The sequence below is a fragment of the Bidens hawaiensis genome, unplaced genomic scaffold (genome assembly GCF_021521415.1).
Source record: "Bidens hawaiensis isolate Kalapana, Puna unplaced genomic scaffold, B.hawaiensis_p1.1 tig00019558_1, whole genome shotgun sequence".
Taxonomy (NCBI): domain Eukaryota; kingdom Viridiplantae; phylum Streptophyta; class Magnoliopsida; order Asterales; family Asteraceae; genus Bidens; species Bidens hawaiensis.
The window spans coordinates 351,743-423,831 of record NW_027492971.1 but is presented as its reverse complement, the minus strand read 5'-3'; the positions used below and the strand labels follow the sequence as shown (position 1 = coordinate 423,831).

Genomic DNA, 72,089 nt, shown 5'->3' with positions numbered 1-72,089 from the left:
ATTGAGTAATGCAAAACCCACTTCGATCAGTGGTATTTTCTCGGCGGCTTGATCCCCTTCGTTTTAACCCTATGTATGTTGTGGGAGGATAATCATTTTATTACTAAAAAATTCATACAATTTTAAGTTTTACCATTCTCGTAAAAACCCGTTTTCAACTCGTATCGGATTAGATTAACAAATAACCTAATTGTACATGATTAGGAACTTCGAATATGAAGCGGCAAAGTATTATTAGCAGTCTTTTAAATAAAAAATTTTAAAAAATAATAATGCTGGTCCAACATCAAGTTAAAAAAAAAAAATTTGTATGAAATATGATAAAAAGAAATTTGGTTATTATTGTATGAAATACGATAAAAAAAAAATTTTGAACGTTATCCTGAGATTTTGGTCTAGATCCGTCACTGGTGTAGTTGGCATTTATAAAGTCTAGAATCAATCGATAATGAAGGTTAACTGCTAGTATAGCTGTGTGCTAGTCTAAAATTAGCACCTTAGGTTTTTTAATAAACTGTTTTGGGTTAATTTATGTCATCAAATACTTTTCATGACAGATTGGGCAAATATAATAGTTTTAAGTCCTCTAAATCTTTTATACATCATACGAATAAGTGAAAAGGAAAACAAGTGATGATGGAGAATTGGAAGATATTAATCACAAAGACATCACACCACAAGAACGTTTGTAGTAGACTTTAAAATATTTATTTTTTCTTACCACGTCACTATAGGTACTGGGGCTTCCTACATTTTTTGACCGTGATTCCAATCCATTGTAATTAGTACTTAATTATTATTTGTAAACATTATCCTAATTATTGTATATAGAAATTTAATTAATAAATACCAATTAATTTGCATTCTTAAAATAAAATGCAAACTACAAAGAAAATTTAGAAAAAGACAAAATATATATCATACAAAATAAATTAATTAAATTATGACATACGGAATAAGAGTGTGGAGGCAAGAACATTTGGTAAGAAATTGAGCATAAACAATGCATATTTATTTTAAAACAATTTTTTCCTTAAGCACAACGGTCTCCTCCAATGGCAATTTCTTTTATTCCCCAAACATCGTCTTCTCAAAAATGTGTAGAGCGAAAAAACTTAAAAAACGCTCCACACGTAGTGGTTGGGGTTGTTTTAGGCACAAAATATTTAGGGGTGACACCACAGATGCCCTAATAAGTATTTGATTCATAATCATTAAGCTTGTATAGTGAGTGTACTCCACTTTGTGCTACAAATTAACGCCCATAGATGCCCTAATAAGTATTTGAGTCAGTCATTATGTTTGTATATTGAGTGTACTCCACACCGTGCTACAAATTTTGCAATATATCTTCATTGTTTGTTTGTTGGTGAAATTCATATCATCGTGTCTTGCGGTAAACATCAGTTATCATATCATTAAAAACTTCACTTAATTTGATATGGTTCATTGTTCACAACTTGATGTCACTTTTCATTTTAATAATTGTTGCAAAAATAACCGTATGAATTATGACACAACATAAAAACCTGACGCTTCGATATGAATTCGTGTATTGGATTTAGCCTAATCAATCAATAAGCATGATTGTATGAAAAATGATTATATGCTTAAATTCTCATTGACAAAACGGTACATCGCCTCTTGAACAATAATATGAAAACATCAAATGGTACATCACTTATATGCTCATAAAGGTAAATAGAAAACTTTCTACCTCTTAAAACTTGTTCTATCATCATACTAAACCGTTATTGTAATTGCCGAAACTAAACCAGCCAATATAACAAAACTTTCAACCAACACGGCTCCACATAAGCCCGTTAACCTCTTTTCTAATTCGGATCAGTTCCGAGTCATCAGTGTTTTGAACAATTCTAATCATTAGTAATCTCAATCTGTTTTCTTTTTTTCTAGTTTGCTTCATGATCAATTAAAACCTCCTTATAAATCCAGAGCTAGCTCTGTTGTTGCAAGGGAGACTTAGTTTTGTCAATTGATAAGGTGGTGAGTTTATCATCTTCTTTGAAATGGTCTCTGAGAAACTCGACAGCCATGAAAGTAAGAGCAGAAGCTGGAACATACCATATCACTCTTGGTATGCTTCCTCTAAACAATCCCTTTGGACCTTCAATCAACCATATTCTGTGAAACGCATCCATCCAACCGTTGTACCTGCAATCCGGATCAATCGTCTTAAAACGTGGTTTTTGTTTTGTTAAGAGAATGTTGGTTACGATTAAAAATTTAGAAGTGGCAAGATGAGTGGTTTGAGTAACGGTCAAACTTCAAAACAAGTGAGGTCGGGTTTGGATTGACCATCTTTTTACCCATTTTTCAGAAACTGCTTATAAATAATGAGAGTGCTAACTAGGGGTGCAAATGAACAAAAACGAGCCCGGCTTATTAGACTCAACTCGTTTATTATTTATGATTTTTTTATTGAACAGTGCATGCATTAGAAAACCAATAACAATAATAATTAAAATGTTTGTATATGACGACTGAGGTATGCACTAAAAACAGGATGACTTTTAGCCCGTATGACCCGTTCTTCTTTTAGCTATCTTTTATTATATGCCTCGTTCGAAATATAAATAAAAAAAACCCATATGAGTTATGATTCGTTCAAAAAGAGCGGCTTGAAAATGCCACCTGTAATTAAAAACAGTGGCACGCTTTTTTAATTAAGATTGTACCTTACGATTGTGCCTTGTACTTGCAATCTTGTCTTGATTACATCCAAAGGAGTAGTAAGATATGCACTAACACCTGCAAGTTTAACATATCACGTCAATCAATCCTTAAAATCCGTATAACAGACTCGACAATGTTAATAAGAATAAATCGATCAACATACCTCCAGCTATTCCCCCCAATACAAGCCCCTCAAAAGAACTATTCACATGAAAACTTGAATTAGGGAACCACTTTTGCTTCCCATATTCTGTTATATCTTTTAATGCCTCATAACACGTAACCTGTAAATATAAATAAATACTAGTTTAGAAATCAGAACCAAAGTATGACCAAATAAGTAAACAATATATCGAGCTGTATTTGACTGAATCTTTTAGTTTACTTACCATTAAACCAGCAAATGGAACATCCCTTGCAAGTGTAGACCAATAACTGCCAATAAAATAATAAAAAAATACGAAGAAATTAATAATACAAATCAGTTAAAGTATAATACAGCTTAATAACTGCAAGGATAAATGTTGTTAGAGCATAATACTAGTTGAAGGTTGTATTTGTATTAGGGTTTGTTAGTTTTCTAGCCTATAATATGAGGCTTGTATTGTTTCCAATTTTGAGCTAAGCAATATAACTTTGTATTTACCACAAATATACTTTATATGGTAAACAGACAACAATGCAAACAATGCAAGTCTTGTGTATATGTATGTGTGTGTGTGTGTGTGTGGGCGCGTGTAGAGGCTAGAAAACTAACAAACCCTGATTACAAAATGATTATACTACCCTCATTGCTAGAGGTGGCAAAAAGGGTGAGTTGGTTAATGGAGAAGAATGTGGTGAGTCTCAACAGTGCGGGCTGAATCGCACGCTTTTGAATCAAATTTATGCATTTTAAGAATAGTTAAATATGATCACAACAATTACAGGATTACAATGATAAGCACCAACCTTTATATAATAAATTAATTAGCCAGGCCTTATGAAGTACACTTAAGATTTAACTTTCGACACGTTTGAACCATTTGACCCGTTTTCTTTTCAAATGCATCGTTTATCAATTTTATCTTAATCCCATTTGATCAGTTAGATATAAATTTGCCACCTCTACTCATAGTACTACACTATGCTAAATTGAGCTAAAAGAAAAGAAGTCTGTGATTTAGCATTAGCACAGACAATAACAAAACTGTAATTTAAGTTAACATTGAGTGTAGGCTATAAAAGCATACCCTGCATATAATCCCTTTGGCCCTTGATCTTTCCATATTGAACAGCCTGCTTGGAACATTCCAGAATAATAACCATACATAGTAGCATCAGGCTTTAAATGTGCAGCGTCTTTCATGATAACGGAACTCCAGTATTTCTTTGTTCCTTGAACCTGCATGCGTTGCTTAATCACCTCGCATGGGACATATATAAACGAGCCAAGTGTATCTCCTGTTATGGAGATGAAAAACAAATAATTGTTTAATTTTTAACAAACGATACCTTGAAAGTGAAAGTTAATAGAAAGTTGCAGTATATTGCACACAATCACAGCATGTTCATGTAGTTTGTTTAACTTTAATCGAACAAATGAACATGGCTTTGTTGTTCGTGTTTGTTCATTAAGAAAATGAGGTGTTCGTGTTCATTTATGTCCGTTCGTTAACAATATAAACGAACGGTACTGAATATAGATGAACCAATATTATTGAGCTAAAAGCCTAAAACCAATTAGAGGTAAATGTGAAGTTGTGAACAACAATATGTTAGGCTTAAAAAAATTAAGATTAGACTAAATTGCAACGGGTCTAATGTAAACGAATATATTAACGAAAATAAACGGACTAACTTAAACAAACGAACATAAACGAATGAAGGTTCACGGACAAAAATGAACAAATAGGACATGGGTTCATATTCGTTTGTTGAACATAAATGAACTTCCAATAAACAATTCACTGAACATTAGATTCATTTTCAACTTATAAGCCCAAAGGAAACATATATAAATATACAATCCTAATTATCATATGCAAGTGGAACAAGAATCTAGATAGTAACTTGCCTAGAGCACCAGCAATGAAGTGGGCCCAATGACCTCCAAGATTAGGATGTTTTTCCGCAATCCAATTTTTGGTTGATTCTATGACACCAAAGTATGTTGCACCCGTTGCAAGAGATCCAGTGACCCCAGGTACAACCCCTCTATAGAAACCTAACAGTGAGGCAACAGAAATACATCAAGCATCACATTATGTCATTATAGGCCACCATTTGAGCCAGATAAACGCATATGTTTAACATTTACATAATAACATAAATGGCAGCTTAACAGTTAAGAATCCACCTCTCAAACCGTCAGCACCCCATACAGCTTTGACCATCTGTGCTATACTCTTTTGCTTCTGATCACAGGAAAGCAATGCACCAACATGAGTATAAAGTATAAGCAATGAAGTCACAAACAAATATTTTCTCATTCTGCAGTGTTTGAACTTTGAATGCAATTGTAACCAAATCATAACAGACCTGAGTGTGTGTCATAATAGCTTGACTCTGGATTCGAGTTTTCACAGTATCAATCGGGTGCATCATCCCTTCCCCAAAACCACCAGCAATGGCTCCCCATAAGAACTCTCTCCAAACTGAAAACGAACACCACACATGAGAACTTGCTTTTCTATAATCTCAAACACTTTGAAGCAATGCATTTCTAATAATCATAGACTCGTAAATTTGTAAGCTGGAAAAACTTTGTTTGATAGTAAGTTACTAAGTGTCCTTATACACTTAGTGGTACTAGGTGTCCACTAATAGTACCAATGCTTTCATAAACCTAACCTAAAATAACCATACACTTTCTTCACAGCTCTCATAGTTGTAATTACTATCATATCGAATCGAAACCCAACCTAACACGATCATCAAGCAACAGACACTGTAACATCAAATCAGAACATCAAACTACTAAAACGGCACTCAGAACATAGACATGAAAACTCTGCTTATATATAATCTCTAAAACACGTTGGAGCAATGCATTTCATTGTTCACTTGAAATGATAGGTATACAGTTATTCATAAAACTTATGAGCATAATTAAAAGTTAATATCTAATTACTTGATAGAATGACAGTACAGCTTCAAAATGTAGCTACCAGTACTCAATCCACAAATAGCACCAATGCCTTCATAAACCTAACCTAAAATAGCCTTACGGTAATTTTAATTGAGAAAAAAGAGAGGAGGCGGATTAAAGTTACCGAAGAATTGATTGTTAGTGGAGACGAGTGTTGCTTCAACTCCGCCGGAAGTTGAACCGGTGCTGCTGCCGGTAACCGCCATGAAGGTAAGTGTTAGGTGGATTATTAGGGTTTTAGAGTGGTTTCAGGTGGCGAGATCGACGTTTGCTTTAGAAAATTCGAAGGTGCGTTATTCAGGTGAAAATTTTCTATTTGGGGTTTATTTTCAAAAATAATTGGGCTTTAAATAATTCAATATCTACCGATTCTAATAAACTAAATAAATACCAATTCTAATAAACTAAATAAATAGGGACACTTGTTATGTTTTAATTAATTCTCACAAATTTTTTTCCTCCAAAACTAATATACCTAACATATATAATAAATCAATAATTATTCACTTTTTTTTTACATTATATTTATATAATATCTATATATTTTTATAAATATAAATATTAACATATTATTTTATTATATATTTCAAAATACTTGGTGAATTCTAAAAATCTACAACAAATCATGTTTCTCAAATGAAAATTGTTTCGGGTTTTTTTGTGGAAGTTAAATTTGATTTTATGGGTCAAAAATTGGTAAATAAATTGTTTGGTACAAGTTAACTACATTTAGGTCAAATTTGTTACGGGTCAACAATGAAAATTTTGAGTATTTTTAAAAGTTTGAGAATGCAAAATAGATTTATCGTTAAATTTGTTATGAGTTCAAAGTGTTGACTTTAAAATGTCAAAAATATGAAACTTAGAATTTTTAACATGATTCGGGTTTCAAGTTTATTTTTCCTTTATTTTTAATGGCATTTTTTGAAATAATCAAAAGGTTCAGGATTTGACAAATTGACTATTTTTCCCACAACTATTAAAATTTAAGAAAAGATTGCTTACACTTTCGACGTGCCACCCCCATACCTATCAATGCTTCTAACTTTTATCAAATTTTGAATATTTATGTCAACATTAATTTTTCCTTCAATTGTGATCAAAACGTTGTATGAGAAGCATTTCATACAAAACTATGCTCAAATGAAACAAAATATTCACAAAATTGAATTGGTTAACATGCTATTTTTTATTTTGTCAAGAAGCCCTCTGAAACTTATCAAAAATTTTTTTATGGTATAGCTCAGAAAAGCATAGTTCTTGAAGAACATCCATTGTTACAATTTAATATCCTACTTTCCTTTGATGGTGATAAATTGATAAATATATCAATAAAGGTAACGCCTCTTTTGTATTTAGGCTGAGTGGTTATAACTACAATCGTATGAGAAGTCTTATTTTTGAAATTGCTTCATAACCAAAATTATTTCATTTATACATATATGACACCGAGAATGAATTTTTCAATAGAAAGAAGCATTCTCGGGTACGCTTTTGCACGGACATTTTTTTTATTAAGTTCATTTAAAAAAATCATTTTGTGATATAAATAAAATCAATTTATGTACACATTGTATAGATATAAGCATAGATGTAATACATTTTTTTCCATATACGCTATGTAATTATTTGTTTTACTTATAATTTTATAATTTGAATTATCCCGTGTGTGACACGAACTCTAAAACTAGTTTATTAATAATAATCTATAACAGTACCATGAGTGGTGTGCGAGGTGTATTTCGGTGCGGTTTTGAACTAAAACCAAACCAAAATCAAAACTTCGGTTTTGGATTTTGGAAGCCTTTAGGGTTCGGTTTCGGTTTGATTTCGGTTTGATTTCGGTTTGGTTTCGGTTTTTGTCAAGAAAGTTGGCTGAATAATGAATTTAGGTATAAATAAGTTTGTTATTTATTAACTAATATACTATTATGCATTTGGCCTAGAGTAACTAAGTTACATAATTATAAATTACTAAAAATAAAATATAAAAAATATAGAAGTTCGATTCGGTTTTTTCGTTTTTATTACATGCAAAACCAAAATCGAACCGTTAGTTCGGTTTTTACAAAATCATAAAACCAAACCATCGTTTTTATTTTGGTTCGGTTTTTTCAGTTCAGATTTTTCGATTTTCTGATGTGGTTTTTTCAGTTTCGTACACACCCCTGAGTGTGACATAGAGTAAGGTGTTTGTTACAACCAAAAACTACGCCAATCTTTTTCCTAAGTTAATCTAAACTTTTTTGATGTTTTTATATCTTTATGTATTTCGTTTTGGCGGTTGGGAATGCACTAATTGCAGTGCATGTTCATTCTGTTTGTTTAGTAGATGTAATTGGTGGATTCTAGCGTCTTACTAGAGTATTAATAAAAAAATTTGTCGGACGTTCACAAAAAAGGGATAGATTGTTTATGCTTTAGTTTAAAATTGTGAAATCGTTTAAACCGGTTATCAGTTTGATTTTATGGCATGTTTAATTTTTATCGGTCGATTTTGACCGTATAAAACCAGGCTGAACTATGAGATTGGTGTGTATTTATTCTTTTAGATATTTCATATTATTAGTAAGTTATTTAAAGCATTTGGGTTTAACTCTTTTGACTTTAGTTTTTATGTTGCACATCTAGTTTTCGAGTGTATGTGTGTGCAGATATAACCTATATAGATTTGCCAAAACATATTAATGGGTTATTGGTTTATTATATTAAGTATAATATTGTTTTGGGCTTATTTATTTATTTAGTATTTGAGTGATGACAGGGTTAGGTTTACTTGGGTTTAAATTACGAGCGTAGCATGTTATATTTGTATTTTTTTGGTGTACACAATGCTATTATGTTTAGAGGACGATTTGCGACTTGCATACATATTCTTTTATATGCCATTATGTCGTGACTGATCTGGATGAAAGTTTCAAGCACCGCATGTATTCATTTACCAATGCGCCCTTGTAACAAGATACCGTGGTATGTTGGGCTCGAACCAAACCAAACCAAAACGAAGTGTTGTTTTTTTGGTTTTATAAAAGTGAACGTTTTTGTTTTTTAGTTTTCTAATGGGTTATGATTGGTTGAATATATGTTTTACATTTGGGTTTGTAATGCTTGGGCCGTAAATTTATCCAACCTAATGAATTTGAGCCTAAAACTTTTAGAGTAAATTTGTTGTAACCGCCTGTTAATAAACTTAGGCATGGAAAATGTGCCCAAAATAATCAATTTTGATCATAAATCCAGTAACGAACATTTAAACGGTTTTAGTGTGGTTGGGGTTTTATAGATTGATTAAGTTTTGGAGTTCAGTTTGGTTTTTAGCTAGATATAACTGAAAAACTGTAAATTTTGTCTGTAATGAAAAACAAAATTGAACCGTCGATTATTGGTTTTGGTTTGTTATTTCGTTCGTTCATTGCTCATCATCTCATATGACAAAATAAATAAACATGATGAATAGATTTTGAGATTATTAAATAAAAGGACCCATGTACTTTATCTTCGTGTCTTGATTTATATGGATGGGTGCTTTCAATCATTCATATATATGCTTATTGTCACTTCATAGTTCATATATGCTAATGAGATGGTGCTAGAAAGTTGTTAATTTTCATGAGACATGTATCTTTAAGCATATGTGTAAGTTTGCTTAAGCTATTGTTGAATACAGCTACGCTTGCTTAGAGTGTTTAGAACTTTGTATCACTTAATGAAGCAATAAAGATTTTATGTCCGGCAAAAATAGCTGGTAGCTGTAGTTGAAAGCTGGTAGCTTGAAGCTGGTAGATGTAACCTTTTAGATATATTTAGATATTTGACAGAGTAGCTGGAGCTTTTAATAAAATATATAAAATGACCAAAATGGGCATAACTAAAAAATAATAATATTAAATATACTTATTTTGGAAGGTTATTTAAGTAATTAAAATACTAAAAGCTTGTAACCTTTTCTAAACGCTACAAATAGGAGTTTCAAGCTTTAAGTTTTTTCTCATGACCTAAAAGCTTCAAGCTCCTTCAACCAAACAAATCTTTTAATTAAGGGTATGTTTGGCAAAACTAGCTGGTGGCTGAAAGCTGGTAGCTTTTAATAAAATGACCAAAATGGACATAACTAAAAAAACATGATGCTAAATGTAATCACTCACACACACACACACACGCATATATATATATATATATAAGTTTTTCTCAAATAAAAAAAGCATGGTTATTTTCAATTAAATAAAACATAGTCATTGACAAATATATTAAATCATTATTGTCGTGCATTCCATATCAAAGTAGCAATATTGTTGCGAACGTGTTTCATCTCATTTGTTGTTCGGTGCTTGTGTCATGGTTACTAACATCATGAAGTTCATCTCGTGGTATGTAGTTTGGATATTGCTCCATTGTAGTAACATGATATCTTCTTGAGAATTACGTATATAGTTATGCAATGCAAATGTAGCCATGATAACATCAATTTGTGTTTGCACACTATACTTGGGCATTGTACCAAGTATCTTAAATTGTTTCTTTAAAATTCCAAATGACTTCTCAATATAACTTCGTAAAGATGAATGTGAACGGTTGAAAGCTTCTTACATATTATTCGGGGGCTCTCTTTGAAATTGAGATTGATGGTATCTTGTCTTGAAATATGGAACAAGGTATCCTTTTCTGCTTGGATATCCTTTATCAACTAAATAAGATCTATCTACCTGATAAATGAGTTGAAAAATAAAAGGCATTGGAATTTATTAAAAAGAACAATAGACAGTTCCAAATATATGCGTAAACAATTCTAAATATCCTTTATTTTCAGTCTTGTCGACCATGGCCAATCCGTGATACAGAAAATTGCAGGTGGCACTTTCATTTTATTTTCCTAAATATTATTAAAACTGTAAGCAAAGTGTGATTTTCATTTTCTTTATTTATTATTAATAATTATTACGAGATGTGGTATGATCATATTTAGGGTGTCGTAATGATTCAAAGGTTATTTGTTTGTTCTAAATGCCAAAAGGTTTTTCATTTCTAGATATGGAAGTGGACTTTTTTTATAAACTTTTTCTTTATTCATCATAATAATAATATTATGATAATATCTTCTTTCTGTTTGTAACAGTGGAACATTCAAAATCTACTCATAGGAAGGGTATGTATCATGTATGTATGTGATACAACAACTTAAATGTCTTATGAATGATGTTTTACCTGCTTTCTTGCAGATAAGATGTGAATGATGCCTCTATACACGACCCTGAACCCGAGTATTCCGTAACTGATTCGGACCCAAGTTAGGACGATGAAGAACTGCAAGAACCGGAATCCAGAAGTAAAAAGATGCTTTTGTTTAGAGCGATCTTCGTGTTAACGATCTCAGTGTTGGCAGCGTTCTTTATCAACTTGAAACTAGACAGTTTTGATGATAATGTGGGTTGATTTTATAGGTTCTTTTACCACATGTAACATTTACTTCTGTTTTTTTTTTCTTGTTTTGTTTTTGATTTTTTTATTATTATTATTTTTTTGTTCTTTTTTTTGTATATATTGATCATTAGTTTTTTGAGTTTGCGCAGCTGAATGAACATTAATTTTGTACATGAGGTTTGCTTTGTTAGATGATGTAAACAGTTTATTTGTACTGATCTAAAAGGTTTTTATGAATCAAAATTATTAGTTTGCGGTGTCATACTGAATATAGACAACAGTGAGTTAACCGTGTACAGATTTATTTGTATAAACAGCGAGCCGGGTTGCATTTTTGGGTTGCGCCGTTCGGGCTGCTGCAAGTAACAATCCATAGCATAAACTATACAGAAATAATTAAACCATACTGCATAAACTATAGTCCAAGAACACCCCTATGTACCGGTACCGAAATCGGTATCGGGACCGGTACCAGTATTTCCAGAATTTTTTGGCTTCGGTACCGGTACCAAAAATTTGTAATTTTCGGGACCGGGACCGGTCGGTACTGGTATGGTACCGATATCATCCCTACAGTCTGATTCAAGTAGTGACGATGATTCTAAAAGGTCAAGATCAAGGTCTAAAAAGAGAAAGACAAAAGGCACTGGAGGACAAAAAGGCACAGGAGGTCAAAATCCAAGAACAGTGGATCAAGGTCTAATAACACACTTATAAAACATACTAATAACACTTGAACATACCTAAACAATAAACACCATAACATACTTATAAATCTTAAGTTGTTAGTACCTAAACCTAAACATATCAATAGTCTTTTAATAAATAAGCATTGTAACCGAGTACACCCCAACCTGTTTACATAAATCTAACTAGTTTGTTCTTATAAATAACAAATCACATAATCACAGTAATTTACCTTCGTTTTTCACCCCACCTCCAACTTAATAATCAAATAAACCACCAATTAACCAGAAACATGTAACATCAAAGAACACAGTTGAAGCATTTAGGGCACGGAAGATAAAAGCACAAGGGGGAGATAGAACAAGCATGATTAGAAATTACCTGTTATTGGTGGAAGTAGAAGGATGATCTGCTGTGATTGTTGTTATTGAGGCTGCAAGGTTGTCGATGGATGAAGGTTATTTGGGTAATTATAAACCTAAAAGCGTGTAAAAAAGAGATTTTTCTTTTAATATAAAGCTTCAAGCCCAAGACTTTATGTTAAGCAGGAGCTTTTTCTTGAAAGTTTGAAGTCCCAAAAACTTCTAAAAACTCCTTGTCAAACATACCCTTAAAGAGGGTTGTTAGAACAACAGAACCAGGCAACTAGCAGCTCTTTTAGAACCGTAAAAAGGTATTTGATGTTAGCGATTTTGGACGTTATCATCATTGTGTGTTAGACTCGCGTATGAGATAGCATATTACCTAGAACACGAATCTTAGTATATATCTCTTGTTTTTCTCAAGGCGTGTGCATAGTCACACAATGGATGGAGCCAAAAAGATCTAACCCGAGCATCCCTTTTGTGTTCGAACAACTCGGGTTGTTTATATGAACACTAAAAATCCATTTTATCATTTAGCCATTTATAAACCAAACATTTATGCATCCTTTTCAAAATGCCTGACAGATTGATACATATTTACGTAGAGCCGGGACCGGGGATTTAGATATCTAGCCCGATCCCGAAATAAAAAAAAAACCCGTATGCCCTCACGAGTTATTTGATTCTCTTTTTTTATTTTTAGGATTTAGATATCTAGCCCGATCCCGAAATAAAAAAAAAACCCGTATGCCCTCACGAGTTATTTGATTCTCTTTTTTTATTTTTATCCAGGTCTGGCTTGCTCGAGTAACATAGTTGAAAAAAATGATGAGGCCGCGACCCGGTTTAGCCCAAATAAAGGACCGCCCATGTGTACACTTACCTCATATTAATCACAATCAAACTATCAAAGTACGAACGAATTTAATATCTATCATGTCTTGCAGTTAAATATCCAAATGAGTAAAGTGTCATTTTCGTCTTTGCGGTTTGGCAAATAATATGAATTTACTCCAAAAAGTTTATTTTTTGCATATGGACCCTCTACATTTCTCAATTCTTGCCAATTACATCCAAATCACTAACTCCGTTAAACTGAATCGTTAACTCAGGGGTATACATGTCTTTTCACTCTTTTTTTATTACATGAGTACAGTGCTAAAATCGTCCCTGAAGTTTGGTCACATTTGCTAATTTCGTCCAGAAATATTTTTTTTCACAATTATACCCTCAATGTTTCCCAACTGTTGCCAATTTCGTCTAATTTGTTAACTCGATCTAAAGTTAACGTTAACTCAGGAGTGTTACCGTCCTTTTACATATTTGTTTACATTGTTATTATTATTACGCTAAGCTAAACCCCTTATATGACTACAAATAAAGAAAAATAAACAAACGGATAATATATTGGATTCAAACATAGGAATCGTGAAACGTTATATATGTCATCAAACAAACACATAATAACAACAATGTAAACAAACATGTAAAAAGACAGTAACACCCATAAGTTAACGTTGAATTTAGACCGAGTTAACAATTTGGATGGAATTGGCGACGGTTGGGAAAAATCGAGGGTCTACTTGCGAAAAAGTATATTTTTGGATGAAATTCGCAAATATGACCAAACCTCAGGGACGATTTTGGCACTTTACTCATATAATAAAGAAATAGTGAAAAGACATGTCTACCCCTGACTTAACGATTAAATTTAACGAGGTTAGTGGTTTGGATGTAATTGGCAAAAATTGAGAAACGTGGAGGGTCCATATGCAAAAAATAAACTTTTTGAACTAAATTCACATTATTTGTAAAACCACAAGGACGAAAATAAAACTTTACTCTATTCAAATAAAACTTTAACCTCATCCATAGAATACAGTAAAGTCAAGGGACCACTTATGTAAAAGTGTAAAACCCCCAAAAAATAAATAAATTTCAAACCCAAAAACATTATGGCGCGAAAATCTTCTTAAAAATGGTAAATAAAACCCCGCGAAAACACTCAAAACAGCACCAAACTTTACTAAAATTTCAGTAATTTGCCGCTAAATTTTGTTATACAAAAACCCACTTCCCCCCTCATTTCCATTTACCATTTACCTTTGCTCACAACAGAAAACGAGAGTGCGAGTTAGGGTTTGGTTGATTGAATCCACAATTAACTAGAGAAGATGATGAAATCGGCGACTCCAAATGCGATAGCAAGCATCATCTCAAACCCTAATCCGGATTCCTCCGTTGATCTGCCGGAAATCGTTCTTCAAGTGCTCGATCTCAAGCCTTCCGGCAACAGATACATGTAAGTTTTAAGGTTTTGCATCGATTGCTTTTGCTATTTCCTTGATTTATGTTGTTATTGTATGCTTATCGGTTGTTTATCGTCACACTAAACCCTAATTCACAGATCTACGAGTATCATTATATGGGTTCTGTTTATTTTATTGAATATTAAGCCCTAATTTGCAGATCTGTTATTATTATTATAATTAAATAATATGTGTTTATTGTTAAAAATATAAAGCCCTAATTTGCAGATCTGTGAGTATTAATAATAATCATAATAATAATAATAGTAATAATAATAATACCAACTAATGTGTGTTTATTGTCAAAAATATAAAACCCTAATTCACTGAGTTATGTGTAATTATTTTATTGTTTCGTGGATTGGATTATGAATTTATGATAATTACAATTTAATAATTTATTTAATTTTATCGATTGGTTTTATTAACAGGTTTACTGCAAGTGATGGAAATAATAAGGTGAAGACAATTCTGCAGTCTAGTTTAGCATGTGAGGTTCTCAATGGAAGCATTCAGAACCTCGGGCTCATTCGTGTCATTGATTATACTCTCAATGATATTCCAAACACGAATGAAAAGTATGAACTTGGTTGCATTTTGATTTTGCAATAATTATGTTAGTTTGTGTGTTTTTCGGGGTTTGTTTGATATTGTTTTAATCTAATTTGTGTTTGCTTTTTTAGGTACTTGATTGTGGCAAAATGTGAAGCGGTATCGCCTCCTTTGGAGGCTGAAATTAAGGCGGATGTGAAGAGTGAAAGCGCAGGCATTGTTTTGAAGCCAAAGCAAGAAGTTGTCACCAAATCGGCAGCTCAAATTGTGAATGAGCAGAATGGAAAGTAAGTTGTGTGTTATGTGGTTTTTGCTATTTGAATAGCTGGTGTTAGAACTTGATGAATAAGTTAAGGCTTTGTTCAATAATCGTATAATAATCTTAACAATTAGTTGTTATTGTGGCTTCAGGAAGCAATAAGATTGTTCAAACTGATTATTCAAATTTAAATGACTTTAATTGACGTGATGGATTTAGCCAATAGCCTGTTTGAAGGATCTGTTGGCCATTAAATTAATAATAATAATAATAATAATAATAATAATAATAATAATAATAATAATAATAATAAGAACAGTATTATAGCATTTGATCTGTTATTTTGATGCAAATTTGGCTTGTTTATATTTAATTAACTCAAGATCTTTTTAATGCAGCATGGCACCTGCTGCACGTTTGTCGATGACTAGGCGGGTTCATCCGCTTGCTTCTTTGAACCCGTATCAAGGAAACTGGACGATTAAGGTTCGACTCACTTCCAAAGGAAACATGCGCCATTACAAGAACGCGCGAGGTGAAGGTTGTGTGTTTAATGTGGAACTAACTGATGAAGATGTAAGACTATCTTGATTAATAATCGTGCAATTTTAGTTTTTAAATCAATTTATTGTTGTTAGCTAATTAAGTTGAATTTTATTTTCAGGGTACTCAAATTCAAGCAACCATGTTTAATGAGGCTGCAAGGAAGTTCTTTGATGTGTTTGAAATGGGGAGAGTTTACTACATATCGAAAGGCTCTTTAAAAGTGGCGAATAAGCAGTTCAAGACCGTACAGAATGATTACGAAATGACTTTGAATGAAAGTTCCCAAGTGGAAGAAGCGGTAAATGAAGCGGCTTTTATCCCTGAAACCAAGTTTAACTTTGTTCCGATTGATCAGTTGGGACCGTATGTCCAACAAAAAGAACTTATTGGTATGCAACTTTTTTGTTAACCACATTGATATTGTCTTTGACCATGTTCTTGACTTTTATTTTGACTGTTATGTGCAGATGTTATTGGTGTTGTGCAAAATGTGTCTCCAACAATGAGCATCAGAAGGAAAATTGATAACGAGACGGTCCCGAAACGTGACATAACCATTGCAGATGACACGTAAAGTCACTTCTTTTTTGTTTAACATTTATATTCTATTTTATACATATGTTAGTGAAATGATGTATTTTTCAGGAAGAAGTCTGTAGTTGTGTCCTTGTGGGGCCCTCTTGCAACCGATTTTGGTCAAAAGCTTCTTGACATGTCTAATGAGTCACCAATTGTTGCAATCAAATCATTAAGAGTATCAGATTTTCAAGGTAATATCAAAATCCTATTTTTAAGCATATTTAGTTATGGTTTGCTTATTTCTTGTATATTCTTTGCTTTAGGTGTATCGTTGTCAACCGTGAGCAAAAGCATAATAGAAATAAATCCTGACAGCCCTGATTCTCAAAAACTTAAATCATGGTATGGATCAGAAGGCAAAGATTCGAGCATGGAATCTGTGGGCTCCACTTTGAGCCCGTCTATGAAAAGTGGTGGTCGATCCATGTATGTTGACCGCGTGACACTTGACCATATAACCAGCAACCCGTCTTTGGGTGAAGAAAAGGTATGAATTTTAGATAACAAATGCCAGACAATATTGTTAAACATTAAGTAACGATAATATTTGTTTTGCAGCCTGTGTTTTACACCACTCGTGCGTGTATGAGTTCTATTAAATCTGATCAAACCATGTATTATCGCGCATGCAAAACTTGCAACAAGAAAGTTACTGAAGACGTTAGTTCTGGTTACTTTTGTCAAGCATGCCAAAAGACTGAAGCTGAGTGCAATTTGAGGTTTGTGAATTTGTGATTAATTTGCATGATTATTATTCATGATGTATTTTAATTTTAATTGTTATTGCAGGTATATTGTGTCTGCAAAGTTTACTGATGCAAGTGGTGAAGCTTGGTTTTCTCTTTTTAGTGATGATGCCGAGAAAATAATCGGCTGCTCTGCTGATGAGCTTGATAATATGAAGTCACAGGTAAATCATAAAACTTTGCAACTTGTGTTTATTTATACTGATGGCAATTTGGGGTGTCAAACTATAAGAAAACGGCTATAAGTCAATGATTTATAATGTTATAGATCATAACTTTTGCTAAATGTTAATCATTTATTTTTTAAATGTTTATAGGTTGAAGGAAGTGATCATCAAACACAACTTAAGAAAGCGACATGGATCCCATATCTTTTTCGGTTGATGGTTGCGCCACGAGAGTACAATAATGAAAAAAGACAAAGGATTACTGTGAAGGCTGTGAGTCCGGTTGATTATGCAGCTGAATCTAAGATGTTGTTGGATGAGATATCTTCAACGAAAGCTTGAAAAATCATGATGGTTGTTGGAACGTTGGTATCATGTTCGTTGAAAGATGTATTTAAAGTACCTTATAACTTTTGGTTTATGAGAATTGGGTTGGTTGTAGTTAGTTTCTTCATGTCAATTTTTATGCATTTGCAGTTTTGAATATGAAATTTGGTTTAACTGCTGATTGCTGAAAGTATATGAATAGGCAGATTCATTTAACTGTTTTGTGTTATGAAAATCTTGAATATGAAATTTGGTTTAACTATGTAATCCACTGAATGTTGACTTTGTTTTCTTTGAAAACTTTATATATTTAACATATAGATGGTTTGTACAGTTAATATTTATTTAACATATAATTCTGAGTTTAAGTGTAAATAAGCTCATCCTAAGCTTGAAAAGTAAATAATAGGCCAAACTCTAGTAGTACACATGTTTATAAGATGTAAACAGGTTAATCGACCCTGACCTCAAGTTTGGTTGTTTGATTTAAAAGAGAGCTCGATCTTGATTTGTTTCAAGCTTTATGCCAAAAACTCAAGCTCTACTTGTTAATAAATTTTCTTGCTTGGGCTTGGGTTGTCCGGTTACTATTTTATTTTTAAATGCATAGTCATTTGTATATAATTTAAAGTATAATTTTGTAAACAGATTATTTAGTTGTTTTTATTATAGTTTTATGAGTTAAGTGTTATTTTAGTACCTACTACGCAACTTTAGTACCGTTTTTAAATTTATTGCAAATGACTACCTCACTTTTCTAAAACTTATAATTTTAGTACTTTTTTTATAAGCCCGTCTATTTTGTCCTTTAAGTCAGGGCCAAATTAGTAATTTCGATTATTTTATTTATTTTTTCTTTTTAGCTAAATGTTATTTTCATACCTGTAGTTTGTTCAATTATGCAACTTTAGTATCTTTTTTTTTAATTTATTGTAATTGGATACTTTGATTAGTTTTTTATAGATAGACAAACCAAAAGAGACATTACATATTACGTATTACAATTAAAAGGTAATTAAAATACATGATTGAATATGAAAAACAACCATGAAATGTATAACATATGTTTTAGCCTTTTGTTCTTGATTGCCAATTTACTTCTAGTAGCTCAAGATCCGAGTTCATCTTAGCCATTTTTCTTGCATATTTTTATGTGCATTTTCGAAAGTTCAGGCATGATAATAGTAGCTCTTTAACACATCGGTTAATCAAGCCAAATAACAATAACACAACTTCGCACCTCTTAGTAGAACATCAATTGAACTTGTGGATGAACGACGGTTGACGAATCACATAGGCAAAAAACCATATCGTAATTCATTGAATTTGAAGATGAACAACGGTTAAGGTTTGAAGGATCAATGAGCGCGGCCGCGGGGGGGGGGGGGGGGTTATTTTGTTCATTTAGGGTTATAGATGATTTATTAATTGTAATATGTAATATCTCTTTTGGTTTGTCTATATATCTAAAACTAATCAAAGTATCCAGTTGCAAAAATTAAAAAAAAAGGTACCAAAGTTACATAATTGAACAAACCACAGGTACAAAAATGGCACTTAACTCAGAAGAGAAAATAAATAAAATAATCGAAATTACTAATTTGCCCCTGACTTAACGGACAAAATAGACGGGGTTAGAAAAAAGTACTAAAATTGCAAGTTTTAGAAAAGTGAGGTAGTCATTTGCAATAAATTCAAAAACGGTACTAAAGCTGCGTAATTGGACAAACCACGGGTACTAAAACAACACTTAACTATAGTTTTATTTACTCTGATTTTGCAAAAAGGTTTTTGGCACATAAAAGAACAAAAACAAATGCAATATCCATTATCATAAAGTTTATTCACTGCATGTCTGCATCTTAAAACAAAAAGTGCATCGAGAATGGGGTTGTGGCCCGTTCGCGAGGTCTGCAATCTGCATTATGTTCGTCAACATTTGTTCTAGCCGTCTGTGGTTGTCTTTGGTGAAGGATGATCCAAAACAAAGCTGAGGGAGCCTAATTGGTCTTAAAAATCAAAATCAAAATTTAGATTTTAGACTATAAGTTAAGTTTATTAACTTTTGTATGTAGTTGAAGAACCAAGTTTTGAAAAAACATTTTTTTCAATAGTGACATTTCACTAATACACGTGTTTTCTAAATTATTCATTTGATTGACAAATGCACCCTTGTGTACATATGGCGGGCGAAAATGTTACTTCTATAAAATGAAAAAATAAAAGTCAATGCTTATTTTGTCAACTTTGACCAGCTAGTGGTATTTTTTTTAAAGTTAAAAACCTTCTCTTGTTCATCCCTCCTTGCCCTAACCCATGATGGAGATCGGCGCCCTCAACGTCTACCATCATGATAATGTAAATTGCAACCACGATTTTAGCCAAAACGCTACATATCGTGGTTGGCAACGGCTGGTCAACAGCCATCAAGCTGCTGTCGACTGGTTTTCTTCTTAGCGGTACCAAAAGCAAGGCCAAAGAAAATGAAAATCACAACCATGGTCAGTTTCTTATGAAAATTCTCTTCCATTATATAAAAACTTACAAAAACTTGTAAAGATATTGTTTCTAAAAAAATCAATAACTTAATTAGTTGTTTTCAAACCCAATCTCAAACATGCCCACAGTATACATTTTAGCTTTTATTAAGTATAAACTTTACATCAATTAAAACCGAACGCACTTAAAATCATATAACCTAAACACAAATCATACATGGGCAAAAAAGCAATAAAGACCTCATAAAACATGTATAACTTTACTTTCTGTTTTATATTTAAACAAGTTGTGGGCCTGTATGCTTAATTAAATCAATTAAACATCCTGATTATTTTCGTGTTCAAGTTCCATCTTTTTCAAAAAGGGCCAACCTTAAATTAGGAGGACAAACAACAAAGGAAAGACGACGAACCCTAATAACCACATAACTACCACAACAAAATCATGTTTCATTCCATCTTTGCAAAAGTATCCATAGTAAAAGCATATCCAAAATCATAAAATTTGAGAATCTTGATATTAGTTATTATCCAGAAGAAACATGACTGCAAACCAAATGTCAAATAGATCCAGAATCCATCTTCTTCATATAGCCATGAGGTCACCAAAATTCCTCATCAAAACAATAGAACCCGCAAACAGCCCTACAGCACGAAGTAGTTTCTGAAACAGAACAGAAAATCAAATTGTGGCTGGATCAATCAACGGGTTGGATAGCAAAACAAGATAAATAAGCTCTATATAAACTAGGAAGTGATATCGTTTTGTTTAGTTTTTGATTAAGGTCAAGGACTGGCTAGAAAGAATTTTGGCTTAAAATATCACTTGAAAATTGTAACATCATTACATTGTCGCACAATTTTGACCCATTTACATGTATGTTTAATCTTTATTGAGTGAAAGCAAACAGATAAAACAATTGAAAGTGTAGTTTTTATGCATAAACCAATGAAACCATTTTATCAAAAATATAGATTTTTTATTGAAACAATATGAACATTGTATTGATATTTGGAACACAATAATTAATTATAAAAGGGTTTAAATCACTGAACAAAAATTGTATCAGTCAATCAAACCACCTACCCTGGTTCTACTATTGAATATACCATTAAACAAAACAAATAAAGCAATGACCAAAAAACAATTTGGAAGACAGAAAAACAAGTTGGAAGATCAGAAAACAAGCTGTAATGCCATTATATTCTCTCACAATTTCAACCCATGTACTTTGTATATTTTACCTGAATCAATTCAAATCAAAAGAGTAGCTCAAAAATAGACAGATCAAAGGCTGTTCAAAAAGCTCGGGCTTGCTTGATAAAAGCTCGAATAAAACTAGCTATAAAAAGTTGATTTGAAACATCCTGAGCTGATTTGGATCATTTTTGTAACCGAGCCAAAATCGACCCAGGCTCGGCTCGAGTCATGGGTCGGCTCGTTGGCTCGATCTTAAGCTCATTTAACTTCAAAATCGAGCTAGAGCCTAGCTAAGTTGCCTCGTTTAATTTCAATCCCGAGCTCGAAACCACCCTGGCTCGACTCGTGAACATTCAAACATATTGAAAGTGGCCTAAAGTGTAATTTTACAAAAATAAAAAAGATTTTCATTGAAAAAATATTAATTTTGTATTAAGAGTTTAAATTTACAAACAAAAAAGAGTTTTGAGTCAATCAAACCAAACATGACCCAACACGCCCATTTTGCTACCTCCAAGAACCGGGCTCGATGGCTCAATAACTCCTCACTCTCTCTCAGTCAAAATGAACTCTGTTTATTCAACTTTCATACAGATACACAAAGCATAGGCCTATGAAGATCTAGACAATATAACAACAACAACAACAATTACAATAATAATAATAATAATAACAATTACAATAATAATAATGATAATAATAATATTCATATCTGCTGTGAAGCCAAAACTACAACCAAAGCGAAATCTGAATATGACGGTAGTAAATTGAGATATGCACGGATAGAAACCCAAAGTATGAATAACGCAGCAGAGATAAGCAAGATCTAAATCATGTATTCAATTTGAAGGAATGAAGTAGTATTAATAATACTTACGGCGTTAAGAGCCCAGTTTTCTTCATCGTGAACTTGGGATCTCCAGAAAGCTTTTATCTTCTCCAACGAGATTACAGCGTCGGCCATCGCTAAACCCTAGAATTCAAAGTATGTGAATGAGAATGAGACTTATCAATTAGGGTTTTGGAAGAATAATAAATAATTGGGGGCTTTTTATTTTAACGAGCCTTGTTATATTAATACGAGAATATTGTTTACTTTTTTATTTATCTTTTACAATTATAATTTCATGCATCGTTTTTACCGTATTTTATAAAATGTGAGCGAAATAAAAATAGAAACACGATAATAAATATATTTAAATTCATGGGGTATAAATTTTCTTATTTTCGGTTTTTGAGAGCTTGAAATCGAGTCATTGCACAATTTTCTTTTACTATATCAAACGTTTCTCTTTCGATCGCACAAATTAAAGCATTGTTCAAATACTCATCACCTATTCGCTTGTGAAAACACGTATTGTGAAGCTTCATTTTAGAAAAATTTTTAACGGTTGGGTTGCAATCGGTAAAACCAACGCTAGCTTAATATTCGATAAACCAAAGGAAAAGTGGTGTGTTTTCTGGCTTCCACCATTACACGAGCAAGGTCACACATTTAACTCAATTAAATTTATCAACTTTCTTTAAAGTGTGATGAAAGATTGTATGATCACCCGAAATACACATCTTTCTTTATTACTAAAATCATCTGGAAACAACTCCGAAAATGCCACTAACTTGGAAAACGAATCTCATAAATTTAAAAACTAGACATATTTTCTAACAAACTTGTTGAAAAATCACTGAATCTATTTTCAAGTTCTTATATTCGCATATCCTAAACCGTATTAAAAACTTCAACCTCAAAATGATGATTTTGTTGAGCCTGTTTCTGTTTGATATTTCTCGTTCAAACAAAAGAAAAAAATTATTTTTATTTGCTTTGAGCTATAAACTTTGTTTGGGCATTATTTGATCTGAACTTTTAAAAAATGATGATTCTGTTGAGCCTGTTTCTGTTAACGATTCTCATTCAAACAAAATAAAAAAAAAATTAATGGATTTTATGTGCTTTGGGCTTTATTTGATTTAAACTTTTTAATTGGTTGGACTTTAAACATATAGGGGTAATGCAATATTTTTTTAAAGGTAGCGAAATACGAAAACAGAATCAAAAAGAAAAAAAAAGAGTTACACTACTGACGAAAAGTTGAGGGGTAGCCTGATTGTGAACTACGTCCACCCCCTGTGAGAAACATCATCGATGAGGAAACCCGTGATATAATGAGTAACTTTTACAAAAACATTTATATATTTTTTTAAAAGCCAGCTTCAATCGGGAGCCATATATTTGTTTTCAGCTATCCAGATGGCAGACTTCCCACGAGTTCTCACATCCATAGTCAAACCATGCAAACACGCTTATATCCATCAAAACTACAAATAATAAGGGGTAGCTGAAAGAGGAAACAAAACATTGATAGAAGCAACCATATTTTAAATGCTTATAACTTTTTCATACGCTAATATTTTTTTAAAATAAATGGCATCATAAAAACGAGCATTTTATTATCTTTAATTTGAGTATAATATTGCTATAGTTTACGAAGTAAAAAAAAACATTTTATGCAGAACTGTTTGTGGTTCGATTTTGATGTTTTAAATTAAACCATGTGCCAACTTTACGCATTTTTTTGTTGCCAAAAATCGAAATTGAACTGTTTAAAATGAAAACTCAACTAAGTTGAACCATTGTCAATGATTAGGTTTCGATATAGTTTGTACTTCGACAATAAATTGAGTTTAAAATAAGAATTATTAATCTGTCTATACATTCACTTCAAAATAAGCACCAACCAATACTTAAGAGAATCATAATATGAACAAAGATAACTTTGGTCACATAAATGATAAACCTTATTAGAATAAATAGAATGCGAAATCATAACAAAAACAAATATTACAAAAAAAAAAACCATACTGAAAATTGCACTAAATTAAAGTTGTAAAAGACGACTTTACTCGTATTAGATAAAACTTTGTTTAACTATATTTTAACTATATCTAATATATATTATAAAACATATCTAATACTAAATAAGTAAATAATTAACATTTTCATATGTACGGTCAGCTCCAGTTTCCACTGTGAAGCCACACTAATGAACAGTCTGACAATTTCAAACGGAATAATGAACACTCAAAAATTTATTACATGATTACCAAAGTTTGTGTTTCCCACTGCATCGTGCGGGCACCCTTCTAGTTAACTTATAAGTCACAATATCATGAACTTATTAACTTTCCCTTTTTGAAAAGTTAATAAGCTAAAAAGGAGCCTAAATAAACAATTTCAAACACCCCTTACTTTTAAAACATAAACGGCATAATAATATTTAAATAAGAAACTCTTACAACGCGTAAATCTAAAACATTTCATAAAGAATCTAATATACGCATGTATCTATATGCTGTAGGTTTAAGTTTGAAAGTGTATCCATATAGGTTCCTAGGGATGATGGTAAAGAAATATTCATTTTTTGTGTTCCATTTTCTTAAAATGTTTATATATTAATTTACTTGGACATCTTATGGTTTGCAGTTTCCTGCAATTTGACGGCTAACATAGCCTGTCTGGTTTTTGTTTGAGATTGATGGCCAAATGACAACGACGAAGGCTCGCATTGGAGGAGGAATGATATCTCTTTCAGTAACGCTAGGAGTTGGGGTCAAGATAGCCATTCTCTGATGATGGCGCGGTTGTTGAAGACGTGGATTTGGTGTTGCTTGGGGTCGCCATTTCACCGAGTTTGTCTATAGACTCGATTCTACAATCATTCATACCCATGCTTTTACTCGGTGAAGAAGCTGCAATGTAGGCCCTGGCATTCGGTTGTTACATTGTATGGGCAGAACCTAAAATTGTTGCCCCTTACCGACGATGAATGCAAAGGGGGGTTTGTCGGTAAAACTCATTACCCGTGTGTCAAAATGATTGATCGGTAGAAAAGGTTTATGGTTTTTGTTTTTGTTGTACAGTTACAAATTTGAAAGTCAACTTTTGATTTTTGTATTTGTAAAAAAAATTTATATACATTGTATGTGAGCTAAACACGGGTGATATCATTTTATCTTTTCTCCATTGTCATGGAACGTAATAAAATAATAAAAAACTAATAAACTAATATATTTTAAATGCAGAGATAATGTTAAAAGGTATAATTATATATGTCAATGTCATAATGGTTACGCATCAACTTTACAGATGCACTAAGCGGGTAGTGGGTTGAGTTTGATACCGAGTATAAAAGCTCCTAAGTGGAATCGTGAACATGACCATCCCGAATGTTTGGTAGCATCTCTATGACCGTTCAACAGCTAATTTAAAAAAAAAACTATATTTTAAATTTTAACCCTTAGGGGCTGTTTGGTTCATAAATTGTTTTAAAATTGGAATTGGAATTGGAATTGAAATGGAATAGAAATCCTTAAACACTTCAATTCAAACAATATGCAAGCAACCCACTCCACACCTTGACAAATGAGCTGTCGTTCTATTCTCTGAGCAAGACAGTTGCCGCCGCCGGCCGGCCGGCCACCACCAACTCTTGTTGTCTCTCACTTCAATCTCTCTCACTCTCTCTCTCTCTCTAAGATTCTCGATGCCTTATAAGATATTACTACCTGAAAACCTAGATCTGATAAAACGCTGCAGTCGGAAAAACATTGGTGGTGCCAGACGATATTTCCAGGTGAGTTTAACAAAGCGAAGGGGTGGCGGTTATGCTCAGCAATGTTATAGCCGGAAGAAGGGGGCTTATATTTCGCCGGAATTACATTGGTGGTGGTGGCCGGAAAAAATTTCAGTGGTCGCCGTTGGCGGTGGCCGGAGAAAAATAGGTTGATGGTGGTGATTAGAAGTTTTTTAGAGTTATTTAGGTAATGTTATAAAGATTCCATTGATTATGAAAACTTTCCATCCAAGCATGGAAGGATTTTGAATTACATTGATAAAATCAAATTCAATTCCATTTTCTCTTTCTTACCAACCAAACAAGTCACGTAATGGAATTCAAATTCCAATTCTATGAAAATCCCTTTGAACCAAACAGCCTCTTATAAACTAACTCATCCCTTCTTTACTAAAATTCTCTACTATTTTACCAAACAACAATCATGGATCGGTGTTTCGAAGAAAGGGAGAGCCAATGGTTCTCGTAATCCCAATCTTAACGTTCAAATCACGCAAAACAAATGCCTCCCCAATTCCAAAGTTGGTCACCACAATTCGGCTTGTATCGGTAAAAACCAAATATCGTCCCAATTCCAATGCTTCCCGCAACAAATGTCAACCCCTGGGATCTCTTGAACTTTTATCTAATATGCCTGACCCGGATCACACCCAACAAAGTCAAAACCAATCTTCATAAAAATTACAAAACCCAAAGTACACTAACTAACTACTGCCAACGCCAAGAGTCAGAAAATACCGATAGAACGAAGAAAGTGACCAGTCAAATGATCACTAGAGGGAGAAAGAATGTGATACCATGGAATGAGTTAGCCATAGCAAGGGCTTGGGTCTTTATATCGGAGATATAAAGAACCGAAAAATGGAAACCAACAAAAACACAACTTGTTTTGGGGAGGTATCACTGACCACGTCATCGCTCAACTTGTTTCAACCCATCGTACCGTCCATCAAATTACTTCAAAATGGAAAGATTTACAACATAAAAGAAAAATCAAATTCAACGGTATCGCTAACAAAAGGTTGGTGGGTCGAAGGAGCGTATAAACATTGCGTCACTTTACGCATATAAGAAAGGTCTTCCTCATTTAAATTCGTGGAATGTTGTTAGGACCCATAGGAAATGGCGTGTCGTACTGAAAATGGGAAGCGAGTTTATTACTTAATCGTATAAACGAACAAAGACATTGGCTTCAAACGCGCACACGTCTCTGGACAACCAATTTTCAAACGTTGACCTCAACATGGACCTCAAGGATGATGAAGACCCATTCCTAAAAGAGTCCGAAAAACCAACATCAACAAGTGGCGCAATTTCCAAAAGGAAAGGGCGGCAAATATTGACCCCAAATTACGAGCCTGAGGTAAAGAAACTAAACTTGAAGCAAGGCGAAGTAAAATCGCTAAAAACGAAGCCGCAAAACTCGTTGAACAACATTGGGCGTTGTTAGAACCACAAAGAAAAACGGACTTGGATTTCTTTTGTCAACCGTACGATAATATCATGACTGAGGCGACATTGAACGCGGTTTTAACCCAAAAACAAGAAATAGTTCTTATGGGTAAAGACTTACAACGAAATTCCTAGTTTGGAGTTAACTTCTCGAATTTACTTTTGTAACCTTTAAGCCATTTGTATATAGCTTTTGGCTAGCTAGCTGCTTATGCTTGCTTGTACCTAACCCTATATATATATATATATATATAGGGTTAGGTTAGCATAAAAACCCACTTGAGTTGTGAAAACTCTAGAAACCCATTCTCAACCACATGTTTTTAATTAAAGATTAAATCTTGTGGTCCACAATTAAAGTTAATAAAAAAATGTAACCACTTTTCTCTCTCCTAAAAACATATATAAAAATTAGTAAAAAAATATAAAAAAAAATAACAAAACATTTTTTTTTATGCTTTCGATGTTTTGTATTAAATGTGACAACATATATTACATGTTACAAAAAAAAAACAATGTTACATAGCGTTTTCACGTGTTTTCACAACTCAAGTGGGTTTTTATTATATACTTTGCCTATATATATATATATAAGGGATAGTTCATGCGAGAAGTGAATCTGAACCATTGAACGTGTTTAATCAACTACCTATAATAGAAATGGCATTATTGTAAATACAAACACATACTTATGACATATTTTTAATTAAAAAGGGTAGACAAGTCTTCTGTGGTGTATGTCTAATTAAACTAGACATTAATGAATTTAATAGTTACTTATGCATAATCAATGCTCATGATGATTAATACAATTTTTTTAGCATTAAAATTTTGTAATAAAACAGTAACCTTTTTGTGGAAAAATTTATATTTGTGTAAGCTATTTATTTTCTCTTATGATTTGTAGATGAAACACATAAATCTTCCAACATTACGCTAATTATGGATTTGTTTATATGGTACCAACACAACAAAATTATAAACATACGATATACGATTGTGTATAGAGTTTTGTGAAAGTGTAACCTATTAATTCAAATTTTTGTGTTCGCTAAATAATGCTTGTAACTTTGTATGGTATTGTATTGTGCGAATTCATATATTTTACTATGTAGGGATTATTTTTTACTATGTAGGTTCATATATGTAATATGTATGTGGTATTTTGAATTGTGTATTATGTAGGTTCATCTACTATACTATGTAGGGATTATTTTACTATGTAGAAATTATTAGTTCCAATCATTTTCACCAACATTGTCACACCCCGTCTCAGGGCCTAGGCGTGTAACTCAAAGTTGGTACCTGTTTTGAAAATATATTAGAGTTGCAGGTTGATTTAGCGGAACACTTTATTGAAAATTATTATTATTATTATTATTTTGAAAACTTCTCGGATATTAAATATCCGAGTGCTTATAAATAAAATATTAATTTCTTTCGAAACTTTTCGGAAAATGAATATCCAAGTATGTGATTTATAAAGTTTTGATAAACTTGTTCATATTATTTTAATAATTAAAACTGAGTCATCTCCATATAGCGAGCTTCTATCTCAATGAGCGACTCAAATTCTCTACCTGTATAACACTCTATCTCCATGAGCTTCTATCTCCATGAGCGACTCAAATCACACTAGACATATTATTAGTTGAAACTCATTTAAGACATCATGTATTCGGTGAAGATAACTAAGTAATAATATCTTACTCCAACTAAAGTCACCAGACATTGTAAAGTGGTTACTAAGATATTATTAGACTTAACAAATCCGAAACACATATTTAGTAGAGTCAGGCATAACTAAAACAGAGTTCGTGTGATAATAAGTTATAATAACACTATTAGCTTACGCTGGAAAAGACGAGATTAAAATGCCAGTTTATAAAACATTTTTTGTGACAAGTTAGAAGATCTTGGTTGAAATACTTAGTTCAAGCATTATTTTATAAAATTTTGAACAAAAAATTTAAAAACAAGTCAAATTCAACTATTTGGTCGTCGACAATAATTTATTACTATTTCGTATTACGAAAATATCTTCGTCTGAAAATTAAGATAGTTTGGTTGTATGCTTGCAAATGGCAAATCACTTTAATCCACACAACTCCTTTTGATGGAATCTGTTGTTTTGTTTATTTTAGAAAAATTATAACTTTTCGTATTTTGATGGAATTTGTTACTTTATTTTATAATAGTTTTATCTCTCGTATTACGGGACTATTTTACATTCTAATATTTATATATTTTTAAGATTTTAATTTTATTTATTTTAATAAAGTTAATAATATACTTAGTATTTGATGGTGAAAGGGTTTCACAAATAAATGAGATATTATAATCCGGTGTAAAAGCTATCTGGGTTTAGCGAGACCCATCACCCGCTTATTTTTTTTACTAAAGAATTGTTTCTTAATTGTAAATATCTTTTTTTTTAAATCGGATATTAATTTTTAGTAGATCCTTATTTACATGATTTTCATATCAAATATCTGGTGAGGTTAATTTTTAATATAATGAGATGTTGTAACCTATTTAAGGGCAATCTGGGTTTTATGAGACCTATACAAGTGACTTTTGGTCAAATACATGAAAAGACTTTATTTATAAATAAAGCAATCTGATGGTTTGAAAGAATTTATGAAGGTTTCATTTACCTATTTAATATTAAGATTATTTTATTATTATTATTATTATTATTTCTAAAAATGGTCTTCGCGTAACACTAAAGTAATAAAAAATTAGTTGTGAGTTAATGTCACATATTTGGTGAGGGTTCGATATAAATTTCTAGTAATGCCATGTCGATTTTATGTACCTATATGATCCCATTACTTTAACCGATCTTAAATTTACTAAACACCAACTTAAAATGTCAACAATTTAAATAAAAAGCATCTAACACCGAGTTTAATGTGTTTATTTAAAACTTCAAATTATAAACACATAACGCTTATAATACGTATAAGGGTTAGGATATAATATAAAATTATTTGTATGTAAATTTTGTCAGTAAATAGTTTGTATAACATTTTAACACCATTTTTTTTTAATTTATCATGTTTGCACCATTCTATTTAACCATGCATTACAATATAAGAATTTGTAGACTATACTGTGTCGTGTAACAATGGTCTCCTTGCAAAATATGCAAACCATATAAGCATAAGAATATACATGATCACATAGAGAAAGAAAAGATGGAAGAATTCATTTGAGTAGGGGGTCTCATAGAAAACAGTCTTTCTATTTGACAGGTAGAGGTAAGACTGTCTACATCTTACCCTTCTCAAACACTATCATAGCCTTGCTATTGGTGGTATTTATTGAGTATGATGATGATGATAACTCCTGCTAATATGGTAGAGTGGTAAGGAAAAGACCTTTTGTTCCAAGTGACCCAGGTTATTCCTACCCCCCACCATTTAGTTTCAGCGGCACATGGTGATGATGGGGCGACGGTCGCTAATTCGATCATTGAATTGAGCGAGTTTTACCTATTGTCGTGCCTTCAGGAGAGTGTTCGTGGACGTTGGCCTTAGGTGAGGGTTTTCTTCGGTTCGGAGGCGAGTGCATCTGATGTGATGAATTTCGCCAATAGCTCATTTAGAAGATTGACTGATGGTTCAAAAAAAAATTAGGACTGGAAAATTACTGCAAAATAATGTTGTCATAAACCATATTTATAACAATATTGATAACTACATAAACATTCATAACACTTCCCTAGATTGTCTATTTAACATGCTTGAAGATGTTATTTCATTGAAAACCTTGTCAGGAAAACCCGATAAGACAAGACTATAATCAAATATTTTCAGTAAATATATTAAACTTTATTTTATTATTTTATTATTTTTTTTTGTGAAAAGATAGCGTTTGGTATGTAGCAATGACAGAGGGAATGAAATGATTCATTGCGTGGGATTGAAAAAAGTGATGTTTGGTTGCTCAACGAAATGAAATCATCAATTACACATGGAATCCCATTCCATCAAAACCATTCCTTCCTACTCCCCCTTCTTTTTTTTTTCATTTCATTACTCCTCACCCTACTTTCTCAACAACAACCACCACTACCATCGCCACCACCACCACCACCTGACCGCCACCACCGCCAACGCTACCACCGCTCCTGCCACCACCTCCTCCTTACAACCAGCGTTACAATCGCCACCATCGTTGCAGTAACCACCGCAACCATTGTCATTGCCTCCACTTTGTCATCACCGCCGCCACCACCGTTGCTGCAACCCAACCATCATCATCACTACCAATGCTATCACCGCTTGACCACCCCCCCACCACCACCATCACCGTCGCCATCGCCATTTTCGTCACCGGAGCTACCACCACCGTCGCCAATGTAGTTTTTTTTTGGTAAAAAAATTATTTTGAGATAGGAATGCTTTTATTATTTATATTTCATTCCTACAATATTTTAGATACCAAACAACATAAAGTAATAATTCATTTCATTCCTATAGGTTAAGGTTAACCAAATAAGACAAAAGAATGGTAATAATCTATTTCATTTCCTTGTCCATTCCATTCCTTATCCCATTCCATTCCCCCTTCGTTCCATTACCGCTAACCAAACAAAAGTTTTCACAAACTATCTTAGGACATGTAACTAATAAGGTACTAAAAATAATTATACCAATGGATAATAGTTTACTCCTAAATGTTAGAGAAAACTAAAATAAAATCAAACGTGTAAAAATTTAGATTAAAGAATATAAAATATATAAGATTTGGTTTTTTTTAGCGACAAATAAATATTTCAAATGGGCTATTGGCTAAATTCACCACATTATGATACACTTGTCTTTCGATCCGGGAAAAACCCTCACCTAAGGCCAACGCCAGTGAACACTCGCCCGAAGGCGCGATAGTGCAGTGAGATAAAGTCATTTCAGTTCAAGGATTCAACTAGTGAAAACCACCTATTCGCCTAGTCTCCCATCATCACCCAGGTTCCTTTGGAACTAAATGCTATGGGCAAGAATCGAACTTGGGTCACATGGAACATCAAGTCTCTCCCTTACTACTCCACCACTAGCTCATTGTCATATAAGATTTGCTTATGTTAACTGTTAAGAGCATTCTCATTCCTTTCTCTATCTCCAAATCCAAAATTACACTAAAAATCACTATATTTTCTCTCTATGTTTAATTAAATAATATTTTTCTATACCTTTATAATTACCATTTCTCTTTCCTTTACTCACAATCACTTTCAAAATATATAAAAAAATTATTATGAATAAACAATAACTTTTCAAATATATAAAAAATTACTGTATTTTTCTCTTCCCTCAAACACCCTAAACTACCGTCTCTAGCTAGGTCCTAGGAGATAGGTGTCTCTTAGAGATAGATTAACTTTGATTGTTGAAATATGTACCACTTTATACTAATTATTAATATGTTTACCGAAAGCCACAAGTTTTAAATATTTAAATTAAAATTTTATATGTATCTTAAATGAAAATTACATGCCTTTTTTGTTGAAATATATATTTTCTAATAAATTAATAGCATGCTTTCTTAGCGTTATGATTGGTTAAAAAAGAGTTGAAAACATTTTTTTTAACAATCAATCAATAAAAAAGAAATTAAAGACGACGAAATAACAAGAAGCTATCTCGTCTAATTACACCACCAAAGTTTACAAATAAAACACCTTACAAATAACTTTCAAAAGACTTGAAAACATATTTTCTTAAATGGATTTAACAAAATTAAATACATTTTATTAAAATGTTAAAAGATAAAAATTATTTTCTATATACTAAATGTAGTAATGAAGTATAAATTACTTATCAAAATAGAATACATTTTTGTAATATAAATTAAAATTATCACTAATCACAACAAATTTAAAAATATTTTATAACAGTCCTTAACTTTCAAATATGCAATCGCAAAGTAATATTTACCATACAAAGGTTAGTTTTTTTTTAAATATCTTAAACTTAAAAATTTAAATACTTGATTGTATGTACAGTATCAGTGTTTTCTAAAGATACAAATTTATAAATTGGTAACCGAGTTTTAATACAATAATATTATAAATTGAAAAGGTCACCTAAGTTTTAATATTGTTTTATTACTATATAAGAAGTCATATTAACTCTTTAATGACCAATCCAGAACATCTAGAAACTGAGTTAGTATTTAATGGCATTTTGTGATTTTCACATTGTTTAATATTAAATATTAATATTTAAAAATATATAATACCTTAATTATTGTTGAAAACAATTAATTTTTTTATGCTTAAACTAAGGTTTATGATATAAAAGTGCAACCACCCTCTTTCCCTCTTCTGTTTAATTTTTTGTGTTTTCAATCATAAGGTGGTCCGCTATGGGGCGTGAAAGGCGCGGCACACCGTCGAGTGGCGCGGAGAAAGGGGGGGAGGGCAAAGGGGGCGACTTTGGAAGGACTGGCACAATTGAGTATAAATGGTGGGCCATATGTTTTTCTCTCTCTCCGTCCCTCTCATACACGTGCATACATATATATATATGCATACATATATTGGGGCGCTTAAGGGCTTTAAGCCACAGCGGAGCATTACAGAGAGGGTTTCGAAGCCCCATTTCTTACGTGACCATGACATGAAGGGGCTTTAAAGCTCCTCTACAGTAAACAACCTAATTGATGTTGTATTGGGGTTTGATGTGCTTAGTGCTATTGTGCATCCATAGATGGTAAATAATTGATTGTATATATAATATAAGTGTTCTTAAAGAAAAATCTATGAAGGGAAAATTCTCAAAATATTTTATTTTTAAAGAAGTGATTCTAAATATGTCCTTTCAAAATTCAAATTTCCCTTTTGTTTCTTTACTAATTCGTCTTTGCCTCTACTTTAGAAAATCTAGACGACATATTTCTTAACTCGTCGCCTCCCCGTCATGTTAGCTCAAAACCCGTCGTCTTCCCTCTGTGTTAGCTCAAAACTCATCGCCTCCCCGTTATGTTAGCTAAAAAAAAAATTCTACCTTATCTTTACTAAAAACATAGATCTAAAACTTAATTAAGAAATATTTGAATATTTTAAATTTTATTGGTTTTTAAGATCTTGTATATTGGATTTTGGATGATGATATGATTTAGATTACTCATGCATGCCATCAAATCATTTTTTGTGTAACTTGTTTAGACATACTTTTTTAAATAACAAGATAGGTTTAATTGTTTAGCTAACACAGCGGGGAAGCGACGAGTTTTGAGCTAACATGGAGGGGAGACGATGGGTTTTAAGCTAACATGACGGGAAGGCAACGCGCTATGAGCTAATATGGCAGGGAGGCGACGAGTTAAGAAACATGTCGTCTCGATTTTCTAACGTAGAGACAAAGACGAGTTAGTGAATAGACGAAAGAGGAGTTTGAATTTTGAAGAAACATATTTAAAATCACTCATTTAAAAATAGGGCATTTTATGAATTCTCCCGTCTATGAAATAGTAACTAAGTTTTAATACAATAATAATTTCAATTTTTTAATATTGTTTATAGTAATAAGAAGTCATGTAACTCTTTAATGACTTACACAGAACATCTAGAAACTGAGTTAGTATTTAATGACTTTTTGTGATTTTCATATTGTTTAATATTAAAATTTATTAATTTAAAAATATATAATAACTTAAATTATTGCTGGAAACAACTAATTTTTTTATGCTTAAAACTATATGAAGCAAGGTTTATAATATAACAGTGCAACCACTCTCCTCTCTTCTATTTAATTTTTTATGTTACATATCTTAAAACATAAGTTAAGCACTTAAGCTTTCACTTTTGATGTATACATTTTGTATGTTATGTTATATTGTTATGTTTTGTTTCTTCGGTATGTAAATAAAAACCAAAACCCTTATATTCATAACCCACCCCTCTTCCACCACCTGCCAAAAACTGTCGCCAAAAGCAACCATTTTTATCAAGATTTTTTTTAATCTGATTCCAAATACCCATTGTTGGTGGCAGTTAAGTGTTCATGTCACTCAAACCTTAAATTTTATTAATTCCCGTTTCAGATCAAACCCCTTTAGTGTCATTCACTGTCACAGGGTTTTGTATATAAGAAAGAAATCTTTATTCTTAATCAAGACTCATAAAAGCTGTTTAATTTGGCAGGCAAGTGTGCAATTTGATTCACATAAATCTTGGATCTTGAAACCATTATCTTTTCTTGAAAACTGAAATTTGAAATTATAGTTTGGATAATCAAGATCCTACATTTGTGCCTGTTTTGGTGTACCCATATCATAATTTAGGGTTTGAGTGATTAATACTTGGAATGGGATGGAAGATAAATGTAAGGTCTTCAAGAATGAAGGTTTGGATAATAAGAGGGACAGCATTGGTGTTATTGTGGACATGTTTGGTTCAGTTAACAACATTAGGGGACACATGGGGTCCTAGGGTTTTAAAAGGTTGGCCTTCTTCAGTCAATCAAGATTCTCATTCTTTGGATGCCAAGTTTTTGCCTGCTCATTCTGCTAGGGTTCTTCCACCAAAGAGTGAGTCATGATTTTATTATTGTCTTCTTAATTAGTTAATTTTATCAGTGTGATGATAATATTGGATCATAAATATTAAATATCAATACCTGTCTTGGTTTTAGAATTTAGAATATGCACATTACAATAGGGGTGTGCAAAAGAACAATGGAAAACTGTAAAAGCCGAGAACCGAATCGTATCCGTAACCGGAAAAAACTGAACTGAATTCTGAACTCGGTTTTTTTGGTTTGGTTATCGGTTCCACAAGTCTTGCTTATTCAAATAACCGAACAATAGCCAGTTTAATCGGATAACCGAGCCGAACAATAGATTGATTTAATCGGTTGATTTGGTTCGGCTAGACACATTTCTAATTCGGGTCTGTTCTGTTTTCGGTTAGGGCCGAAAAAGGTTCAAATCGATTAAACCGAACCGAATAAACCAATATCCGAACTAGTGAACGCCCCTAATTGTAATGTGTCTGAGTTATTGAAATCTGATTATCAAGTTAGCAGTGGATTTGTGTATTTATACAAATTAGACCATCGATTGAACAAATCTGACCAAAGACAATGACAATATTTTTAATAATGAACGCTTCACATACGTGATGCACACACTTTTTAAAATCAAGACACGCTCCTTTCAAACCAAGATACTTACTTTAAAAAAACCAAGATACCTGTTATGGATGCTCCTTGAATTTTATAGTTTTTTATATTAACATGACATTTTATGATGTGAAATTTAGGGGTTTACCAGAACAATGGTTACCTAATGGTGTCATGTAATGGAGGACTCAATCAAATGCGGGCTGCAGTAAGTGTTTTTTTTATAACTTATTAATATACACATGACTACACGAGCGCATATATTATAGAACCAAATTTTCGGGAAGACCCATAAAACCATATAATCATTTATATAATAGAAGAGAGAAAACGGTCTTATGCATCATATATAAAACAATAGGTACAAGTGTTTATGCAGAAACTGTAGTTTTAAATTTTCTACTTAATCTTAGCTCTGTATTGAATGACCCTATAATATCTATTCAATAAATAGATTATTTTTTTATGGGTAGAAAGAAAATGCTTAAACTTTCTACTATTTCTGGATCTTGTAGATTTGTGATATGGTTGCTATTGCAAGATTCTTGAATGTTACTCTTATAGTTCCCGAGCTGGATAAAACGTCTTTCTGGGCCGATCCAAGGTGTGCAAAACATGTGATCATTTGGAGCAAATACAAAGTTTCATGATTTGAATTTAATTGTGACTTAAAACTCAAATGACAGTGAGTTTGAAGACATTTTTGACGTTAATCATTTCATTACTTCTTTGAGAGATGAAGTGCGTATACTCAAACAGCTTCCGCCTCGCCTTAAAAGGCGAGCCGATTTAGGAATTGTGCATACCATGGCCCCCATTAGTTGGTCTCATATTTCTTATTATCAAAACCAGGTACAATCTTTATTTGCCATGACTCCAAATAAGGAAATATGTAACGAGATTATATTATTATTTGACGGTTCTATTCTGTTTAATATCTTTTATTTAAACTTTGAAAATAAAAAATAAGTTACTATTTGAAATAATTCATTAGGTAGAGATAATATATAGGGTGTCAGGTTGGTGGGTTGAATTGTTCAACCCAAACATGACCCGTATTTTAGTTAAAACTTACACGCACACACTCAAAATTGTGTAATCTGAACGCAACCCTTTTAACCCACTTTTCTAAGCGTGTCAAATGGGTTGGCGGGTGATACCCAAGACGTATACGTGTTAATTCAGTTGGTGGGTTGTAAAAAGTGGGTTAAACGAGTTATTGTTTCATCCTGTATAGCTAAATAGATTGGTATATCGATCTGTTTAACTAGACTGGTTATAAACTGGTCAATGCGAATCGTTTAAATAAAAGGTCACCCGAACACGATCCATTTAATTAAACAGGTCAACGCGAACACAACCCGTTTAACTAAACAGACCAACCCGAACATTACCCGTTTTTTAAACGGGCTCGATATACCAACCCAAAACCTGATTACCAAACACACCCTCATGGTTAAGATTTTGTTTTCAACATGTGCAGATTCTTCCTTTAATTAAAAAACACAAAATCGTGCATTTGAATAGAACCGATGCTCGGTTAGCCAATAATGGTCAACCCCTTGACCTTCAAAAGCTCAGATGTCGAGTAAATTTCAACGCTTTGCGATTCACTCCTCAGATAGAACACTTAGGTAGGCGTATTGCACAACGTTTGAGGCAACACGGGCCATTTCTCGTGTTGCATTTAAGATATGAAATGGACATGTTGGCATTTTCGGGATGCACCCAAAGATGCAATCTTGATGAGATGGAAGAGTTGACTAGAATGAGGTTTGACCTTCTTAATATGTTAGACTGGTATTATTGACATTTGATGATACGATTTCATGTATAAAGTTTGGATATTTTTTTGGTAGATATGCGTACCCATGGTGGAAAGAAAAGATTATAAACTCGGAATTGAAGAGAAAAGACGGGCTATGCCCTTTGACTCCCGAGGAAACCGCCCTTATATTGAGGGCGCTTGATATTGATCGAGATATTCAAATTTATGTTGCTGCGGGTGAAATATATGGCGGTCAAAGGCGAATGGCGGGTCTTGCAGCTGCTTTCCCAAAGTTGGTTAGTAAACCTATGCTAAAATTGGTTTTGTTGTGATTACAAAAATGATTTTGTGCCTTTTCTTTTGTTAACCTCACGGGACGTTGGGACCCACCGATACCCTGCTAACCTATGGGATCAGATAAAACTCAGGGTGTGTGTGGCCGGTTTCGGTTTTTCAAAATCGTTCGGTTTCGGTTTTCACAATGTGTTTGGTTCGGTTTCGGTTTTGCCATTTAAGCTTGAAACTTTTGGGCCGAGAAACATGGCCCAATTCAATGAATTTGGGCTTGAAACTTTAGGTCAGATTTTTTGTTAGCTAATAATTAACTGATTATTAGTTATTACACATCTTGGACGAAATATTTTGGGCTACACCATCTGTTAGTTTTTTTATAAATTACTTTACATCAGAAATAAAAATTATAATTCATAAACTCAATAAAAAAGTTAATTTCGGCTTTTATGGGTTTAGTTTGGTTATACAAGTAGATTTGGTTTTTGGCTCATGCAAAAAACCGAACCAGAAATTTGGTTTCTGAAAAAACACAGAACCAAACCGTTGGTTTTGGATTGCATTCAGTTATTTCAGTTCGCTTTAGTCATTTATTTTGTTTACAAGCTGACTATTTTGGTTATGATTTTGTGTTGAATGAGAGAAATTACTATTTTAACCTTGGCTCCCTTACAGGTAAGAAAAGAAACCTTATTAGGATCAGATGACCTTCAAATTTTCCAAAACCATTCATCACAAATGGCAGCATTGGACTATCTTGTATCATTAGAAAGTGACATTTTTATCCCCACATACAACGGTAACATGGCGAAAGTCGTAGAAGGTCACCGCAGGTACAAAAACGTGTTCTTTCATCATTTTTTATAAATAATTTAGTAATGCCAATTCATAAAGTTTGCATCGTTTTCAGATTCTTGGGTTTCAAGAAAACAATATTACTAAACCGAAAGCTGTTAGTTGAACTAATGGACAACTACATGAGTGGATCGCTGAGTTGGCAGCAGTTCTCAAGCGCAGTAAAGGATGCACACGCGACCCGGATGGGGGACCCACAAAAACGAGTGGTTATTTCAGATAAACCGAAAGAAGAAGATTACTTTTATGCAAATCCAGAAGAATGTTTACAGGCATTAAAGATTAAACCTTTAAGCATTTTATGATGTGGTTTTATTAGGTTAGTTAGATCTAAAGTCGGATGATTAGGGTTAGTCTACCTTGAGTCAATGATGCACCCGGGCCTATCTTGACTTGGAGCTCGCGGGTTTATAATTAGTATTCCTTTTTTTTTTTAATTTTAGTTGTATATTATTGCTAATAATGCAAGTTAATGTATAGGAACTACCCTGACATTGCAGGGTTATAAGTTTTCGGTCGAATACATACGTCTTATATGAATACATGATAGTTGTAATATAGAGTTGACTTTTTATGGGTTGATACTTTTCTTGGGGGTTATTGTCTTATTGAAGAGGGTTTTAGTTGAAAATGAAAGTTAACTAAGAAAGTATGAAGAAGAAGCAACTTTTGTAATTTGATATTCGGAATGGTTAGTTTCATGATTGGGAATGTGTAAGTGTGTAATCTGGATTTGACTATTTGTTGAAAGTCAACCGTAAGAGTGATTTTGGTGAAATTGAAAGTCAACTTGAAGTTATGAACAGGAGGCATGTTCTGTAATTTGGTATTTAAAATGGTCCAGTTTCATGATTGGGAAAATATGTATTTATGTGGATTTGATTTGTACAAAGTCAAATGTAATATTCCTTTGAGCAAGATGCTATGGTTATGTAAAATGAAATGTGAAAATCCCTAAAATAGCCCATCTACAAAATGAGATTCCAACTTTGTCTTTTAAATTTAATATTTTCAAAAATGGCCATCTCTAACTCATCTTGGACCATGTATTAGAAAATCTAACGTGTATTTGACGACATGTTAGCATAACACGTCGTCAAAGACGCTTTGGATTTCCTAACACATGGTTAAAGACGCTAACACATTGTCAAAGACGCGTTAGATTTTCTAACACATGGTTAAAGATAAGTTAGGCCTCCAAACACGTAGTTAAAGATATGTTAGCATCAAACGCGTAGTCGAAGATATGTTAGCTTTTTTGTTTGTTTTTTTAATATTATATTTTTATAACTGGTTTAACTTATATTTATTTTTCTTTTATAACTTTTAATATATAAAAGTTTTATATTATTTCGAATATACCGACGAGACATGGTTACTTTTACCTACGGACCGACATAAACTAACTCAAACTCGAGCTGTGCCAAATCAATATTGAAATATTCAATAAAATTTGACCCCGCTCGGTTTTAAATAAAATTTATGTCGGTCTGTAGATAAAAGTAAACATTTCTCGTCGGTGTATTCAAAATAATATAAAATTTTATATATTAAAAGTTATAAAAGAAAAACAAATATAAGTAAAACTAGTTATAAAAATATAATATTAAAAAAACAAACAAAAAAGCTAACATATTTTCGACTATGCGTTTGATGCTAACATATCTTTGACCACGTCTTTGGAGGCCTAACTCATCTTTAACCATGTGTTAGGAAAACCAACGCGTCTTTGACGACGTGTTAGCGTCTTTAACCATGTGTTAGGAAATCCAACGCGTCTTTGATGACGTGTTATGCTAACATGTCAAAGACGCGTTAGATTTCCTAATACATGGTCAAAGATGAGTTAGGGCATTTTTGGAAATATATTAAGTTTATGGGACAAAGTTGGAATCTCATTTTATGGATGAGCTATTTTGGGGATTTTCCCAAAATGAAATATGTATTGGGGTTGGTGATTAGGGGTAGAGACAATCCCTTAAACACTCACGTGCCTCGGCTCAAGTCTCACGGATTACAATGAAATTTGCTTCTAAAAATGTAATTAAAGGCAACAGAAATATGAAACATGTAATTAAAGGCAACAGAAATATGAAACATCATTTTCTTAGACATAATTTGTAAAAGGGGGTCATTGTATAATAAATAAAAGTCTTGAACATTATTTGGTGGGATTCTTTTGAGTTCTGATTGGGTGTTGTGTAGTTGTTATAAGTAATGTTGTTAAGGAATAAGGACTATCTAACCAATCCACTACAAACAAAACCCAAATTATTCACGCCTTTTTCCACCTGTTGTATATTTATGAAACATTTAATTTAAAATACGATGTTCGTCTATGATCGTTTATATAAAAACCAATAACTATAAATGCGCATACAATTTATATCACATAAAATAGATGATTAATATACACATGATAAAACATTTTTAAGAAAATCAAAGTCTACATGGGAGAAAATATGGGGTGAATGGCACTTTAAATGAGTAAGATACATAGTATGAGAGTTGACGAAGATATGTACCACTACATATGGAGGAGTATCTATAGGTGACGATTGACATTGTTGATGTTTGTTGTAGGTACATTATTTGACAGTGTCACGTTCTTGTTCTTGTCATTTCAGAGAAACAAGGACTAGATATAGACATTACTCTTGGAAAAAAATGAGCAGTCACCATACCAAATTTTGATTTAAACTTGTCCTAGTAATCGCTTCGGTTTAGTTTCAGCTTGCTTTAAACCTCTTCAACGCCTTATCACTTTTTTCGTCCCATGTGCTTGCAAGTCTTGAACGAGTCAGCGTTACATCTTCGTTTGACTGTTTGCAAACAATAACCAAAGATTAAAAAAATATCATGAGATTTTATGCATTAAAGATAAGATTCCGCCCCCTTTTGACTCATTTTCTTTTTAAGCCGATTCTATTTAGTTCACCCATTAAATGAAACATATCCCAAGCCAAACCCATTCATAAGTAAAAAGGTTGAAACTCAAACAAACAACTATCAATTTCAACTTGACCCTATTTAGTCAGAACCCGTTTTGACCCGAACCCAGTTCAGCCTGCTACCCAACCCGACTGCAAGGGCTATTATGTGTACCTTAAGAATTGGGGTTGATGAATCAGTTTTGGGCTCAAACCAAACCAAAAACTAAAAACTTGGTTTTTAAGTTTTTAAAAACAGTGTTGTTTCGATTTTTCAGTATAGGTTCGATCCAGTTTCCGGTTTTTCATTTTTACCACATGGGCTTGAATTGTTTTGGCCAAAAATAATGAATTTAAGTCTAGATCTTTTTATTAAGTTAAATTAACTGATCATTATACATTTAGGCTAAAATATATGAGTTACACTATTTATTAAAATCTTATAAATTACTTAAAATTCAAAAAACCATAAATTCAGGTCCCCTTGGTATTTTCAGTTTTAATTACATACAAAACCAAAACCGAACCTAAAGTTCACTCTATATGAAAACATAGAAACAAGCTGTTGGTTTTTGTTTGAGCTCAATTTTTTCCATTTCTTGCACACCCCTAGATGCTGGTGGTCATTGAGTGGGAAGGGGGTTAACTTTTCTGTTGGTAATTGACCAACATACCCCTTCATATTTTATTAAAACAACAAAGATTTGCTACTTCCCATTTTTGTCCCAACACTAGCTTTTAATATTTATTTCATTTCTTGTCATTTTAATAGCGGGTCCCACCAGCATTTTTTTTAAAGGTTTGCACAGTATCAAGGGTATTTTAGTCAATTCTTTCAAATTAAAAAAAAAAAAACCAGCCGCACATCCGCTACAAGGACCATCTGTCTTACAATTAAGTAAACAGTATGGAGCGGAGGTGTAATTTTAGAAAGACGGAGAGCAAACGTGTAACTAACTTATAAACGTAACAAAACGAAAACAACTAAAAATAACATTACAACATACCTGACTATGTCTTGCAGCAACAGTTCTCTTAACACGAAGCATGTCTCTAAAAGTATCCTCATTACCATGGTTTACTTCAAAGTCATTCCACTTGGTCCAAAACTCACCAACGGGCCGCGGGTCCCCCAACCAAGACGCGTAAACGTATATTTTTCGAGCACGGTCAATCTCTCCCAAACTCTTTTCCAGCTCAGCATACTTGATACACATCTTCAGTGCATCCTTTTCAGGAAGCCCATCCGACATAATCGCTTGCTCATAAATGTCCCGAGTTTTGGAACTCCAAATATCTCAGCCGCACGCGCTATGTATATTTCATACATGCCCAGTTTTTCGTTTGGTGGGACCGTTTTCATTGCTTGATCATAAACACGCATGGCCCGTTTAGCTAAACCGTAATCCTCTTCAAGTTTTGCATATTGTAGATATAATGGCTTCACAACTTCAGCAGGTGCCTATAAATAAACCAAGCGTTCAGCGAATGTTTTTTAAACTTTTTAGTGGGAAGTTTGTTTATGTTCATTTATTTAAAGAATAAATGAACATGAACATAAACAATTGTTCGTTTAGTTAAATAAATGAACATGAGCACACATCGTGTCTGTTCATGAACGTTCGTGTATGTTTGTTCGTTTACGTTGTTCGTTAATGTTTGTTTGCATATTACATATCTAATCAAATTTAAACCAAATACTAATTGGCCCGTCATGTATCAGCCATCACCCAATCAAATCAAACAAACAGGCACGAACACGTTCGTTTTTTTGTCATTTACGTTCGTTAATGTTCATTCGTTTAAAATATAAACGAACGAATATAAACAGGCACGAGCATGTTCATTTTCTTAGCGAACGAACATGAACAAGAAAATCCGCTCATTAAATGTTTGTTCGTTCATTTGTTCGGTTAAGGTTAAACGAACAAACATGAACAAGCCTGTTCGTGTTCGTTAGGTTCTTTTACAAGCCTAATTGTAATTTGTAAATAATTAACTAACATTGTGAACCATACCATTTCAACAGCATGCTCAAATAGCTCTCAGGATCTTTCAAGCTTGGATTTCCCGTATCGTTTGACAATTTTTGAAAGATATGTGACCCAAATGTCTTTCACGTGTGGATATTTGAATATTTTCACGCCTCGTTCGTAGAACTTAAAAGCATCCTCGAAGCACTTATTATCCTGAAAAACGACATTCAAGTTTAGCGAAGGGTGATTAATAAAAAAGGTATAACTTTACACAATAGTAATCAAGTTTCCCATCTGTTCCACAAAAGAAGGTTGGTCTTTTTATGTGTCACTAAAGTAAACTCAACTTTGGTTTACGGTTCTAATCTAGCGTTTTAACAGGTTACCTTGATGACATGTCAGGTCATTTTCCTTAATTCCTAATAATTATGTGGATTATAATGTTTCAACCTTTTTTACCTATGATTTTAACTTCTTCCACATGTTTTATTTGTTTTTTTCAGAATTTCGGATCTCCAGGAAGTCAGCAACACTTGATAAACATGGTTAGTTTCTTTTACTTCTTTCTTCTACTAACAACTTCTTTTTTATTCTCTCCTTGTTCTTTTCCACATTAATTTAGGTTAATTAGGCCTTTTAATTTCTGTTGTTTAACGTTATTGGGTACTGCTTTTACTGTAGGGTTTTTGAAGTTTTGTTTTTATTATCTGTTGTTTAAACTTCAACTTTAATATTACCGTAACTGGTTGTTATGAATCTTTTTTTTTTGAATGGCCAGGAAACAGAGAATTGCCTAGGACTCTGAACGGGGTGACCCAGTGGCAAAGGTCACAGCCAGCTGGCCCTACCAGCCGTACGGAGCCCCTAAGCGCCTCCAGGTTATCTCCAGTTCCGAGGAAAACCCACCCGCCCGAGTGACTAGTGAATAACAGGGGAAACTTGGTGTCTTGGTTACTGTTCTATGAAAGTTTTCCCATAAAATAATTGCGTATATTTAATTAAAGAAATAAAGAGTTGCTTTTACATACCTCTAACAGCATTGCATAGTTTATAATAATTTGTGGTGTGGCAATACGAAGATCCAAGATTCTCTCATACACCACACGCGTGGATTCCAAAGTTCCTAAACTTTCCTCCAATTCAACATAAAACATCCAAAGTCTTAAAGATTTGTGTAACTTTATTTGAACTGGTTCATTGCCATCAGCAGCCACTGAAACAAAAAGAATTAACAAGTGTAAGTTGCAATTCTATACCCCACTCATCAATTACTACGTAAATAAAAGAATAAGTTACAGCATTTGTTACCTCTGCGTTTAACCTCAACAGACGGTTCAGCTGTCGCACGCCTCATTAACTCCAACGCACCTCTAAAGTTTTTGTGTCTAATTTCCATCTCAGCCCATTCACACCATACACTAGCAAGATCATCAACCACTTTGTAGTTAACTTGCACAGCTTTATCAAGTATCACCCGCGCATTAGCAATATCATTATGAGCTTCATACAGTTTAGCAAACGCAACCCATAAAGTATGAGGCTTTCCAACAGCTTTCATGGGGTCAATTGTTCCCACCGCCTCGGTATACGTTAATATCTGCTTAGTTGGATTGCCTTCAAAGATACTCACTCGCCTATGCCATTGCTAAACATTATGCGGATTCTGGCGTAGAAGAACACTGTTAGCAAGCTCGGGTCGTCTATCCATAAGATGCTCTATTCTTGCTATCGTTAAATCAACATCTTTTTCATCACACAACCAAAATCTTTTAAGTTCTTTCGTCACGTTAAACCTGTCATCCGCTTCATGTTCTTCACTGTTTTCGTCTCCGTCTTCACTGTCGTCCATACCTTCCATTTTCAATGCAAGCACACTCTCTTCAACCTGCGAATACGCATCAAAAATCACCCTAAAATCCCTAACCATAACAACGGTCGTCATCCCTTCCTCAAACACATCCCTCGCCTTCTCCAACAACTTCCTCCTAATATAATAATCCGCCAACGACGTCCACAACCGCCCCACCTCATCCGTAAACTTCTTAACCCCCCTTCTAATAATTGCATCCACATTCAACCCCGACACCTCCGTCACATGCTGCGTCAGCAGCTCACAAAGCTCCAACCACAATTGATGCTTCGTCTTCCCTTTAATCAAATAAAACCTATCGTCATTCAACACCCCCGCCAACCTCTCCGCCGCCTCCTGCCACAACCCCGAGCGCAACAAAAGCTCAATCAAATCCTCAATATGCCCCGGTTCGTACTTCAAATACCTTCTATAAACCCTAATCGCCGTCTCAACCGGCACACCCCGCTGACTCACAAACACCAAATACGGCTCCCAAATCCTATCATGCTGCGTGACCGGCAACGCACACAACGCCCGATCGAACGTCCTGCACGTCCTGGTAACAAGCTTCTGGTCCGTCAAGCTAGTCAAATACATGATCCAAATCCTGGGCATTTTATGCATAGTGACCAAGGCTCGTTCGAAGGTGTTGTTTAGCGTTTAGTACTGCGAATGAGTGAATGGCAGATTACGTACCAGTTCGAGGCGTTCACGGAGATAGGCGAGCCAGAGCTTGTAGCTGCCAGGTAAGGCTTTCAAGGCTCGTTCGTAGATGACGAAGGGTGATTGGGTACGTGCGGTTAGGTAACGCCACCAGAGTTTTAAGCTGTAGGAGTTACGGAGGAGTTCTTCTTCGTGTAGAAGGTAGTCTTGGGTTGGGTACGGAATCATCGACATCTGTGTGTTGCAGAGATGTGTTAAGTCTACTGAGAAGAATCAATACACACATTAATTAAATTAATTAATTAATTATCAATGTATATAAATAAAAAGCCCTAACTAACATGTACAATTAAGCATTATATGGCGGCATAATCCTATCAATCAACAGCTACTGATAATAATCAAACTATTTATTCATAGAGAAATCAACAACTAGTTAGCATGAACTGAAAGTAATCAGAAGAATCAACACACATTAATTAATTAATTAGCATGTACAATTAAGCATTATATGGCATAATAATATAATTGATTGAATAAGAAACCCTAGGTTATGGAATTAAATTAAAAGATAATACGAACCTCCGATCGGCCAACGATGATCAGCTTGTGTGTCCAAGGATGATCAGCTTGTGTTGTGTGTGTCCGTCGTCGTTCGTTTTCACGGCGAATATTAACGGATAACTGTTGTGAGCCTAATACTAAAGAATAGAATAATAAGAGAAAAAGACGTAGGTGTCAATTATATAACGGAATATATATAGGGACGGGAAAACTTGTAGAACTAAGTCAGATTATTTCTATTTTAAGCCTAGATAACTATATCAATAATTATTTATAATACTCTCTTTTGTTATTAACTTTACAGGCTTTGAGATGCTATTTTGTTAAAAACCTTACTAGGAAAATCTAGTGGGACAAAATCATAGCTAAGGAAAAAAGAGTGCAGTGTGTATTGTCTCCCCCTGATTTATATATCGGTTAAAATTGTAAATATCGATCTTCTATGAAGTTGCCCAAAACTTTTGTAGTCAGTCATTTGCGTCTTCGTCCCTTGAAATGCGAGCCTTTAGGTTGAAAACTTCTATTGCATCATCTTGTAAACATATACCACTGATAACCGTGTTGTGTTTTTTGCATCGAGAATACTAGCCAAACTTGTTTTGATGGGTTAGTAAAATATAATCACATATCTTTCACACCTGAAATATATAGTTTAACCCATTCTGATGTCTCCTAGCTAGACACATGCTAATAAATATAAACAAAAGATACAATAATCATATATAGCTAACAATACGATATAATGCACTTATGCATTTAATTGTGTTATTTCTAAACTAATAATGTTTCATATTTAGGTAGGAAATGATATAGTTAGCATTGTTGGTCGTCATTTAGCGTACTCAAAGAATTAATCTTGCATTTGGTAAAATGTCTCAATAACTTTTAGATATAATTTGATGGATTGATATATATATATATATAATTACACATATACTCGAACTGCAGGTCGATCAATAATCACATCATGTCAATGTATTTCAAAAATTCTTCTTCTAAAAGTTCTGTAATTTCTCTCGATGATGTGTGCATCATCACTGTAAATTGTGATTATATAAACTTTTAAGAGTAAAATTTTAATAAAACTATGACCAATTACATTTAACTTATCTCCCTTATTATCAAAATATTTCTTAATTGTACCACGTTCAATCCAACTATATTAGTCCATACGTAATAAGCATAACTCTATGCATTTTTCAATCAATCATGAATTTCTTTTCATCTTGACAAATTATGCATGTTCATTCACTTTTTCAAGATTTTTACTCCACAAACTTGCTCATTTAACACATCAGTTTTTGTATGACATATCAAAAATCCAGATTGTACCATATCTTTGTTTATTGAGATATTGTACTGATCGCGTACATTATCTTCTATATGTATGCTTATTGAAGTTCAAGAATTACATCATTAAGATGTATCAATTAACTTTTTAAGTATTCAACTACCTTAGGAAACTCTTTAGGAGTTCCGTTTATGTTCAAAATATTCAATAATTGTAATGTATTCAAATACGACTCTATACACAACAACCATTGTGTTCTCGAGAACTTACTTTACATGATTTGATAATTCAAATCCTTCAAAGACTTTCTTGTAAACTTTCAGTATCAACTTAATCACAATATTTATTAGACGCATATCAATTCTCTCTTTGTATTACCAGACTATTTAGGTATTGGAAAGTCGATGATTCCACCATTGGAGAATGCGTCTCCTCTTAACCAATCATGTGTCTTTGAAAAATTCTTGTGCCACCAATTTTTTTTTCTTACATCACTTAATTAGATTTTTCATAATTCACATAAATGTAACATCCGTATTTTTTAGAATAATAAATAAAATAAAGTTTTGCTATTATCCGTGTATCATTATTTAATTTTATTAAGTAATAATGGCTTTGAGTGGTAAGAATAGGATAAAAGATGGTCCAAGGGATGGTAACGGGCCTAAGGCCCATAGACTTGGGGTATTTAAACTCATAAACTTTCCCAAAACCCTAACATTCTCATATTCTCCATCTTTTGCCTCCTCTCACACACCCCAAATACACACAAGTTCTCATTCTCTCATTAGATCCGAAACCAAGTGGAACTAAGGTGATTTCGTGACCTAGCATCGTCAAACAACAAGAAACACGTCTGTATCCGCGGGTTGGTCTAGATCCGAACCAAATCCGAAACCATGAGGTATGTTTTGGTTAAAAAGATTAAGTGTTTGAGGTCGGTTTGCCATGAAACTTGGTATAATGGTAGACCGGGCTGTAAGATGCAAGAAAAACATAAACCGTACGAAAGTAGGGCACCCGGGCTCAGGGGCCTTACATTTTGGTTTTTTGGTGGTGGTCTTGTACCTATTCACGGTGGCATCTGTATGTTACGCTGGCAAAAGTAGTTTTCCCAGTGCAGCGGAGAAAGTTGAAATTCTGAAGTATTTGAAATGTGTTATTAAACCCGCGATTAAATATATTAAGGTACATTATTCTTCTCCTTAATTTACTTTCTTAGTTTCATTATATTTTTTTTGTTGTATGTTAGCTAACATATAAAGTTATAATTTATGAATTATTGACAGAGTCCGGATGGTGATATTATAGACTGTGTCAATATTCTCTTAAAAACCACACCATTCAAGTTTGTTTCCATTTTACCTACGAGTTTATACGTACTCTATATAACAAGCAAAACAAACCAACTATTATGATTTAAAGACTAATAATATAGTTTGTGTTTAGAGATGAAGCCAAATTTTCTTCCAAATTGGATCAATAATGACAAGACTAAAATGCCATCCATTATGAATAGTTCAGAAGTTAGACAAGTACCAATTGCACAATTGTGGCATACAAAAGGTAAATGCCTAAAAGGGACTATCCCCATTAGGAGAACAAAGATAGAGGATATATTGCGAGCGGGTTCGTTCAAAAGTTACCAGTGCAAGAGGACCAGTTTTCTTACAGCTCACCCAAATATGGTTGGCCCTGATGGCTGTAATCATGTGGTAATTTATTTTAACCGCATGTTTATATTTCACAATTTTTTTCATAATTTTTCGGTATTGAATTGGTAATTTTTTCTTCTTTAGTATGCAACATTACATGCACCAACTACTAACGGGCCGAGATGTGGAACAAAAGTAACAATGAATATTTGGAACCCAAGGGTTGAAGGTGATTTGGAATTTAGTTTGAGTCAGCTATGGGTAGTAGCGGGTTCTGGCTCGAGTTTGAATACCATTGAAGCTGGTTGGCATGTAAGTCCTTTCTTTATTTATATCTACCAAATAGAGGAATGTGTGTAAGAAACCGAAAAGACCGATTCGAAAACAAAAACGCATACAGTTAGATATTGGTTTTGCATGTATTAAAAAACAGGAAAAAAAAATAAACTGAACAGAACTTCTGGATTTTTATTTTCTATTAAGTAATTTATAAGAATTTAATAAATATGTAACTCAAATATTTTTGGCCAAATGTAAAATTTATTATTTTCAGCTAACTTTTTTTTTGCCCTAAAATTTTCAAGGTTAAATGGCAAAAACAGAAACCGAACTGATACCAAAACAAAAACAGAGGAACCTAAACTGAAAAAAAAACAAAACTGAAATGTTTCAGAAATCCAAAAACCGAATTTTAGGTTTTTGATTTGGTTTTACCCTAAAACCGACCCAAACCAAACCGTGCATACCTCTACCAAGTATTACAAGATAACACTTATTCTTGCAATCTGTTTAAAACAGGTCGATCCACCCCTTTACCAAGACGCCAGGATCAGATTATTCATCTTCTCGACTATAAGTTTATGTAAATTTGTATTGGTTCAAGTATGAGGTTAAATTTATATAACTTTGATGTTGTATATAAACATTTTTGTGAAATTATATTTTTGACAGACAGACTGATGGATATGGCGATGTAAATGGTTACAATCCTGCATACAGCAACGAGTTTATTCAAAATAACAACGATGTTGCGATTGGCGGTAGCATCACTCTAATTTCACAAATGGATGGTTCTCAATATGATATATGACCATATTTGCTGCTATGGTATATATATATATATACATTGTCCAAATTCCTACTTTCAAATAAAGTTTCATTGGTATAATTAACTACTAAAACACAAAGTCCAATGTTTTACATAGGCAATTGATGGGAACTGGTGGTTGGAAGTTAATGGTCAGCCAATAGGATGCTGGCCAAAGTCATGGTTTACATCATTAAACGAAGGTGCATCCGAGGTAAGTTGGGGTGGTGAGGTGATCAACGGACGCTTAAACGGGCATCATACAACTACTGAAATGGGTAGTGGGCGTTTCCCGGCACATCAGCTAGGAGAAGCAAGTTATTTCAAAAATATTCAAGTACGTGATGCATACGACAATGTTGTGGCTCCTCCATCTATCCGCTCCTCAACTACGCATCCCGCTTGCTATGATATCATTACCAACGTTGATCAGAAGTCGGGGAGATACTTTTATGTAACATCTAGGAAAAACCTATACATATTTTGAGCTAAAGTTGCCAACTTTAAAAATTGAAGGATTAAAAATAATTACAAAGACAAGTAATGAGAAAAATAAGATAAGAAAAACAAAGCATCCTATCTTAAGGAAATAAGAAAAATTTCCATCCCACATGGATAGATGGAAGAAAAAGGGAAGCATTCCATGGATATAAATAAGGAATGGAATTTTCATCCCACATGGAAACAAGAAAAGAAATGGAAGCTCTTTATAATGAAGCAAGTTTTCATAGAAATGTTTTAATGTGACTAATCACTCTCCATAGTCCTAGCGGAGGGTGCGGTGCGAAGCACCCGACGCGCACGGACTCAGACTCGGGCGATGGGCGTAATGTGGCGTTTTGATGGCGCACTTTGTACTTCGCACGCTCGCAGAGCCGCATAAGGGCCACTTTAATATTTTTGGATAGTACGAGGACCAAAAATGAAAATCTAAAACTTGCATCTTCGCGATACGCGAAGCTGCACTTCTGCATGCGCATAAGGGCCGCTTTAGTATTTTTGGATAGTACAAGGACTAAAAATGAAAATCTGAATCTTGCATCTTCGCGATACGCGAAGCTGCACTTCTGCATGCATGACACCTGGAGACACGTGGCAGCACCTGGTGACACGTGGCAACCCTACTGCTGACTCAGCATAGCTAGTGCATCTTCGCGCGAGCCGCATAAGGGCCGCTTTAGTATTTTTGGATAGTACAATGACTAAAAATGAAAATCTGAAACTTGCATCTTTGCGATACGCAAAGTTGCAGATCAGGCATCTTCGTGATACGCGAAAGACAAAAGACTTGAACCGACCTCGAAGCATCTTCGCGATACGCGAAGTTGCAGATCAGGCATCTTCGTGATACGCGAAGCTGCACTTCTACATGCATGACACGTGGAGACACATGGCAGCACCTGGTGACACGTGGCAACCCTACTGCTGACTCAGCATAGCTAGTGCATCTTCGCGATACGCGAAGCAGCTTCGCGATACGCGAAGTTGCAGAATTACGGCTATAAATAGAAGGGTGTTCGGCACAGCACAACTCACACCAACCACTTCACTTTTCACATGTTTTGCGTGCCGACCTCGAAAAGTGTGCCGATCTCATGGAACGTGCCAAGCTCCGAAGCTCTGACGATTTAAATGGTCGTACGCGATATAGAGTAGAAGTGCCGCTCGATCAATCATAAGCATTTAACTCCAAATACCCGTACAAGGTAGGAGTTCTGATTAAGTTATTATTTTATTATTATTATAATAGCTTAGACCATAGTCGGGAGTATAGCCCAAACCTTGATTACTGTTAAACCTAATATAGCTTTTCATAAGCAAAGGTTGTAGTTAATTATAGTTTCTTCATGATTAAGAAACGTAGTCATTTATATAAAAAGGGTATACTTAAAAATAGTATTTCTTAATGATTAAGAAAGATACTATTCACACAGGTAATGTAATGTTTCTTCTAGAAGAAGAAACCCGATATAAATGTTTCTTCCTGAATACCTGATATATAATTAATAAATAAACAAATGGACTAAATGTCCACATGTTCCATACAAACAAATAAATTGTCAAGGTTACAGCTATACAAAACAGACTACGGGGTCTGAAGCTAGATCGTTGATCTAGATATTTATATAAATGTTAATCTCGTACTATAGGTTCGGGATAACAATCAATCAATCAATCAGAAAGCTGAAAACAGAAACAGGAATTAGTAACAGAAACTGATTTACAGACAGGGGTCAGTAACCGAAACTGATCAAATATACAGAAATCAGTGTTAGAAACTGATTTACAATCATACAAGGTGAATACGCCCCAAATTTTTACAACTCTTTTAGAGTCTGAACTATTTACATAGGATTTACGAATCCTTAAAACTTTGTGTTACAATAATAAGAAACGGGCATACTCAAATTAAGAGTATACATATGTCTGGATCCATACATACATGGTGACTCGGATTTCCCCGAGGCCATGCATATCATCAAACATGCCTCTGGTAGTCTACGGGACTGACCAGAGAAATGATATTGTGTATATGATTAATTGTACATATACTTAGGGTAATTTTAACCCAATTGAGTTGGGTGCCTAATGAGTATTGTCACAAAGGTATTATTATTGTTTACACACTGGTTTTATTGAGTCAGCGTCATTCACCGGCTGTGTGCTGACGTATTTTTCCCCCACATTTCAGGGAAACTGTAAAGAATAGAACTGACAGGCAAGACTAAAAGAAGATTGGAGACATAGTCATTAGAGGTGATCTGATGGCTCAGATATTTTATTTAGAATATTATTAATAAATTATATGTTCAAAAGATAGTTAATTAAAATATCAAACGGGTATTCTGACCCGACATTTTATAAATGAATATTATATTTTAAAAGACTTCCGCTAATAACCCGCAACTCTGATATATTTTCAAAACAGATACCAACTAACGGGGGTCGCACCCAGACCCTAAGTCGGGGTGTGACATTTTACTTTGGTGGACCTATAATGCGAACTGCCTGTGAATTCGGATAGCATTTCTTTATCTGTGCTGTTTTAGTTGTTTTCTTTTTATGTTCTAGGATATTAAGTTTGTTTGAATTTTTGCTTATGTCATATTTTTACTTTGTCTATTTATCAATTTATGCCATGTTTTACTTTGTCTAGTGTATATTCTATATTAAGTTTGGTGACATACATGATTATACAATGATAGAACATTGTGATCATAGCTAATCCAAGTGTGACTGTGACATTATATATTACTTGATTATACAATGGCTTAGAAATACTAGACCCTCTTTAGCGACACTGACATCAGATATGCAATGATTGTATACCCAGGTACGGTTCTTTGTTATATTATCAGTGGCAAATAATTATGAAGTATGATGTCTCTGGAACATAGCAGAAATTCAATCCCCTAAGTTTGTAAGTAGACGAGGGAATGGTGAATGATATTGATGATCCCTTGCTTCAACAACTAATCCAATTTATGCATCATCAACTTGTTTTTAAATCCTATACTAACAAGACATCTTTCAACGAGATTCATGATCCCAGATGTTGTGTTTAAATCACATGCATTTAATATTATTGTTCCAACAAAAAAACAAGCAATATGCTTATACAAGTCCTTATTGTTTTCGAATGGCAAAGAGTCACAGCTCGATCATCTGCATTGCCATTTTTATATGGGAATGTGTTTCTTTCTCTGGCCCTTTTATGCACCCTTCCCAATATGCTGCATCTCGCTTATACAGAGACAATGTGCCCAACGCTTTAAGAGCCAACGGGTGTCCATCACAATACTTAATTCACAACCTTTTCTTAAACTACTTTATAACCTTCTTTGGGCTTTTGGCTCTTGAAGGCATGACTGCACAAAAGCTCTGGTGATTTAGTCTTTTTATTTGATAAAATGATTATGACTTTTCGAGGTGATAAACTGAATCAAGAATGAATAAATATAACATTCTATTGTGGAAATACCAGTGTAACGATAACAACAATACCATACGTTGAACGATCAGTAGCGAATCAATACAATAGCATTCTATTATGGAAATACCCATGTGAGCCACTAGCAATAATCCAATAAGCCAATAACAACAATCCAATACAATATGTAAATTAGTTGCATATTAATACACTAATAAGTGAGACGGGAATGTGGGCACACACATACCCAATCATCTGACCACAATAACAATCATATCCTAGAAATATGTAACATCCTTTTCATGACATATGTGTAGAAGAGAGTCATTGTATAATAGATTAAAGTCTTGAACATTATTTGGTGGGATTCTTTGAGTTCTGATTGGGTGTTGTGTAGTTGTTAAGTAGCTAAGTTATGCTGTTAAGGAATAAGGACTATCTAACCAATCCACTACAAACATTACACAAATTATTCACACCTTTTTTCCACTTGTATATTTATGAAACATTTAATTTAAAATACGAAGTTTGTCTATGATCATTTATGTAAAAACCAGTAACTATAAATGCGCATACAATTTATGTCATATAAAATAGATGATTAATATACACATAATAAAACACTTTTTAAGAAAATCAAAGTCTACATGGGAGAAAATATGGGGTGAATGGCACTTTGAATGAGTAAAATACATAGTATGAGAGTTGACGAAGATAATATGTGCCACTACATATGGAGGAGTATCTAAAGGTGATGGTTGGCATTGTTGATGCTTGTTGTAGGTACATTATGTGACAGTGTCACGTTCTTGTTCTTGTCATTTCAGAGAAACAAGGACTAGATATAGGCATTGCTCTTGGTATAACCCTATGTTCGTGTTATCTTATAGCATTTAACAATCTCTTGGCTCGTGTCATCACAATCGTCTTGTACTTTGGTCATTAATGGTGGTGATCTATCATTGTGTCAGGATGATATCAATAATTGATAGTTAGGAGTGATATCTATCATTAGTTTTTGGTATCTAGCTCATCAAGTTAAGAATGAATTATTAGCCAATCATTTGAGAATCGTTCGAATGCATCTTGGCTTTCCCGCATGTTGTAACACCCCAGCTTTAAGCAGAATACGCCTGGGTGCAACGTACAAGTCACTCATAAGCTTGTAACACAATTAATAGTGACAATATATTTATTTTATTCCATAATTTCGCAAGTATACAAATAGTTTGATAATGAGACAAACATTACATCTAAATGAAACAAATATTATTCATTGAAATAATAGGTATAACTAGTTTTCTTGTCCTGACACTTCATCATATCAACCTACAACACGTTTAAAATAATATATTTTGTCAACAAAATATGTTGGTGAGTTTTCATTAATTTTTGCGTATATAAATATATATAAAATGCGCGATTCAGCGATCGTCATGCAATAAATGTTCAAACATAATGTAATTGAAATCAAATAGTGTCGTCATTCCGTTCATTTAGCCGAAGCCGTAGAAGTTGGGGAAATGAGAACCACCTTACGTAAGCAACCGAAGTCGTAACGTTAGACGGCGCAGGTACGTCCCGACGGACCTTTCCACTATGTGCATACGTTTGTAACTTCCACCATAAAAACAGTAAACACGTTGCACATAATTCACGCATAATCATAAACAATATGCAAGAATAATATTAACATGTACGATAAATGTGAATAGGTTTGTAAACAAGTGCATAACTAACGAAATAAAAACTCGTGACATGATACACCCCAAAAATATTAAAAGCGTTAAAAATGGGTTATGAAAAACTCACCCGTTAAATAAGCGAGACGAGCAAATAAGCGAAAATAGCTTTGAGTGAGTGAACCGACAAAGTTTGGTTCAACGAGCGACCTTAGATAAATAAATAACTAGGATCAAAATGAGGTTGAAGAAAATAAGAAAAAGGTGGCCGACATGCTCGATTTATAATTCTTAGACGAAAAACTTTGTTAAAAATATTTTTTTTTATTTTATTTTTATTAGTTGAAAGGAAAATGTTACTTCTTTGGTTTTAAGTTGATTTATTTTAGCCTTAGGAAAAGAGTAGGTTATAATAATTATTAGTTAATTTAAATGGTTTAGATTCGATTCCAAGCCGAATAGTATTTAATAAAACAAGTTTAACAAATGGTTCATGTTTTTGGTTGGACATGAACTAGGTTTGATTCGGATTTATGTCTAACATGCTTGAAATGATAAGATGGCGTGACATGTTGGAAAATCTTAGTCTTGTTTATTAGTTTTGCAAAAGTTAGTTTTTAACATAAAACTTTTTTTAACCGAACATTAACGTGCCAACGAGCGATAGTGAAAACACAACCATGGTTGTTAAGAGTGACAACATGATGATGATCACATGATATGTTGTACAGAAATAACACAATAATTACTCGATGATGGAATATCAAAGAAGAAAGAAGAACTTGAAGCTTTGATTTTAGCACCAATTGAAAAGTATTAACACAATTGAGAGTGAGGCTTTATATAGGCTTCAAATCATTAATAACAAGGTTGAAATGATTAATTGCATAAGCTAGTCATAAGACTAGTCTTAAGCAACAGTAATCACCAGATTAATGAGTTTTGACTTAATTTGGTGAAGGTGGAAGTTAATTATCAACAAAAAAAATAGTCTAGGTTCATCCAAGACTTGAAAAACGAGTCAAAGAGCGGGAATTTAGAAAGGATGATAAGAAGGCGGTTGACCCGTCTTGAAGAACACCAATAATTATAAACAACTAAATAACACAATCAAATACACAATAAATGCGGGGATTTTATTAAGAATTGATGATCCGAAAAATATCGAAGTTTTAAAATATGTCGGGTTTTCGGGTTTTTAAAAATGATGAATGTCACACATGTTACGGAAATGTTCCTTAGGAGGGTTTCTTACAAGTTCTAGTCCTAAGTTACGGTCTTGTACTCCTTGAGCATATTTACTTTATCATGTCATGTTAGAAACCACATTAAAATGTTAAATGACAGCTTGGCTAAACTGGATCATATCACCACATAAAAAGATTAAAAAAAAAAAAAAACACAAAGCAAGATACACTGTGACATAAATATTTCATCAAACAAATGGGAGTTTCAATAGATAACTAGTGATTCAATTTCATTCCATCGTATAATTTTGGCTTCTCAAAAATCTATTGGAAGCCTCCCTATAGATATAACAATGAATAATAATAATAACAATAATAATAACGATACATCTTGTCAGAATATTCTGTGCAATGGCCCCCCTACCCACCCCACCCCCAAAAGAAAAATAATAATAATAAATGTACAATGTATCTTGAACACAAATGAAAAACAAGAATGATCCTTAATAAGGTCAAAGTTGGAAAAAATGAGCAGTCACCATACCAAATTTTGATTTAAACTTGTCCTAGTAATCGCTTTGGTTTAGTTTCGGCTTGCTTTAAACCTCTTCAACGCCCTATCACTTTTCTCGTCCCATGTGCTTGCAAGTCTTGAACGAGTCAGCGTTACATCTTCGTTTGACTGTTTGCAAACAATACACCAAAGATTACAAAAATATCATGAGATTTTATGCATTAAAGATAAGATTCCACCCACTTTTGACTCATTTTCTTTTTAAGCCGATTCTATTTCGTTCACCCATTATAAATGAAACATATCCCAAGCCAACCCATTCATAAGTAAAAAGGTTGAAACTCAAACAAGCAACTACCAATTTCAACTTGACCCTATTTAGTCAGAACCCGTTTTGACCCGAACCCAGTTCAGCCTGTTACCCAACCCGACTGCAAGGGCTATTATATGTACCTTAAGAATGGGGGCTGATGAATCATGTGTACTAGGTTTAGCTCTTTTTCCTAGGTCAATCTGTACTGAAATGTTGGCTTGTGACAAGTCAACACCGGAGTTTTGTAGCGCTTGTGTTAGCGTAGTCAATAACCTGTTTGCACACAAATATGCTGAAACGTTATAAGTCGAACAAACTAAAGCCACTGTTAGTACTAGAGGTGTAAACGAGCCAAGCCAAGCCCAAGCTCGTCTAGGCTAAGCTCGGCTTGTTTAACTTCCAGGAGTTTGATCTAGGCTCGTTTCGAGCTTTATTTCTAAAGCTCGAGCTCGATTGGTGAGCATATATTCAAGCTCGAACTTGTTTACATCCCTAACCTTAACACCCTAGCTCACATTAACGAGCTAGCCCTTTAAACTATGAACCTTGGTGGATTTGTTGGCAACACATAGCTTAAAAATTCTTACCCTTGAGAGTAAATGGTTGAAATGCTGATTGTGCCACTTTCAATTGTTAGTTCTTGATCTTTCAGCTTATCACGTGCAACCGTGGTGCATTCGGTTGTGCATGATCTGCTCTGCCATAATGGGGACGCTGCATTTGCTGTATCAGATGCCAGTGTTAAAGGAGGTGCAGCGACACTTGTGCTTCCACACCCGGGAGAATACATGTTCGGCTGCACGGGTGAAGGAAAAGGAGATCCTTTGTTGATCAATCGTGCGTGTTGACCAGCTTGTTCAAGGGAAGTCGAGTCAGAACTGCGCTTGTTGACCAATGTTGGCCCAGATGGACCGGTTTGAACTTGTGGTTGGTCAACAAAACCTTCTGTTGGTCTTTGGCTATTGCTCTATTGGAATCAAAATAACCAATAAGTTTTGATAAGGATCTTGTTGACCAGTTGTAAGTTTTGAATTTACCCATGGTATCATCGAAGGCTGTTCGTTATTCCATCCCCTACATGAATCCTCAAACTTATGCACCTTATCTTGTAGAAACTGAATGTACTCAATAACCTAGAAAATTTATAAATCTAATGTTAGACAGTTATAACATATAACTCATGGTATATACTATATACTATATAGTATAATACCTCTAATAAAAATGATGCTTTATCTCTCTTTTGATCAACATGAGGAACGATTTCTCTCAATGTTGAAAATCTGGTCAAGTATGAAAAAAAAAATCATAATATTAATCTTTACAATGACCTAAATTGACCATTTAAAGACTGTAATTAATAATATAAACGTACCTGTCATTAATTTTGCTTCTTCTACGTTGCTCGGTAGCAGAATGCTTAGAACGTGGGGTGTTGGGCTTTTGATCATGGTGTGTTGTGTCCACTTTAACAGACAAAACACCTATCATTATACAAACAAATTTGTACACTTTTGAGAATCTGATTATTATTTTGCAATTGAGGAGATAACGAGTTAGAAATGATACCTTTGTAGTGTGAGGATGGTTCTTTCTTGATAACAAACTCTTGTTCTTCATCATCCTCATCTTCTTGACAACTTTTAGCAGACTTTAACATATCAACAAAACTTGGATTCTTTTGGGTTGATGATGGACTGCAAAATCAATTAGAAGACTGTTAATAAGCAAGATTGAAAAATTTATTAACATACTAATATGTAAGATACAGAGTGAAAAGAAAATGAACAAACCGAGAAGATGACAGAGAACTGATGGTGGCGGTTGGATGGTTATGAGCGGATGAAGACTGTGATGGCCGCTCCATGGATGATGCCATCCATGGCACTCCTCCCATCTTCATGACCCCCTCTGTTAACAACAATTTAAAAACATTATTACTGGTTTAGAAAATCGAATAAGAAAGGGAAATAGAGCAAAAAAGGCCTAAACTTCAAACGAGCATAACTTATTATGGGGCCCATAACCAGTGGACGAAAATGGCTTGACGAGCCAGATTATGTGGCAAAGAACCATATGCAGTTTGCCCAGCTGTCAGACCTAAATTCTTTGATTTAGAGCCCCAGTTACATCAATCAAGATTTTTCATTAATTTCATCAATCTTTAGTGATTTGGAAAACTTAGCAGACTGACAAATTTAGAAAATCCCTATATAGTAGCACTTCTTGTAATAGTTTTACCATTCAGATTTTATCTAAACCTATTTGAAAACTTTCTCTCTGTTTATTTCTGCTTCACTTTGCGCAACAACATACCTCGGATCACATGTCGGTTTCCAGCAATATTCTCCTTCCCTGTCTTTCCCTTCTTCACAGCAGATTCTTCCCACAGTGAAAAACCACTACCAGTATAAGAACTGCAATTTGAATGTTCATCATTCTTATCACTGCCACTAGATTGTGCTGCAGCTGTGATCAGGACCCCTTCGGGTTTTGGCATCCTTTGACTTTGATTTATACAAGAAATGTGACTAATACTGTATGTACCGATCCCGCCTGGAAGAATGTGTTCTACTGCAGTTGGTCCAGCTGGCGGGAGCGACTTCCCAGTCGATGGTTCGTCCACTTTATTTGCTTCTTTAGCCACGTTTTTACCTGCTCGTTCTAGAGGTTGCAAAAAGTCATGTGTTTCAAGGTAGCAGCCACCTGTTGACAGTTTATGTATGTTATATAGATTACAAAACAAGATTCTTGTTATTGATTTAGATTCTATTATAGAACGAATATAATCAGGTCCTTCTGGATGTGAATTTCTAACGTTACACGTAACTAGGGATGTGTAGAGGTTGGTTTGGGTCTGTTTTGGACCAAAACCGTAACCATAACCAAATTTTGGTTAAGCAGAGAATGATAACCGATCGTTTCAGTTAAGTCAGTTATGGCTAATCGGTTTTGCATGTTTGATTAACCGTGAACTATTCGGTTTTGACTACAATGGCCTAGAATAATGTAACTGAACCTGAAAGATTGTGCTTGAAATCTTTTAACCATTAAATAAATTGTTATCACACATTTGGGCTTGAATAATTTGAGTTTTACCATTTGACATTTGTGTTACATTAGTTATAATTCAGTTATACGGATCAGTTTCACATATTGGGTTGGCTTGGTACTTTTGTTAACTGTGGATGCATTAAAACTCGGTTCAGGTCGGTTTTGCCAGTTATGGAAATATCGATAACCAAAACCGACCCACTAATTTTGGTTTTATATGAAAAAAAAAATTTTAACCGATCCACCGGTTTTTGGTTAGGTATGGTCATATCGGTTTGGTCTATCAGTTATTCGGTTTATGAACACCTCTACATGAACCTAACACAAAATTCATGTGTTTTGAGTTTAGTCTAAACAGTTTGGGTCAAACTCATGATCACATTTAACCCATTTCATATAATTAAATGTTCTAACTTAGATAGAATGTTTCTTTCTGCCAGATTTAAAAGATGGATCAAAATTGATTGTTTAAATGTAATTATTATATATACATTTCTATTTTTGTTAGTACACTGCACACAGATGATTTTAATTAACACCAACTCCATCAAAGATAGTTTAAATGTTTGAACACTTTCTGTTCTACCTTTTCTCAACTCTTTAAATTACAAATATTTAATTTCCAAAATTCTTTATTACAGATCACCAATATAAACAAGAACATGCTTTGCATCTCTAAAAAGGTTAAAAAAATAATTTCATCTACACCTCATAATTTTTACTTTTATTAGAACAAAACTTTAATATAAAATTACTATTCACTTGTCTGTGACCATGCATATTACTGTTAAAATTTTACAAAACTAAATTTCATTCACATAATAACAAAGAAAAATAATATTAATTAAAATCATGTAACTATATGATATGGCTTTGACTTTTCTATACATCAGAATTCAGATCCCAACATAGAACCCTACATATTTAAAGTGGACAATTATGCGATTAAATAATAATAATTAATTACCTGGAGGTGTTGGAGATGGATCTTGGTGTGCAGGTGAATAAAGTGAAAGAAAGTCATGCGTTGGTTTCCTACCTGTAATTGTAATTTCAATTCAACCACATCACACACACATCTTAATTCTTCTTTTATATATATATAAGAATAATAATTCAGTTACTTAACGTGCATCCTCACCTCATCAATCAACTGTGTACGTATACGTGCACGTGCTAACAGAAATAACAAAAATAATAATAATTACTGTATGTATGTACCTTGTGTTGTTGTTCCATAAGGACGTGGCTGAGGAAGCTCCATCAGAAGATTAATAATTAGGCCAAAATTCAGAAGCAACCAGAATTTTGAATTTTTGTAAATATTATAATTGATTGATTTTGTGACGGATCCCCAGATCTACTACATGTAGATGACGTGATTGCGGTTGTGCCTCCTCTTTGTGAACCTACCTTCGGCATTAATACCTGTAATACATCAAATCCAATTTCCTTCGTAATTCTAATTCAAAAAGCTACAAAACTATATATATATACACGTCAGGAAGGAAGGAATCCCGATCAAAAAGTATATTATAATTATAAGCACGTACCGTCTTCAGATTCCGTTAGCGAAATTCAGCTGTTTTGAAGAGAATTTCAAAATGTTTCATCAAATTCAAGCGATTGATTCACTAATTTCGGTTTCCGGTGACTATATACAGTGAATGAATACAGGTGAATTGAATTGTGTATGTATGTATGTATGTATATGTGATGGTGATGATGAGAATGTAAAGGCAGCCAGCCACCGGTGTGAAGAAAGATAGGATTGTCAGTGCTTCAGATCTCTCTTGCTTGCTTCTTTCTCTCTCTTCTGAAACAAGGGGTTTTGGAGAGTGTGTGAGATTTTGATTTTGATTTTGATTTTGATTTTGATAAAATTAAAATCAATGTGTTTTTTATATGGTCTCTCTTTGGATGAAAAGTTATAACGCCGTTGACGTCCGTTTAACTCCACGCCACCATGCGTATGTTCTGTGCACTGTATATAGAGAGATGTATGTATATGTTTTTTCAATTTTTAAGTTTTTTTTAGTTTATTATTATTTGAAGTGACCAGATATTTATTAATAAGAATAAAATGGTGCCTTTTAGTGATTTGACTTGTAAACATAAGTTTTGTTTCATTCGTTAATTTTTTTGGTAAATAAAATATAATTATTAATAAAATATAATTATTTTATAGTTTTATATTGAGATATAATTGGTTTTTATATATTTAGAGGTTGTGACTAGAATTATATATCTATATATTGTCTAAACTTTATGTATATTATATCACCAATATGAATACTTTTACATTTTTATATTTATAATTAGATGGTTTGTATAATATATCATTCCTGTTTTTTCATGTTATGATATTACGCTGGTTTTAAAAAACAGTTTTTTTAAACTCTATAATTTATTAAGTTCGGGGTACAAAACTATTATAGAGGACGGGGGGTAGTGTGCAAGGTTTTTAAATCACATGCAACACCGCCTCCACCCCATATGAGTAGGATGCATTGCTTCATTATATGGCAAATGTTTGTAATATAAAATTTGTTCACTTTAAATTTATTGTACTTGAAGAACTAAAACACAAACAAAAAGTTCTAGAACACTTATGGGTAGGTGTTATTAATGATTTTATTGTTCGTAGGCACTTAATCATATAAATAAGGTTACAATGCAAAATTGGACGGTGCATGGATAATACCTATAAGTGTTCATTCTCCCCTTATGTGACTTCATTTATTGTATAAGCACTGCATAGTATTTGGTCTAATGGTATTATAGTGTGTTTTAAGATATGTTCCTCCTTCAAAGCTTGTGGGTTTGAGTCTTGAGGTGGAATGGGGGACACTGGTGTTGTCTTATCAGTAGATTAGATTATCACTAAAAAGATTATTGGTAACCTACAATTTAGAGTTGAGCTTGTGTTTGAGCGCATTTACTGTTGGCTTGACAAGTTTTTAACGAGTTATTTTCAGATATATTAAAGTATATTGTATAGTTATATTAAGCTACATGGATACATTTATAATTATATAATTAATAATTGGTCGCCGTTCCAAAGAAATATAATAAATTGATTCATTTGGATTCACAAACTATCAAATTAAGTGTATGAAACCATTATTCGGACTCGTTTAGTAATTAGATGAGCTTCAAGTAGACTTTAAACTTAGTCCTAGTACATATAAAACCAAGCTTGATTCAAGCTTATAATGTTTGTGATCATTACTATTTAACTGGTTCACACGATTTATTGTGAGTATTATTATAGAAAATATCACGTGAGTTTTGATGGTAAATAGTGAGTTGTGTTAAGATTAAAAAAGTCATGGCGGTTAAGCTGTTAACGTTAATTAAAAACAACATTAATGGACCATTAGAAGGCTCCCTACCCCACCTCCCATGTGATCTCCACTCTAATCCACCCACCCACCCACCCACCCACCCCACACCACTAATTAATCAACTAATTAGTTATTATTTAAATACTATATAATCTTTAACTATAATCTATTTAAATATTGGCTTAATAGGAATATATATTTACCTCATCCTCATAAACTAAAATCAACAATCTCTTGCTAGAAAAATGAAAATTCTATTAATAAAAACAAAGTTGGGTTGGGTTTGAATTATTTTTAATTGGTGACATCGCATACGCAATGGTGTGGGTTGATTCATGTACTCTTCTACAATCCAACATGAGCGTCCATCAACCTCTATTGATTGCACAGGCGCTCATGTCGGGTGTAAAAGACCGATTTATTAATATGATAAAATGAAAATAAAATTAAAATTAAGCTTATTTTTAACATGTTATGTAATGTTATAACTCATATTTGATTAAGAAGATAAGAAACTGGGGCCTCACGAGATTTGATTGTAAGAGAAGACAGTCAAATTAATAATTGTGTTGATTATTTAAATATAAAGTTTTTAGTTTTCAATTATTAAAAAGCCCATAACTTGTAAGGTTAGAAAACAATGACTTAATCCACTCTTATGTCAATATGATTATGGAATAGATTCTAAAATAAAAATGTGAGGCCACCACATTTAGGTTCATGAACACACCTCCCCTTTACCCTTTTATTTTAAATATTATTATTTATTTACTTGAATTATCAAACACAATAATTATGTAACATGGGAACACTATATCGAATATCTTATTAATAAACCTAATACAAATATTGATAAAAGTTGTGCATATCATCTTGCAATGATTATGACACCCAATATTTTAATTACCTTTAGTTTATTTTAATCAAACACGCCTTCAATTAAGTGAAAACACACACCCATGTGTGTGTACGAAAAAATATAATTGTAAGGAAATATGAAGAAGCTGCATCTTATGACAGGATAGTTACTATAAACACAAGATAGCCGGTGTGTTCAATCATATAAAATAAACAATACATAAAGGTTAATATTCTGCTAATATTTTATAAATAAAAAAAAGCATCATCACGCTCTTTTATTTTTAGACAAGTTGAATTCTAATAACTTAAATTATAATCGTTGGCCGATAATAATCCATAATGACAATTTGGTTATTTTCGCTCTTAGCTTTTAATTCCGTTGCCTAGGACAATCCCAAATTAATTAGCACCGTATGCTCCTAACTTTCATTTATATCGTTTCATAACAACTTACAACATTGTAGTTAAGATAAAAATCAGTCAATTGTTCATTAGAAATATGTAAAGTAACTTTTTATTAGTGTGATATTCCTTTAATAATCAAAACGAAAGATATAAATTAATATCGCTCAATACGTCACTGTTTAGATAACTAAAATCTGGTTTGACTTATTTATACATTGATGTTTAATTCAATAACAAATTTGACAAACATCGAAGATAGCATAAAACAAAAACTTGCCATCGGAAACATCCTCAACTTAAAGAAATTGTAATAAACGTATTAATTAGATTAAAATATTAATAATAAAACAATAAAAGAAATGGGAAGGTTCTTTCTAACATGGACATTCTAATTCTTAAGATATCCTCTTAGGGATCAGTTAACAATTATTTTCCAAGGTTTATGATCTGTAAGCAATATATACTATAATAAAGCGGATAAATTAATTAATAGAAGTTAAATTAAAGTGGGGGTATTGTTTAGCTTTTGATGAAACTAAGATTAAATAGAGGACACGTGTCGGAAGGAGCATAAATCGCGGGGAGAGTCACGTGAAGGGAAAAATGTATGCCTACCACTACGATGGAGAAAGAAACAGTTCCATAAATCACGTGGCCAACTCACGCCGCGATGTGGTTGTCGTTGTCCATCGTCTCCTAATTATTATTATTTGCTTATAATTATTTAAGTTATTATGGACAATATTCTACTCCTATCTGAGTTTTACTCATATCTCGAATAAGTTCAAGGACATATTCGAATAAATTCTTACCATTGGTTGAAATTGTTTGTTTCAAACGGCTAAAGTGGATGAAGGACTTTACCTAAGAAAATAACAATAACAACCCAAGAAGTAAACACTAAATAGTACTTGACTATGAATTTGAATACCAATGATTTTCCAATGAAAATGTTGGCCTACGGCATGATACCCTTTTTTGAGATTTCAGGTATATTTAGCAAAACTAGTTGGTAATTGTAACTGAAAGTTGGTAGTTTGCAGCTGGTAGCTATAGCAGGTAACTGGTAGTTGTAGCTTTTTAGATATATTTAGATGTTTAACAGAGTAGTTAAAACTTTTAATAAAATGTATAAAGTAACCAAAATGGACATAACTAAAAAAATAATATTAAATGTATTTATTTTAGAAGGTTATTTAAGTAATTTAAAATACTAAAAGCTTGTAGCTCGTTGCTTTTTATAAACGCTACTTGTAAGAGCTTCAAACTTTAAGTTTTTATTCATGACCTAAAAACTCAAAGCTCTTTCAAATAAACAAGACTTTTAATTAAGTAGGGGCTTTTCTTAAAACCTTGAAGCTAAAAGTCCATAAAAATGTCAACCAAACATACCCTTCATTAAGTGGTAATTTTTTTTATTTGTTTTTTCTTTTAACAAACCAGAAATAAACTATTCTACTTTTTTGTTTGTTAAGATTTTAAAATAAAAATTTCCAAAAAAGTAAATTAAAATAAAAAAATAAAAAGAAAAAATTATATCAACTATGTTAAAACATAAAAGTTGATCACTTGACTGTTTTATGTCTTTTCAATCTTGTAAATTTGGATAAAACCAGGTTAACTTATATATATATATATATATATATATATATATATATATATATATATATATATATATATATATATATATGATACAAAACTTATTTTTAAAACAATTTATACAAATTAATTAATTGGGTTAAGTAGGACAACTAGTGGACCCATCAACTTGACTAAACTCGATTTATTTAATTAGCTATATGTGTTCATGAGTTTGACATGTAAAAGACCTAAACCCGTTTAAGCTAAACTTGATCCCATAAATTTCATGTTATGTTATGTCGTGTATTAAATTTGCATCCCTACCGTTCTTTTCATGCAATCATGCACGTCCTAAACTCCTAATCGAAAAACTTAGACAGACCTCTATACAAAGCATGAATCTCTTGAATAAGTCAATTATGTGGTCGATGGACAAGTAAACATCTTAGAATTCGTATCAAGTTCCTGACATTCAACAACAAATAATGAATATGATCGTATTAGTGATATATTATCATATTAGATAAAATATTGTTATTTTATATGTTTCAAATACTAAAATACAAGATAAAGCCTTGAAATCATTCAATAATAATCTATTATATATGGCAGTGGCTTTGAAACTCCTTCCAAACCATAATGAATAATAAAATTCAAGTTCAAATTTAATGTGGTTAGATAACCACATTTTCGTGTTGGCTTGCTCCCAACCAAGCAAATTCGATCCATAATGGACAAAACATTAACCATTTGCTATGTACTGGACTTTGTGATCTTATATGATACTATTAAAAACAGTATACGTGTAAATCCTTAGCGCTAACAATTTCCAAATGTGTAAAAATTTTAAGGAAAGAGATACACAATCGATTTATAAAAGTGGATGTTAACAAACCCACTCTATGTCCTCTCCTCGATTCTCTAATAGAAAATTTGCTCCCCTAGAACATATTTGCAACGCACCAGAGATTATCAATACACCAATCGTCTCACTAATTCAAAGGTAGCGATCACCTTGTACAAATAGTTCAATATTCTAAGGAGGTGATCATCTTCTTCACCACCTTAGAGAGTTTTTAATTAGGAATTGAGTCAAGTCCTAGTAAGTTCTAGGGTAAATATTGTTTTTTTGTTTTTTTTTTTGTTTTTTTGTGTCACGTGGGTTTTTTCAAAAACAAGTATGGTACTTCAACAATTAGTTTAATTCGTCTAGTAAGTTTATTTTCAACATTTGAATTTAACGGTTCAAAAATCTTTGCCTCTATTTAATAATGAATTAATGTTCTCAATCACCCTCATTCTTGATTTTGATTAATCTGTCTTTTTCAACATTACTAATATGTTTTCAGTTTGCAGCAATTGTGGGTAGACATACTACAACTAATCAAGATGAGGTTAGACTAGTTTTAACTTAACTACTTTCTGTTTTGTAAAAGGGTCTTTAATATCCCTTTTACATATAAAAAATGTTCTAAAAGTAGTATTTTATTTCGCTTCGTAAAACTCTAAGTAAATAACATAAAAAGAAAACTGGTACCAACTGATACCCATATGTCTAGACCTTTGAATCTGGGTGTGATAAAATATGTCATACATAACTGACTTGGTTGTCCACATTTAAATTGCATTTAAGAACACACATGCTAGAATTGCTTATTTTGTGACAATTCAGGATTACATGTCAATAGAGCATTGTCATATGTTTCGCTTTGGACAAATATATCCATCATATCTGTCATAACAAGAGTAAAAACCTCATCTTGCAAAAATGCCTACCATATGTCAAAAATGCATGTTTCTAATAAACTCATTTACATGCAGCTTCAATTTCTTCATGCATTTTATAGATCAAATGCACCCTAAGATGTATAGCTGGATTAGAAAATGAAAACTCAAGTCATAAAATTTGATGAGAGATTTATAAAATTTCTTTGAGAAACACTTTTTTATGACTACTTTCCAATCGAATCAAAGGCTAGGTGCTTATCCCATTCATCACTACATGCTCGTCTGCATATACAAAAACTATCATGCTGTTGTTTTCATCCTCACTTCTTAAAACATATTCCCACAATTGAATTCTAAGCTACATGGAAGGTAATAATAATAATAATTGAATATGTGAATCGACTTCTTTTCCTTAGACATCTAAACAAGTTCATGTGAAATTAAACAACAATAAATCATGTGAGAATGGATTGAAAGAAAAGAAATTAAAGAAGAACATATCAAATGATAACAATAAAATTGACGTACAATGGATAACAGATTGAATGAATACATAAATGAACATTGAATATGCACATAAAGTCGCATTAAGAATCCACAACATTTTTATGTGTGTGAGACCCGCACGTTATCGAGCGTGAATTGGGGCTTTTTGATCGCCAAATGGGGTTTATGGTGCACTTGGGTGAAAGGGGTTTTAGAATCTGCCAGATCTGTAATTTTAGTTAACAGCTCGCCTATCATCGATTTCCAGTGTGGTAAAGGATTGAGACAAGGGGACCCACTATCTCCCTTCTTGTTTCTCGTGGTGATGGAGGCTCTCGCTTGTATGCTAAGGAGGGCCAACGAAACGGGCGAGTTTATAGGTGTTAAAATTAATAATACAGGTCTGCTTATCTCTCATCTTTTTTATGCAGACGACGCATTAATTATGGGAGAAGGCTCTCGGTTTAACATTCAGAAAACTGCTCGGCTACTTCGGGTTTTCTACATGTGTTCCGGATTAAAAATCTACTCTTTATGGGATTGGTATACAAGGGTCGGAGATTTCTAATTTGGCAGGTTTCCTCGGGTGCAAGGTGGGGGAATTCCCTTTCAGTTATTTGGGAATTACGGTGGGGGCAAATATGAATCGGATTTGTCACTAGAACCCGGTTATTGAAACTATTCAATCCCGGTTGGCTCTATGGAAGGCAAAGACGTTGTCTATGGGGGGTCGTTTAACTTTGATTAAATCGGTCCTCACGAGTCTTCCTATTTATTACTTCTCGTTGTACAAGGCGCCGGTAAATGTTATAGATCAGATTGAAAGCATCATCAAAAGATTCTTATGGGCTGGGGGGGGGGGCGAGGGTAGTAAGATTCATTGGGTAGCTTGGGATACGGTTACATTGTCGAAGAAAGACGGGGCTCGGTATATCCAAAATGTGTGATGTGAACTCCGCTCTTCTCGGAAAATGGGCATGGCGGTTTGTTACAGAAACAAATTCCTTGTGGAGGAAGGTCGTTGAGTTAATTCACTGTGGGCGGGGAGGGTGGTCTTTTTTACCGATAAAAACATCCTTTACGGGTCCGTGGCAGACCATTGTTAAGAGTCTGGAAAAGATCAAAATTCAAGGAAAAAGTTTACAATTTTTTATGCAGGCTAGCTTGGAGACGGTGAAGATATTAGATTTTGGAAAGTTATTTGGTATGGTATGGTTCCTCTAAAAGATCGATGGCCGAAGCTTTTCACTCTGGAAACGAACAAGGATTGCAAGGTTGCTGAGAGACTATCCTTACAGAACGGGGAAATACGGATGCAGCCAAGTTGGTCGAAAAGCCCATGCACTGTGGAGGAAATTTCCGAAGGACAGGAT

At 33.4% G+C, this 72,089-nt stretch overlaps 5 protein-coding genes and 1 pseudogene across 5 annotated transcripts; 2 read left to right on the top strand and 4 right to left on the bottom strand.

The window, feature by feature from the left end:
• Window positions 1-1,709: 1,709 nt before the first annotated feature.
• Window positions 1,710-6,033, bottom strand: LOC143558580 (uncharacterized). The gene is made up of 9 exons (XM_077047395.1): window positions 5,952-6,033; window positions 5,218-5,333; window positions 5,036-5,093; window positions 4,754-4,903; window positions 3,930-4,140; window positions 3,087-3,132; window positions 2,861-2,981; window positions 2,700-2,772; window positions 1,710-2,175 (listed from the first exon to the last, which is right to left on the bottom strand). Exons 1-9 carry the CDS (start codon window positions 6,031-6,033, stop codon window positions 1,959-1,961), a joined length of 1,074 nt encoding a protein of 357 aa, XP_076903510.1. The 3' UTR covers window positions 1,710-1,958.
• An 8,386-nt stretch (window positions 6,034-14,419) lies between these two features.
• On the top strand, window positions 14,420-17,963 carry LOC143558586 (replication protein A 70 kDa DNA-binding subunit B-like). Its single transcript, XM_077047401.1, has 11 exons — window positions 14,420-14,599; window positions 15,038-15,184; window positions 15,290-15,445; window positions 15,816-15,993; window positions 16,082-16,352; window positions 16,431-16,533; window positions 16,609-16,733; window positions 16,806-17,029; window positions 17,101-17,261; window positions 17,332-17,452; window positions 17,606-17,963. The coding sequence occupies exons 1-11, from the start codon at window positions 14,472-14,474 to the stop codon at window positions 17,795-17,797; spliced, it is 1,806 nt and encodes a 601-aa protein (XP_076903516.1). The 5' UTR covers window positions 14,420-14,471; the 3' UTR covers window positions 17,798-17,963.
• Window positions 17,964-20,716: 2,753 nt separating this feature from the next.
• On the bottom strand, window positions 20,717-22,517 carry LOC143558584 (mitochondrial import receptor subunit TOM5 homolog). Its single transcript, XM_077047400.1, has 2 exons — window positions 22,359-22,517; window positions 20,717-20,944 (listed from the first exon to the last, which is right to left on the bottom strand). The coding sequence occupies exons 1-2, from the start codon at window positions 22,443-22,445 to the stop codon at window positions 20,867-20,869; spliced, it is 165 nt and encodes a 54-aa protein (XP_076903515.1). The 5' UTR covers window positions 22,446-22,517; the 3' UTR covers window positions 20,717-20,866.
• A 13,395-nt stretch (window positions 22,518-35,912) lies between these two features.
• LOC143558595 (rhamnogalacturonan I rhamnosyltransferase 1-like) lies at window positions 35,913-39,940 on the top strand. Its single transcript, XM_077047408.1, has 8 exons — window positions 35,913-36,102; window positions 36,836-36,903; window positions 37,211-37,299; window positions 37,382-37,547; window positions 38,179-38,468; window positions 38,555-38,759; window positions 39,430-39,587; window positions 39,665-39,940. Exons 1-8 carry the CDS (start codon window positions 35,913-35,915, stop codon window positions 39,912-39,914), a joined length of 1,416 nt encoding a protein of 471 aa, XP_076903523.1. The 3' UTR covers window positions 39,915-39,940.
• A 2,398-nt stretch (window positions 39,941-42,338) lies between these two features.
• On the bottom strand, window positions 42,339-47,264 carry LOC143558594 (uncharacterized; annotated as a pseudogene).
• Window positions 47,265-58,913: 11,649 nt separating this feature from the next.
• On the bottom strand, window positions 58,914-63,572 carry LOC143558593 (transcription factor BIM1-like). The gene is made up of 11 exons (XM_077047407.1): window positions 63,530-63,572; window positions 63,276-63,347; window positions 61,571-61,960; window positions 61,048-61,165; window positions 60,824-60,951; window positions 60,630-60,738; window positions 60,468-60,537; window positions 60,292-60,387; window positions 59,842-60,221; window positions 59,395-59,527; window positions 58,914-59,109 (listed from the first exon to the last, which is right to left on the bottom strand). Exons 1-11 carry the CDS (start codon window positions 63,570-63,572, stop codon window positions 59,011-59,013), a joined length of 1,638 nt encoding a protein of 545 aa, XP_076903522.1. The 3' UTR covers window positions 58,914-59,010.
• Window positions 63,573-72,089: the final 8,517 nt, after the last annotated feature.

Excerpts from the sequence above, each read along its gene's own strand:
- LOC143558580 (XM_077047395.1), bottom strand. The coding sequence starts at position 6,033 with ATGGCGGTTACCGGCAGCAGCACCGGTTCAACTTCCGGCGGAGTTGAA. Across the intron at positions 5,094-5,217 it reads CTATTATGACACACACTCAG|AAGCAAAAGAGTATAGCACA; the intron begins GTCTGTTATGAT and ends TCCTGTGATCAG. Across the intron at positions 2,773-2,860 it reads ATTGGGGGGAATAGCTGGAG|GTGTTAGTGCATATCTTACT; the intron begins GTATGTTGATCG and ends TTAAACTTGCAG.
- LOC143558586 (XM_077047401.1), top strand. The coding sequence starts at position 14,472 with ATGATGAAATCGGCGACTCCAAATGCGATAGCAAGCATCATCTCAAAC. Across the intron at positions 15,185-15,289 it reads ATTCCAAACACGAATGAAAA|GTACTTGATTGTGGCAAAAT; the intron begins GTATGAACTTGG and ends TTGCTTTTTTAG. Across the intron at positions 17,453-17,605 it reads TTGATAATATGAAGTCACAG|GTTGAAGGAAGTGATCATCA; the intron begins GTAAATCATAAA and ends AAATGTTTATAG.
- LOC143558584 (XM_077047400.1), bottom strand. The coding sequence starts at position 22,445 with ATGGCCGACGCTGTAATCTCGTTGGAGAAGATAAAAGCTTTCTGGAGA. Across the intron at positions 20,945-22,358 it reads AAAACTGGGCTCTTAACGCC|AAACTACTTCGTGCTGTAGG; the intron begins GTAAGTATTATT and ends GTTCTGTTTCAG.
- LOC143558595 (XM_077047408.1), top strand. The coding sequence starts at position 35,913 with ATGAAGGTTTGGATAATAAGAGGGACAGCATTGGTGTTATTGTGGACA. Across the intron at positions 36,103-36,835 it reads TAGGGTTCTTCCACCAAAGA|GGGTTTACCAGAACAATGGT; the intron begins GTGAGTCATGAT and ends TGTGAAATTTAG. Across the intron at positions 37,300-37,381 it reads TCTTTCTGGGCCGATCCAAG|TGAGTTTGAAGACATTTTTG; the intron begins GTGTGCAAAACA and ends CTCAAATGACAG.
- LOC143558593 (XM_077047407.1), bottom strand. The coding sequence starts at position 63,572 with ATGGAGCTTCCTCAGCCACGTCCTTATGGAACAACAACACAAG. Across the intron at positions 63,348-63,529 it reads TTATGGAACAACAACACAAG|GTAGGAAACCAACGCATGAC; the intron begins GTACATACATAC and ends TTACAATTACAG. Across the intron at positions 60,538-60,629 it reads AGAAGCAAAATTAATGACAG|ATTTTCAACATTGAGAGAAA; the intron begins GTACGTTTATAT and ends ATACTTGACCAG.